The following is a 55,400-nucleotide window of genomic DNA, read 5'->3' as shown; positions in this document are numbered from 1 at the left end:
ATTTAGATGTACATATGTTTATATTATTCCCGAATTTAAAAATGAAAATTTTTGTATTTAAAAAATCTAAAATTAAAAAGTAGCGTACTTAAGGAATATCGACGTTTTATTATATAAACACAACAAGAAATACATTTAATTTGGGCCCGCTATGACAACAACAGTGGTGCCCACCTTATTATACGTCATACTAAATGGCGCCTCATACGAAAATCCCGCTTCAGATTCATGAAGAGCATACTTCATATTAATTGTAAATGTAGCTTTACTGCCATCGTTAAAATTCAGATCCATAGTGACTGGGCAGTTCGAAGCCCAATGGTTCAGCTCCAACCTTCGTTTAACCAGGCGTTTAGCAGGAATGGATATACCGTTGAACTTCTCCCTTGGCCCACTACCTTTTTCAAAGTCAAAGCTGTCTACGTTTCGAACTGTGATAAAATCAATAGGCGAAAATCGTCGATTTTGAATTATGAGATACGTTTCTCTGCTCCATGTGAACCAGGAAGTAGAACAGAGAACAGTTGCCATTGTGAGAAAAGTTAGAATCTGGTGTTGCATTCTGGATCTAAAGAAAATGGAAAGTGGAGTGGTTAAAGATTTAGCAAGTACTTACAATACGTGAGAAGAGGAATAGAGCTGTTAATCGTGAGTTGTAGACTGAAAATGCTGTATAAAATAAATACGTGATTATTATATATTTTCATATGTTTATTATTCAGTTCATTGTAATATAGTTCACTAGATCTGATGATGACCTACTGATCTTGGACAACAATGGCTAAGTATAACTCCACCTTGAGTTTATCTTATTTTTATAATTAAGGTTTTTGTATTTTTACGGTTATCATCATTTGATTTTTATCGATTTTTAGTGTTGTCATAAACAAATAAATTTAAGAAATCATAATATTAAATCTGCTAGAAGTAAAAGGAAAATGCGTTTTAAATTATTCGAGGCTTCTTGATAATTAATTATAATTAAAGAAATAATACCATTATAGTTTTTTGACCAAATATTTCATCTTAATTTAATACGTAGAAAATATCCAAACTATTATGCAGGATCTATAAAAAATATATAACTTTTTAATAACTCTAAAGAAAAACAAAATAGAACAGTTTCATCAGTTTATTATATGTTAAATTGAACCATCACAATTAAAAACGTAGTGATTGTATTTGAAACAGAAAAAAATACAGATCTATTAATTGAGAAAAATCTTGCCGCTGTAAAGCGAGGTGTATTGTCTCGGACATTTCGTATCAGGTACAACGTTCGCTGATTTTGATTCCTATTCAGGTTTAAATGTAATTCAATTTGTAAAAAAAGATCCAAAATTTCTTCGTGTTCTTTAACAATTTGGTCACATATAAATACGTTCACTAGAAAAAAACACTAAACTTTTATTTATAATCTTAACTACACAAATGGCATTTGTCAACATACCCAGCAAATGACGGTGATCAATATCCTGCTTAGAAGCATACGGATATACTGCAGATTAACACTTTTGAGATCATTAGCACTTTTAACGCTAACATCAAGGTAAACCAGAGCTCTACAAACCGCAAAGATTAAAGTAAAAAGTATTATCCATCCGAAGAGGTTGTTAAAAACAGTGATCGCCTCTTTCAGCAAAAGAATATTTTTTTCGACTTTTGTTAGCACCACAAATATGTTCGTTCTGTGTTTTGGAGATGTTAAATACTTAGAAATTTTACGACGTAAAAGTCGCTTTTGATACTTGTATCTTCTGAGTATCATTTTCAAAACCATGAATGTTATTATTGTAAAGTAGTACTGGGAGTAAACTTTTAAGGATTCAAAGAAGTATAGCTTAATAAACAATAAACCAATGTCACTACACCACACAAAAGCCGTATATAAAGCAGCAGTCCAGTAAGCAAGAATGAGAGTCGATATAGTAAAACTCACACCTTTACACTTCCTTTTTGTTGAAATTTGAGTTAAAATATCGATTAACGAAAACCATAAATTTCGTTTCAATGTCATGGGTATGATGAAAATATAGAGAACTGTTAAGTAGAGATCAACGTCCATTATTACTCGTAGAATCAACTGTATAGTAGTGAAGCTTTTATAAAATGGTAATTTATAAATCAGTATTCCAAACTCTCCAACTGAATAAAAGATGACTAAGAACGCTATATAAGTTTTCCTTAGACAAGTTAGTTTTTTGTCGTATATAGAATATGGTGTTAAGCCTGGCAAAAAACCAAATTTAAAAAGAGTGTCGATGGTATCAAGATCCATAGCTGATGGTTTATAGTTATATTGAACTGGTTGTTTACAACGAAGTAAAATATTAGTGTTTATTTGGGGCTTTTATCGTTTATCTACTTTTTAATTTTTTATATCTTAAAACAATAGGCTTTTATTGTGTTAATAAATTACCTACTGTGAAAAATATTGAACAAACAATGTCTAGAAAAAATATTTGTAAACAATAGTAGTATTTATAACTTTAACATTATTCAATGACGTTAATGTAGCTGAAATAAAAAATAATGCTACTATATAAAATTGAAGAAGTATTCATAATCTGTAGAATAACGGGTGTCGATAAAAAAATATATCTGGTGCAACCCTTGGAATTATTATTTGCCGTTTTATAACAGGGTAATTATTTTTGGATACTAAATACCCAGGAAACCGATTAAACTTTGGAGCATGGATGGCTTCATCATTACTGTTTTAAATGCAGTCAGGTTGAAAAATAATTGTCATTTGGCTTGATAACATTTCCTAGACGCATTTATTAATTTTTTGCCGTTTTTTACGAAATGAAGTTTTTGTACCCTCAGCAGTCCTAGACGAAGCTTTGGAAAATATCAATAAAGTGGTGCCAGCAAAATCCAAACATTCATATTAAAAAGAGTATACGAATTTTTCTGAATGGAGGAAGCGAAAGCATGCCAAAGGAGTAGACGAAAGATCAATTTTGGCTTATATTTCGAACGGTCTAAAAATGTTAAATCTTCGTCACTATGGTCGTATAATTCCCTTCTAAAGAAAATGTTACCTGTGAAGGAAAATATTGATATAAGCAGGTTTGTGACATCGCACTGATTATTATTTATGCGATTTAAACTATCTATTGTTATAGATTTTATCAAGTGTCAGCTTTCCTAAAACAACCCAGAACATTTACCATCATCAATGGAAGTAATTCTGTTCCTTGTATTGACGGTTGTCGGAAGTACAGAATATTACGGCCTAAAAAGATTTCACACAAACGGTTGTTCATCAATTACAAAAACAAAAAATTGGTCTAAAGAGTTTAGACAGTACTTCCCTCACTGTCGGAAACTTGACGACTGCATGCCTATTGTGTTTTTTTTCTCATTACATTTTTGTAGTGGGAATTTAAAAAAAAATTGCGATGACGTCATCAACATTTTTGCAAGGACACGTATATCAGTTGGGATAGATGTAGTGTAATACTAAGAATAAAATTATTATATTCTCAAATTTTCGGGAAAATGAATTGGGTCGTTTTGAATATTGATTTGTAATAATCAATAAAATAACGAAACAATTTACTCACGTATACCTACGTATCAGAGGCAACTGAAAATCGTGTATGTATAAACATTCTTAATTTAAAATGACAGGCGTAACAGCATACGTGAGAGTGAAACAGAAACTGTAAACAAAACGACCATCGGTTTTATTGCTTCGACTTCCGCTTATTATATAAAACATTGGGTTTTATTTTAATTCTTGACGGTGAAATTCACAATTGGTTGATTATAAACATGTCTATTTCACATTCGCGGAACCAAGTGAGCGCATAAAACAAATGCAGGTCTGTAATGTTAAAGTCGATGTAAATAAGCGTGCTACCCTTATGTTTCAACCGAGTTTTTCCTTTAACAAATTTTGTGTCTACCAAATTGGGTTGGTTGGGGTGTAATACTAATAATAAGTGTTGCCTTTAATTTAATCAATAAAATAAATTGACTTCATTAATTTTTTTGAACCACCTCTTAAGAAAATCTAAAAAATATGAATGGAATGATAAATCACAAGTACAAACTCATCATATTTTTTGCATTTTAAATAGGATTTATTCAGCAAAATTTAAGGGTGACGTCATCAATTTTTTTAGGAGGGATGAACAAATACATTTTGAACAAAAGTTTACCATGCTTATAATAACTTTAAAATATTCCCAAGATTTCAAAGCATTCGGTTTTGTAATTCCTGATTAAATCGATAAAATAAATTCACGCCTTCATTATTTTTTTTGAGTCACCCTGCATATGCAAATCCAAAAATATGAATGGAATGATAAATCACAAGTACAGACTCATCATATTTTGTACATTTTAGATACGATTTATTCGGCAAACTTTTGAGCTGACGTCATCAGTTTTTTGTAGAAGATAACCAAATATATTTTGACTAAAAATTTATTATGCTCTTTCTTTATAACCTTAAAACATCTGCAAGATTTCAAAGCATTCGGTTTTGTAGTTCCTGATTAAATCAATAAAATAAATTTACGCATTCATTAATTTTTCGAGTCACCCTGTATATGCAAATCGAAAAAATTTGAATGGAATGATAAATCACAAGAAGAGACTCACCATATTTTGTACATTTTAGATAGGATTTTTTCAGCAAAATTTTGTGGTGACATCATAAATTTTTTAGGGGGACGACCAAATACTTTTTGATCAAAAATTTACCATGCTTATGATAATTTTAAAATATCTTCAAGATTTCCAAGCATTCGGTTTTGTAGTTCCTGAGTAAATCAGTAAAATAAATTTACGCTTTCATTTATTTTCTTGAATCACCCTGTATATGCAAATCCAAAAAATATGAATGGAGTGATAGATCACAAGTACAGACTGATCATATTTTGTACATTTTAGATATGATTTATTCGGCAAATTTTCGAGCTGACGTCATCAAGTTTTTGGAGGGGATAAGCAAATATATTTTGACTAAACATTTATTATGCTCTTTATAACCTTAAAACATCTGCAAGATGTCAGAGCATTCCGTTTTGTAGTTCCTGATTAAATCAATAAAATATATTTACGCATTCATTAATTTTTTTGAGTCACTCTGTATATGCAAATCCAAAAAATATGAATGGAGTGATAAATGACAAGTACAGGCTCATCATATTTTGTAGATTTTAGATATGATTTATTCGACAAACTTTCGAGCTGACGTCATCAAGTTTTTGGAGGGGATAAGCAAATATTTTTTGACTAAAGATTTATGATGCTCTTTATAGCCTTAAAACATCTGCAACATTTCAAAGCATTCTGGTTAGCAGATTAAAAATTAAATTTCAAAATGTTGTTTTATAATTTTGATTTTTTTTCCAAAAATCTGGACGTTTCGGGTGAAAAGTCGATTCAGAGTTGTAAACTACATGTGTAGGACTATGTTATTTTAAACAATTGAAAACCCATTTACTATGTACAATTTTGAAGTGACGTCATCGCATTAGTGGTGGGGATGATTAGACAAATTTTGGTTAGCGTTTTACCATCTACATGATATTCTTAATATAAGTACAAAATTTCACAACAATCGGTCGAGTACTTTCGGAGATTATCTGTCTAATAAAATCCGGGACAACAGACGGACAGAAATGGGAAACCTATTTCTTCGTCTTCTAGGGGTCATGAAAGATCGAGAAAACGTAAAAGTAGAGAGTCGGCCGACGGATTCGATTACAATACTTCCTTTGCTTACGCTCGGGAAGTAAAAATCAGTGCAACCTGTAGGACCAAACACTTTTTCAACCGTGAAAGTCTTATCTGTTCGTTTAACTACTCTAAAGAGTCCATCACAAGTGGCTTGTAGAGGCCTTCGAATGGCGTCATGTCGTAGAAAGACATGTGTTGAATTCCGGAGGTCTTTGTGGACCAAGATTTTCGGTGAAGCGTGGTGCGCCTCCTTAATATACACCTCGTATGCTCTCTTAGTAAGTACAAGAAGGTATTCAGGTTGATTTCTTTTTTTGAAATTGTGTCTAGAAAAAAAATTTACTGGAACTCGTATAGGTGTACCATAAATTATTTCGGCTGGTGATAGTTCATATTTGAGAAGACCCATCAGCACTAATGGCAGTTTCCCAAACCACTTTTCAGTTAACTAAGCTTTAAGAGCGGCTTTTAAATAGCGATGCCATCGCTCTATTTTGCTTTTGTAGCAGGATGGTAGGCGGTGGTCTTGATATGGCTTATGCTGAGTAACGCACTCAAGTTATCAAAGAGTTTACAATCAAACTGCCGACTTCTGTCTATAGTTAAAAATTTCGGTATAACGAAGCGAGGAATCCATGTCGATACTAGCACTGTAGCAAAATTTTCGGTCGTTATGTCATTAATTGGTATTGCTTCTGGCCATCGTGAACATCTGTCTATCATAGTTAGTAGATACGTAAAATTATTGGATGGAGATAAGGGTCCAACAATGTCGATATGTGGATGCGAAAATCTGTTAACTACTTTTGAATTCCTGGGTGAGCTAAATTATGCAGCATGTCAAAAGCGTGTCTTCGTGTTTCCAATTGGCAAGTAGGCCCTCACTTTGTCTGTTGATGCATCGACAGTACGTTCGGTATCGCCAAGAAGTGTGATTGTGGTGAAGAGCAGTGAAGTGCTATTGTTTTCTTTTAGGAATCTAAGTTCAGGATCTGATGCTTGAAGTCTGTCTATGTTTTCCAAAAAGATTGCTGTAGTGTTAGAGATTGACGAAACGGTTCTGGAGAAAAAAACAGCAGGAATATTGTATTAACCTGGAATCTTATGTCTGTTGTAAATTGATTTACGAAGTTGAGGTGACGTAGTTCTCTTGGCCTAGCTCTATCGCTCTTTTGTTGAAAAGCAAACGTTAATGGGTTGTGATCAGTATACAAAATGAAATTTCGTGCCACTAGACAATAGGTAACGAAAATATTTAGTAGCGGAGTGTGCGGCGAAAAGCTCCCTATTGTAGGTACTATATTTCTGTTCAATGGGAGACAGAGCCTTAGAGAAAAACCTGAGAAGCTCTAGAGTTTCCCCGTCAGATTAATGTAGAGCACCACTAATAGTGAGGTCTGATGCATCAATTATTAAGACCATTAAGTCAGTAGCTGGGTAGGCCAAAAGCGTCGCGTTTGCTAATTGTTTTTAAAACTTCTCAAATGCTGATATGGCTTCGTTACTCTAAATTACTTGCCATTTGTCCTTCTTCCTAGTGTCTTTGCAGATTTTATACAACACGTGTTGATTTATAGTCGTCTGCGGCATGGAACGCCGGTAAAAATTTAATAAACCAACAAATCGGCGAAGTTCTGCTATAGTTGGAGCACAGTTTATAGCTCTGACTCTGTCTGCCAGAGGAGCGATGCCTGCAGCTCATACTTGATATTCAAGAAAAGATATTTCTCAAGCACCATACATATATGCATTTTGACAGGTTGAGATTTATACCAGCTTCTGAAAGTCGACTAAAAACTTGTCGTAGGTGAATCTCATGTTCATTTTCATTCCCAGTTCCGATCAGGATGACGTCTATGTAACTGTAGGCGAAGTCCAAGTCACCCAATAAGCTGGGTAGATAAGGTTGAAATGATTGGGCTGCTTTCCGAAGTCCAAAAGGAAGTCTTGTGAATTCAAGTAGTCCAAAAGGAGTCACAGCGGTTTTTTCAACATCTTCTGGTGCTATGATGACATGGTGCTACGCACGTGCCAAGTCTAATTTAGAGACAATTTTTTTACCAGACAGTTAGCAGGCCTGCAGATGAGGCATTGGGTAACGGTCGGGTACGGTAATAGCGTTTAATGCGTATGGACCGTATGCTGATAAGGTGAATTGGACTGGCCCATGGGCTATTAGAAGGTCTGCAAATACCCATCTCTATCATATGATGAATAGAGAGCGGATTTTATGAAATTTGCATATCCGTAATTTTTTGCATATAAGTCTTGATATTTAATATGTGAACGAATCAAGCTAATTAAAAATGAATACAGCAATAAAAAAATTGCATATTTGCATATATTTGCCTTCTGCTGCATATTGCACGTATTGGGTGCATATTTTGCATTTTTATCAATTTTTGTGGTAATTTAAAAAAAAAATTATTGCCATTCTATCGGCATTTATCTAGAAAGACGAAATTTCATGAATCATATTGCAAGCTGAGCTTCAAATAACTATGAAAGGTTTGGGTTTGATGGTAGTTTGGAGAAACCACTGAGTGTTAGGCCATCCTTCCAGATAAATTCGCGCCCTAATTACTTTTGGAAATACGTTCATTCCCAATATTTTTGTTCTTTACTTCAGTGTATTAATGGTATGTTTTGTGGTGGTCGAAGGGACGTTATCCTATTATTTTTCATCGTGAGTTTGCACTGAAAGCGATACAGGTGTGTCAATATGTCGAAGATAACTCAAATTAATTTATGGTTTAAACCTTTTCCTGAACTTATTCTTCAAGAAGGAATTGTATTTTGTCGCGCCTGCTTTAAACTGGTAAGTATTTTTACATCTGTGGACGAAGTACGCAGTTTTTATATTTACAAATACATACTTTAGAATCACCGGAGAAATTTTTTGTTACAATATTTCGAAAAATATTTAAAAATAAATTGTTGCCAAAATAGTAATTACATTAGTCGATTACTACTCTTTTTTAATTTGTTCTGTTTATATTTATTTTTTAGTATCAGAATATTATGATTAAAAATGTGATTTATGTGTTAGTGAGATGTAATTAAACACTTTGCAATGTGATTTATGTATTGTTTGTAATAAAACGTAAGTTCGGGAAACCTGTTTTTGTAATTTGTAAATAAATTTAGTTCGCTTATTAAGCTTTTTTTTTAATTTTTGGAGCATATGCAACTCCATATCTCTGCATATATTAAGAAAGTTACTGCATATTTGCATAAATTTGGTGCATATCATATGATCATATTTCCTAAAATTTTGCTGCATATTTTCCGCTCTCTAATGATGAAATTCCAGGCGTGCTTGTTTGAGTTTAGTAGAAGTGAGTCGTCTGGGTTTAGCATGTGCTGAGGGACCAGTAGTGGAGATAGTATGGTAAAAGGTAGATATCTTAACACTGAAGTTGGTGTTTTCATTTAGCATGTTTGTAAATTCCCGCAATAGAGCTGTATATTTGGTGTTTGGAACGTCGACCGGCAGTGTTGGATCACTCGTACTACATATAGGGAGGACAGATGTGTAGTGGCATCGAGCAACCGTTTACTTTTTACATCTACCAGAAAAACAAATTTGTTCAAAAAGTGTGCTCCGATAATTGGGTTTTTGACTCCTGCGAGAATAAAGGACCAGCAGAACTGCCGACGCAACCCCAGGTCCAAAGCGGGCAAAAGTTCTCTAAAAGTTTCAATTAGTGAACCGTTGGGTGCATGCAGCTGTCGTTTTCGCTTTTGACACTTTGGTTCCGTTTACTAATATTTGCGTTGAAAAGTGGGCTTCAGACCTTCTGAACCAGATTTTCATATTTTTGCGCCAAATAGGCGGTAACTTCACGCTCACGTGGGCGATGGTTGTATTGCTACTCGTACCTATCAGCACTATCACTGTCTTGTTGTCTTTGATCACGTCGGGGTCACCACTGTGGCGAAGGCCGTATTAAAGGGTCTCCAAGCCAATCACAATTGACTAAAAATTACGGCCAAAATAATAACAATTTTTGGACCTAGACTACTATGCACTGTTCCGTAGACTGTTGTCGATAGATAGACCATCGATTATTATTGAAAGCTATTTGAAGCTTCCTTTTGCTAAATTATATACTGGGCACTGTATGAGAAGAACATTAGCCACTCTGTTGACAGACAGTGGTGATGATTTAACGACTGTAAGCGGACTAACTAGGAAGACTAGCAAAAGGTTTCAGTCGTCGGCAATAGAAATAATGAATTCTTAGTTACTATTAACGTAAATGTTAAATTGTCCTTACTGGATTGCCTAGGAAATAAAGTACCACTTTATTACCAAAAACGGGGGAATAAAGTATTGTTTTATTCCCGGTTGGGGAAAGAACCTACAACTCGGTTGTGGCATTTTATGGTATCAATACCACAGTAGAACAATTTTAGAAAAAATTCTTGTTACAAGCATTCTGAAAATGTATTCTGAAAGGTTATTATGTGCTGAATAACTATCTAATAAGACATTATGCCTAGGTCGTCAAAAAATTTTTTTTTTTTTTTGGAGATTGTTCATAGATAGTTCCAGTTAAAGTTCATATTGCACATAAACTGTATATTCTTTTGTATGTTTGTGTTTTACTCATAATCAAGTTGTTTCACAATTATATAATTAATTAATTCTTATTTTGTTAATTGCATTATGTTATGTAGGTATTATACAATGTGTTTTCCTATAAATGGTGTATACTTTTTGGCAATAAATGCTATTACTATTATTATTATTATTAAAAAGGTGTACTATTGCATAATGGGAATAAATATCTAGTACTGCCGACTACATACTCCGTACAAACTGCAGAAACATATGAGAATATTCAACATTTGTTAAACTGTATTAACGATAAAAAAATTGAGTGCAATTTGATAGATGATTTAAAAATTGTAGCTTTAGTACTGGCTTACAATCTGGATATACCAATCATATGTGCTTCTTATACAAGTGAAATACAAGAGAGAAAGCATTTCAACATCTGAAAACAATATTTGCTAAGCTTTCTGCTGCTAACATAAACCAAGGTAAAAACTAAAAGATTACAGTGAATTTCAGTTTTCATATTATGTACGTTTTCTATATTTAGGAATTTTCATTGGGCTTTCATTCGAATGAAGGATCAAATGTTCTACGCCTATTTGAATGATACGAAAAAATTTACTTGAGAATCAATTAGCTTACTGATCAGTGAATTTTTAGGAAACAAACGTTCCACAAATTATGTCTCATTTAAATTTCTTTGCTGATAATCTTTTCATCGAGAAATCAAGAAAGTCAAAGAAAGATTTAAGAGAAAGATCCAAGTGTTCATTCTTTCCGAATACATGAGGCTTTTATAAAGAGTTAGATCCTTCTACATATTCCAGACCGTTTAAATATTCGTAGACGTAATTAAATATCTGTCGACAGAAATCTGTGGAACATTTTTTTAGTGCTTCTTGCGCGTTTTTCTATGTAAAATTAGAATTCACTTCATTTTTTCTAATTGTTCACCGGACGAACTTAAAAATTTGAATAATTTTTTTTTTGGGTATATCATCTCTTTTAAGAGTTGTTCAGCACAAAATTACCTTTCCGACCATGTTTAGAAAATATATGTAACAAAAACACTGTTCTAATCTACTGTGTAATTAAACGGAAACAGGTCATCCGGAAGTAAAAGAACAATAATGCAAAGTTGTTTAAACAAACATTTTGTAAGAAAAACTATCGCCGTTGTTCTTTATTGCGTACAAAATGTGGGCGTCACATACCTGTGAATGAACACAATAGTTGTTTATTTCTCCTGATTTAATTGCAGCTATGTGCGAGTAAACAACTTGTATTAGTTTTCTAAAGCAGCACAAACAACTCAGCTTTTTGACGCCACGATGGATACTAATATTTTTGGAGTAAAATATAAATTTGGAAACATTGTTGCTCTAATACCATTTGTTACGAAGGCCAGGTTTTTGCAGAAATGTCACGAACTGGTTGCTTTTTTAATTTATACAAGTGTCATACTTCTTCTGATGTATTACAGAATCGACAATAAAATTGGTTTTACAATTATACAACAAATTTTAACGATATGTGCAGATCTTGTTGTTTACATTGACATTTGTGTCACTGTACTTTCGTTGAACAGCAAAAAAAGTCAATGGAACAAGCTTGTGAAAAATTTGCGAGATATTGAAGTCAAAAGAACTGTTAAAGCAGACTACTGGATATTTACTACACTACAAATAATATTCATAGGCGATATTATTGCTATACTTTATGGCTGCATAAAATATTTGGGAACAGATCGCTTGATTACAAACGTTTGCGTTTTTTTGCAGTACTATTCGCAATGTTTTTTGATTACAGTGCTTATTCTTATTCTGAAAATGTTACTATCGAGATATAGATATTACAAACGGTTAATTTTGATTCGAGACATAGCAATGATCAAAATAATAGACTATACTAAAGTTTTCAAAAAACATGCATACACTGTTTACAAACTTTGACAAACAGTCGATATTGTCAACAATATTTTTGGCTGGACTATTTTGTCTAACACAGTTCTGTTTTCCTTACACAACCTTATTTTTCTGGATGCTGTGATACGAGATGGTGGTATGTATAAAGCGAAGAGTGCTGGTGAAGTGGCCGTCTTATTCACTACGACACAAGTAATATTGCTGATGTTGCTTTGGGTAAGGACATTTTTCTTATCTGTAATTTTAATTTACTTTTCGTAATATTGCAGGTTGGATTTTTATCTATTAACTTTCTTTGTGACGCTATTTTAGAGGAATACTACGAAATTTTTAAAATATGGAATCAGTTAGAAATTAACGTAGGTCATGTTGATAGTCAAGAGAGATATACCTTCCATAAAATTATAACACATAGTTGCCCCAGATTTAGTGCTGCCAGATTTTTCCCGGTATGCAGGTCAACAGTTTTCGCTATACTAGGATCAATAACGACGTTCATTATTGTCATAGTACAATTTAAATTTAATTCATAATGTTTTAATACTACTTATTACTATTGAATTATACATGTGTACATTTTCATGACTTATAGTTTCGTAAATTACAAGTGCCTCTCCATTTTACTTCGTGTCCATTTAGAATGCTACTACCAGGCTACATGTTGTTGTTGAAGCTCTTCAATAGTTTCTGACCACTGTTGATTTTCATACTCTAATGTTTCATCCAACCCACAGACAAAAATCACCCTACAAACTGTGAAACTCCAACTTCAGCTGCAAGTCGGCGAGTGCTGATGTCGGGTTGTTCTTCATCGCGTTCGAAAATTTGTTCTTCAACTTGCAGTATTCTTTCGGTCGTGTCACGGCCACGATCGTGGGTTTGAGGCTTAAAGGTACCATGATCTTGGAGATGCTGAATCACTGATGTAAATGTTTGCTCACACGGGATCGCGTGATTTGGAAAAATTCACCATTGTCAAAGACGTTAACCGAACAAAACGCCGGCAACCAACTGATACATGGCTGGCCCTTACCATGTTTTTGCACGTTGCTTATCAGTTTGCCTTTTTTGGTTCTTATTCCTAGTCGTTCTGTGGCATTCATTGAATAATAGTTTTGGTAGGTCAAGAAAAACTAACAGTGGCGTGAATAACAATTTATATTTAATTTCTGGATCTGGAAGTTTAGGGTAGAAAATCAACGCGAATTCATAAACCACTTGTGTAGGTGTGTGTAGGAGACCTATTTTTTCGTATTCTAGAGGTCATGAAACATCCAGAAAAGATAAATAATATACTCGATTACAATGTTTCCTTAGCTTACGCTCACGAAGTAATAGTATTTAACATTACTAGCATGGTAAAAGCGTTTTTACTGGCAGACAGAAGGATATGACAGTCACCTTCTGGAGCTAATAAAAACCCGTTACCTTGCGTGTATTGTTCAATATTTTATTTGTTTCTCACTTGTAAATAACTATTACAAACTATTAAAAAGTCTAAAAGTTCCAATATTTGAAGAAACATCGTATGAGCTTTAGACGTATTGCCTTGGAAACGCACGTCAGCATGGCACTTATCATCGCAGTTATTGTGTTCTCTAGTTCTCTCATTTAGATTTTTCGATTTATCGTTTTCGATGTATTGAAATGAGTGTGCCGCAAGCTATATTATTAAGGAAGCAGCAATTGTGAGTGAAAATTTGCCTGAATCAATTTTGGCTGTCATTTCAACTTACAATAGTTTAAAATGTTTAAAATACATAGCTGTATGAGCACGAGCAGGGCTGTAAAATTTGACTGGCTAGCCAGTAAAATTTTTACAGGCTATAGACAGTTAAGTGACATTTTCATGTCGAATACAGTGACTTGGTAAATTGATGTTTACAAGTGAGGAACAAATAAAAATAATACAAAGTTGTTTAAAAATACGTGCTAACAAAAACACAACGGTTGTTCTTTATTTCGTGCGAATAACATACAAGATATGCGCGTACTTACCTGTAAATAAGCACAATACCGGATTTAGTTGTTTATTTCTCATGATTTAATTGCCGCCATGTGCGAGTAAACAACCTGGGCAGTGTATATCAGCTCATTTAAGAGAACACAAACAACTCAACTGTTTGACCGCTATGGATACTGATATTTTCAGAGTGATATATAAATTTGGAAACATTGTGGCTTTAATACCGTTTACCACGAACAGGATGAAGCCCAGCAGGTTCTTGCACAACTGTCACGAACTGATCGCTTTTTTAATTTATACATGTGTTATTTTGCTTTTGATGTACTACAGAGTCGATAATAATATTGGTTATACAATTATACAACAAACTTTATCAATATGTGCAGACGTTGTTATTTACGTTGACATTTGTGTTACTGTACTTTCGTTAAACAGCAAGAAGAGTGAATGGAGCAAGCTTGTGAAAAATTTACGAGCTATTGAAGTCAACAAAAGTGTTAAAGCAGACTACTGGATATTTCTTACACCACAAATAATATTTATAGGCAATATTGTTGCTATACTTTATGCCTGCATAAATTATTTGGGAAGAGATCGTCTGGCTACAAACGTTTGCATTTTTGTACAGTACTATTCTCAGTGTTTTTTGATTACAGTGCTTATTCTAATTTTGAAAATGCTGCTATTGAGATACAGATATTACAAGCGCTTATTTTTAGTTCGAGACATATCAATAATCAAAATAATAGACTCCACAAAACTTTTCAAAAAACATGGACACACTATTTACAAACTTAAACAAACAGTGGATATTGTCAACAGTATTTTTGGCTGGACTATTTTATCAAACACAGTTCTGTTTTCCTTAAAAAATCTTATTTTTCTGGATGCTGTGATACGAGATGGTGGCATATTTAAAGCTAAGGCTGATGGTGAAGTGGCCGTTTTGATTACCGGTACGCAAGTAGTAATGCTGATCTTGCTTTGGGTAAGGACGTTTTGTCTTATCTGCAATTTTGATGTACTTTTTCTTATATTGCAGGTAGGATTTTTATCTATTAACTTTCTTTGCGACGCCATTTTAGACGAATACGACGAAATTTTTAAAATATGGAACCAGTTAGAAATTAACGTGGGTCAAGTTGACAGTCAAGAGTGGTATAATTTTGACAAAATTATGACACATAGTTGCCCCAGATTTAGTGCTGCCAGGTTTTTTTTGGTTTGCCGGTCAACAGTTTTTACTGTATTAGGCTCAATTACTACTTTCATTATTGTCATAATACAATTTAAATTTAATTAATCGTGTGTTAATACCTGGCTAATGATGAATCGAATTATACATGTATATTATATACATATGTATGAGTATGACTTACAGTTTCATAAATTACAAATTACAAGTGGTTACTTATTTCATTTCCTGTTGATATATAGATATGATTAAAACAACAATCAACTAAACAAAGAAAATACGTATATACATTGTACAATGAAAAAATATGTTACAAATATTAAGTGTCCCAACCAGTGTGCAGAACACAAAGTTCGAATGAATGAAATTAAATTTTTTTTATTAACACTCTCTACATGAAAATATAAATAATAAATACATAGAAATCCTCATGTATCCACATTCTCAGTATCAGCTGAATAGCAATATTTTTTATAAGTAATATAGGGTACTTTGTAGATTCAAACAACCAAATTTATAAGAAATAGTATTTATATCAATAACTCATTTGCATTGACACTGTATTTACATTAAATTATTTTCTAAATACTTGTTTACTATACTAGTAAAAGCAACTTTTTAGGGGCAACGTTCTTCGTTGCGTTAATAATGTTTTGTTATCATATTCACCAAACTAATGAATTTTCAATGAGCACTAATCAGACATCATTTATACGACAGCAACAGCTTTCATTACTGTATTATTATGTTTGTTGTTTGAGTTTCTTTAACAATATAAATCAAAGCAATATTGGACTAAAATATAAATGCTTACAGAAGAAGGCGGCAATGGGGTACAACCGGTTGGATGTAACCTGTGATTTTTTACTTCCTGAGCGTAATCTAGGAAGTAAAGTATAGTAATTGAATCCATCGGATGAATGGCTACTTTTATGTTTCCTCGACGTTTGATGATCCCCAAAGTACGAAAAAGTAGTCTGCCGTTTCCGTCTCTCTGCCTATGTGGCGTTTTTAATCGCTTCACCCCATTTACTCGAAAATTACAGTAATATCACACCGCAAATAATTGTTATTATAATAACAGTTCCTCACTCAAAATGATTTTCGGATTGTTTTGTCACTAATTAAGAACGCAAAATCAATTAAATTAAATTTTCTTTTATGCGGCTGCTGATGCTTGTACGTGATTATAGTGGAGTTGTTTCGAAATATAAACATAGGTTATGTAACTACTAAGATTTCATTTTCTCGTTGGTTATTTGGTTTAAATATATTTCCTATCGATCCTACTTTTACGGGAAAACAAAAATCGCAAAATCAAATTTCATACTTTCTCAAATAGGCGGGATTTGTTTCAGGGGCGAGGTAAGTTCTGCCGAAATAAACTTGGAACAATGTTTTTATATCAAGTGGTGGGGAATGTGAGTGCACACACTTTTCTGTGCTCTGTCTCTGACTTTAAATTTGGTGAGTCTGTTTTGATTTTTAATCGGGAAAAGGCGCTTGATAGTGATCGGTTTGTGAGAGCATTGGTTGTCCCGGTTTTTATCTGATTGCTATATTCCTAAGGATTTTATGATTAGATTTAGTTGTCACATTCGAATATTTGCTTATCAGCGCTCTTTTTGTAGAGGTTTCGTGATCGAGGTCTTTCTGGAATCCATCGCGACTTCTGCTTCCAGGCCTTTCTTTAGCGACCGCCGCTCGCCCATCTGGACACCACATGATGAGTCATCATCGCAGTACATACTAGAACCCATAGACGTCGTACCGGGACGGCGTATGGGTTTCTTTCGTAACAATATTTTCCAAAGACGTATTTAAATCGAGTTTTCTAATTTGTTTCTGGTGAATTTCATGTAAAATTCCTAATTTCTTATTTATTATTTATTTTTAGTATTACACAGCTCGAAAATTATGTTCTGCTAATGAATAATGTTGCAGTATTTTAATTATTCATTTACTGTGCGACACATCGATGAATAAAAAAAACTCTGCAAAAAATGCCTGATATTGTATCGGTGAGAATTGTTTATTCCTTTCTTGTGTTACACAAAGGAGATCTGCCCGTAAGGAAGGAGTCTGCAAGGATCGGCGTGGAAGGTAAAGGAAATCAGGTTTTAAAGAGTATGTGTTGCCTTATTTCTTCAGTTCTTTTATGTTAAATTGATATAAAAATACGGATGTTAAGGGAAAAGTAGTTGTATTATACAAATCGTTACTTAACGACTTAATAAATATGGTTGTTTCAACAAGAAGTCAAACGTTAATATTTCGTCATATATTTATTTTTTAAAACTGGCCTTTTCGGCTGAAATAATTTGGAATGTCGAATAGGTTTTTATCAAAGTTAATTATTTCAAAATTAAATCCAGTTTTGGTTTTTATCTCATTACGGACCGTCTTTACGTTTTATGCATCACTGCAATTAATAATATTATTCATTGCAATTATCGTTATTGTTTTTACTTCCCGAGCGTAAGCTAAGGAAGTATACTAATCGAGTCCATTTTTGTTAGATAAGTAATTTCCGAAACTACTGGACCGATTGTTGTCTTTTTTTGTATGTATGTATATTACAAATATAATCATCATCCACACCACCAATGGGATGACGTCATCTCCAAAATTTATAATAAAAAGATTCCAAATGTTGTGAAAGTCCCAAATATCCCTAAACCTTGCAAATGACTACAAAGATTTTAGGAATTTCAAAAATTTTTAAAAAACTAGAGAAGCCCGCAATTTGAAAATTCTAAAGGGATTTCAGGGATTCAAAAATTTCGAAGATTCCACAGATTACAAATATTTAAAAATTGGAGAGATGATAAAAATCCTAAAGATCTAAAAATATTTAAAATTCTAGAGATACTGAAGTATCTAAAATAATGAAAATCTGAAAGTTCTAAAGGTTATAGAAATTTTAGTGATTCTAGATTCTAGAGATTCTAAAGATTCCAAAGTTTCCAGTGGTTTGAAAGATCCAAAAAGTATAAAAGCTTTCACGGATTACATAGATACACTAGAAATTGTAAAGACACTTAAGATTCTAAATAAATTAAAGTCCTAATGTTCTAAATATAAAAAAGATCCAACAAAATCATAAAAATTTTAAAGAACCTGGGGGTACTAATGATCCTAGAAATTGCAGAAATTTTGGGCTTTATAAAACTATATTCAAAATTTCCATAGATTGAAAAGGCTCTAAGGATCTAAAGACTCGAAGGACTCTAAAAGCTAAAATTCTGTTTCGGATACTTGAAAGATTCTAAAGGTTCTAGAGAAATTCCAAAAGATTCTAAAAGTTGTAAAAATCGCGCAAACCCTTAAAATGCCAAAGATTAAAAAAAACCAAAGATTTAGACTCTTGTGATCTATAAATTTTAGAAAATCTGAAAAAATTTAGAAAGCGTGGGAAAAATGTGGTAGACCTAGAATACTTGAAAATATTGGAAAAGGTTGAATTTTAAAATTCTGGTATAACTGGAGAACTGGAGAAATTTTGGAAAATGTGGAAATTCTAGTCATTTTCTGTACTTCGGAAAATCTGACAAATTGCGCCAATCTGGAAAATCTGAACATTCTGGAAATTTTGCAAATTACGAAAGTTCTCAAAAATTAAATGCAAATAAAACAATCGGGATGTATTAATTTTAGAAAATCTTTAAGTTTCTAAAAAGTGTGAAAAATCTGGAAGACCTAGAAATCTTGAAAACTGCGGAAAATGTTGAATTCTGGCATATCCGAAGACTGATATTGTTATAAGATTTAGAAAATCTGGAATTTCTGGAAATTTCAAAAATTTACTCAATTCTAGAAATTCTAAACATTTTACTGAATTTGTGAAAATATTACAAATACTGTGAAAGTTCAAAGTCTTCTCTAAAGTTCAAAGATTTCAAGGGTGCCAAAACTCTAAGGAGTCTATTAATACTAAATTGAAAATATATTAAAAAACTGACTATAAAGATGAAAAAAAAGAATTCTCAAAGTTAAAGTTGATAATAATTTTTCGAAGTTGTATTTGTTCGACTGTACTTTAGGGGCTAGGGAAGTTTTGTAGAAATAACTTTCAACCAATGTGTTTAAATTTCCGAACGGTTTTGAAAACATTTTTGTAGTTGGGACATATGTACTTAGCTACAGTTAATTGAAAGAAGTTCACTAAATCAGCAAAATGTATCAGACCATTTTAATTGAAAACAAACAATTCGTTTAAATTATTTTTCCCAGTTTGTGTAATTTTAAAAATGTAGTTTTACTGACAGTGGTGATTCAAAATTAGAAGGAAGTTTGCATGTCTTGAGTTGTCAACAGATATGCTGACTAGTTCATTTCAAATTGTATAATTACAAGAAGGAATGCGCTTAGACCATCCACTAATCCAAGTATCGTGGATCTATTAACCTTCGAAAATCTTGCTGCTGTAAACTGTGGAACCGTGTATTTAACACAGTCGATAATAAATTGAAGTTCTTTTGCTTCGTTAACTTTAAGTTGTCTTAAACTTAAACTGTCTTCAACTTGAAGTAATTTCAAAAAGATTTGATCCCACTCATCGATAGTTGAATCACAAAGTACCATTATACTCAAAATGCACACCTTAAAAGCACTTATTATTTGATAAGATTAAACATGAATAATGTATTTACCCACAATGACAGAATAATACAAAATTCTTGAAAACCGTGCAGATAGTTTTTCCAGTTACTATGAAAAGCTGCATAATTTTTAATAATTAAATCTATGTAGACAAAACTTTTAAACGAAGTACTGAATATTGTGAATAAAACGCTATATCCAAAGATTTCATTAAACAATTTAACATTCTCCTTTATGTTGAACATGTCATTCCGAATTTCTCTTAGTTCTATGAAAACTATTTTTGAATTTAGCTTTTCGACATTTTGGTTCAACAGAAATAACTTCTTGCTTTGATATTTGTATTTTGAAATCAACATTTTGATAGCAATGCAAGTCACTAAGGAATAGTACATTTGACAATAAATTTCAAAATTTTTAGACAAGATTATCGCTACTGATTGTAGGTTGAACGGCACTGAAAGCGTCGCAAATCCCCACAGTAAAAGTAGCGTATAATAAACAAAAAACATTGCAACAGCTGCTTTGTAGGAACTAGTAGAACTGTCCACTATTTCAAAACTTTTTGCAAGTTTGAACCAATAGCACCTTTTGAATCTCATCATTATAATCAAAACGTAAAAGTTGAAAAAAGTTTCATTCAGTTCATTTAAGATGGCTAATACCATTTGTATGAGTGTAAATTGCGCATAATTAAGTAGTAGGAAGTAGCTGTTTACAGAAGAAAGAGAAACATATATTAGAAATACCATGACTTCAAAGATTTTTTGAGCCAAACATGGATTATCATTTCTTAGATACGATGGCGTTAGCGCAAATATATTTCCAATTCTGAAAAGAATTTTTAATGCTGTTAAATCCATTGCAGACGCAAATTTCGACTTCGATATAATTAAATTAAAATAAAAGTACACTCAAATTTGTTTAAGCACGATTTCAACTGCAAAATTCTAAACAAACAGAGGAGAATAAGTTTAAAGTACCTATTTTACAATGGAAACGGTGATAATAATATTAATAATAATAAAAATTAATACATGCTACAGCAAGACTAATGATGGTGTAGAATAAGTTTTAAGTAGGTACTTAACTACGACTACCATATTTTAGTCATTAACTGCACCATTCAATTTTTTCCTCTGCTGTTGTATCTAATTGTGAAACTTTATTAGCGATAGAGATATCAGTAATCATAAATAACTGTCAACTGCAGTGGAAAACTCTACAGGTTAATTTCGCTTGGAAACAAAATACTGCAAATATTTGTTAAAACTGCTTAAATTGAATGTATTAAAATAGTAAATTGTGTAACAAGTTTTATGAATGCCTTTTTAGACACGAGTTTATTTAATCAGGAGCGGAGCGAATGTTTAAGAAACTAGTGTCTAGATAAGTTTATAAACATACATATAATGCAGGGTTATGATAAAGTAATGCACTAGCCTTCTATTTTACTCTCCATATTTTGACATATGTCCTCATAAAAAATCAAGGGGTGTCAGATCCGGAGACCTAGGTGGTCATTCTATTGGCCCATGACTTTCAATCCACCTTCCATCAAATTTATTATTCAAAAAAACGTCCACATTTACGCCATAATGTGGTGCCCCATCCTGTTGGAACCAAATTCTGCGATCTAAATTTTGTGGATTATTTGGATCAGCAAACGTAGCAATTAGATCCAGAAACACAGTGCTTCTAACATGATCTAAATATCGATCTGCTGTTAAATTTTCGTCAAAAAATTAGGGCCAATGAATCTTCTGTTTACTATTCTCACCCATATTTTTTGGGGATGTTGGGTGTGTGGCGCTTGAACTCAATGAGGTTGTTCTCGAGCCCAGTAACGACAATTGTATCGATTTACGGTACCATTTAACGGATGAGTTGAACTTTATATGGGTGCAGTTTCTCTTTTTTAGAAACTTTATCACAAACGACTGACTAACATTTTCTTGTGAAGCCATTTCCATTGTTGTCCCATGGGGGCCGTCTTACAATGATAACAAGAGATTCAACTTGGTGTTATCGATTATTTGTGGCCTTCCACATCTTGGAACATATGTTACGTTTCCTGTTTGATTAAATTTTGCAATGAGGTAAGAAACATTAGTGAGAGTAATCTTAACTCTAGTATGGATTTAGATTTGTTAAAGAACCAGTTTAATGAGACAAAGGCTGACGTCATGCTAAAAGATAAACAAATCCAAAGAATTAAATCTGAGTTTGACGTTTTTCAAAAAGAAGCCATTAAAATGGAAGAAGATTTGAATGTTCTTTTGTCTGGACAAAAAGCTAAAATTGTTAAATGTGAAAATGATAACAAAATACATAGAATAAAGACAGCTAAAGGAATTCTAGAAACAATCGACAAGGAACTGTTAAATCTAAATATTAATGGTCCTTTTTTTATCGTAAAGTCTCATTTAAGCCATAATAAGTCTGTTATCCCAAATTGCAATTTAAGTATAACTTTTTGTTCTATAGAACTAAAGCCTCGTTAGTTCTCTTCTATATACTTAAATATACAATGTCTCAGAAACAAAATGTACGAGCTTGAAATTTTCTTAAAGGAGAATAATGTGGATGTCTTATGTATATTTACATGATTCATGGTGGACTGTGTATATTTGTCAAAAAGTCAATACTTAATGTTATAGATATATTATTATTATTAATATTATTATTCAATTTCGAGCTGAGGTAGTACAACCTATTAAGCTCCACACTGTTTCGATGTCTCAAAAAGAATAAAACAAAAAAAAAAAAATCGAGAAAACCAGTAAACATTTGTGCATAAATAGATGCTAGACAGTTACATCTATCTCAATAGAGTAATACACAATCATGCAGATGTTTATTCCGACGACAGATTTTCGAAATAATGTAATATTCTTTGCTTAAACACTGCCGTAGAAGTACAATTCACGACATCATCATTTAGCCCATTCCATACACTGAAGATCCCGTTCGTCAAAAAACTTTTCCGAACTCTGCTGTTATACTTTTCATGATATATTTTGTATGGATGACCCCGTAAACAAGAATTGTGAGAATAGACAAAAATGCTAGAAAGGTCGACATTAACCTGTCGGGTCAGAATATTTCGTAAGATAAGTTTTTCAGCTGAGAGATTTTTTTAGTAAAACTGCGCTGCGCCCTCTCAATTAGAAGTATATTTTTTTTAATTGGTGGCGACCAAATGACACTCGCATACTCCAAAATGGGGCGGACAAACGCAACAATCAGTAGTTTAAAGAGTGCCTGATCAAGTGATCCAAACGTTCTGTTAAGAAGATATGCTGTGGGGTTGGCACGCTTGACGATGTGAGCAGCATGTGTAGCAAAGGTTAAACCGTTATCCAATATCACACCTAAATGAGTTACTTGATCTACTAATTCTAGCACAGAATTGTTAATGCTGTATTGAACTCGAGGATTTTTGTTGGTATTAAGAGGTAATAGCCAGAAGGTGGTCCATGCATAAATAAAGTCAAGATCCTCTTGCAATGATACAGAGGCTGCTAATTGGTTACAAAATATTTTTCCATCATCAGCATAAAAAGCGTTTCTCGATTTCAACCCCACCTGTAGATCAGTACGTAGATCAAGAAAAGAATAGGTCCCAGAACATATCTTTGTGGAACGCCAGACATTACGTATTTGGTATCAGAGTACGAAGTTCCAACTTTGACTAAGAATGTACGATTGGAAAGGAACGCCTTTATCCACTCCAGCAATAGTCCTTTGACTCCCGCATGTTCTGGCTTGAGCAAAAGGCGTCTGTGAGGGACTCGATCGAAGGCTTTTTCAAAATCTAGGTAGACGACGTGAACTGGTTCCGATTTGTCTAAATGAGATCTCCAGATGTTTAAACACTGCAGCAAACAAGTAACTACCGATTTTTAGGAAGAAAACCGTGCTGATTTATCGGAATAACACTGTGTCTATTGAGAAATTGCAGAAGTTGTTCTCGGATTATGCACTCCATGATTTTGACACAAATACAGGTCAAACTAATAGGGCGGTAGTTTGCAACTACAGTTTTATCGCCTTTCTTGTATATTGGCGTAGTCAGGGCGTGACGCCAAATAGATGACTGAAAAGAGCATTGCATGATGAAGGATAAGGGTTCAGCAATTGCAGATGCACAACGTTTGAGACGATGTGATGAAAAACCGTCAGGACCTGGTGAATTTTTATCCGAGAGCTTAGCTAGTTCCCCCTGTACAGCTTCTTTTGTGAACTCTATCACAAGTAAACTATCAGGGACTTGAATATGAGTATAATGAGGAATATTATTAATTAGCTCATTAAGAAAAACATTGTTAAAGAATGTAGCAAGTAAATTAGGCGACTCAAATTCATTTGTTGCTAGTTCATTGTTGCAGTCACGAACGAGGGGAACAGAAACTTTGGATAACATTTTACATCTAACGTACTTATACACAGCTTGTTGTCCATTTTTTGCAAGGTTTTTTTCGTACTTCACTCTAGCTGCTTTAAGATCACTCTTTAACTTATTTGAAAACCTCCGGTGTTGTTCAAAATCAGCCTGCAAGCTCGTAACTTTAAATTTGTTCCACAATTTTTTCTTTTCTATAGACCTTTTTAAAAAATGATTGGCAATCCAGGGTTTTCTTACGTTGTATTTGGTACGGCAGACAACAGTATTCTTCTTCGTCATTTCTTCAAGTCTGACTGAGAAAATAGAAAAGGCTTCGTCACAGGAAAGAGTATTGCAGGCCCATTTCGTCCAAAGGGTAATCTTGTTGCTCGACGCTGGACATTTTCTAGTAAAGTTACATCCCTCTGTAACACTAGTGTCCAAACACTATTGCCAAACTCTATTATGGGTCTTACATAAGTTTTGTATAATTTAACAGCTACCGTAATATTTGTACTGTCAAATGACTTATTTAGCAGGTATTGTTAGCTTTTTTTGTGATACGCATAACATGATCTGACCATGAAAGTTTAGACGTTATCAAGATACCTAAATCTAAATATGATTCTGATTTTTTGAGTTCCGCACCTCCCATGTGATATGTATGCTTACAATTTTTAGAACCTAGATATAAAATGGTACACTTGTCTCTATTTAATGGTAAAGCCCATTGTTCTGACCATTTAAGAACAGCTGAGATGTCATTTGTCAACTTTCATTAGGTATAAATTTTAAGATCGTCCGCGTACATTGCGAAGAGTTTATAGAGAACTTTGGGTCAGCGGTATAAACTAGAAAAAGAATTGGATCAAGTACCGACCCTTGAGGTACACCACTAATTACTTGAACTGCAGCACTCAAAGCACCTTATATTTTTACATTAAAAGAGCGATCACTAAGGAAAGCAGCGATCCAACGAAGAAGTTTACCTTGTATTCCAAAATGTTGTAACTTATATAATAAGTATCGTCTAGGCACACGGTCGAAGGCCTTCGAGAAATCAAAATATGCCACATTAACACTTTTGCCCATATCAAGAGCCCGGGTCCACTCATCAAGGCAGCATAATATATTGGTATTTATAGATTTTCCCGGCCAAAAACCATGCTGTTCACATGGTGTGATATTGCATTTCATAAGAAAATTCATCGTTATATCGTAAATGATCGACTCCATAATTTTTACCACAACAGATGTTAAACGTACAGGTCGATAATTTGAAGCATCAATTTATCTCCCGCTTTAAAAATAGGAGTAACAATCGCTGTTTTCCAATCAAGAGGTAATACACCTGATTGAAAAGACTGATTAATAAGTATGCAGATGGGACCAGAAAGATTTGTAGCACAACTTTTTAAAAGTTTGGCAGTAATTTTATCAGGGCCGGGAGATTTGGTGGATTTTAATTTAAGAAGTTTTTCTAACACAGTTTCTTCCAGAAATTGTAGATCATTCAAGCGTGCTACATTTGAGGGAACATTCATGACTGGTATGCAATTTGGTTCATTTGTAAACGCAACAGCAAACGTAGATGCGAAAATATCCGCTACCAAACTCTCGTCATCAACGACACAACCATCTGTATTTCTAACCTGGGGCGTTCTAACCGGAGCACCTAAGCTGGAACGGATGTATTTAAAAAAATTCTTTGGATTTTTATCATCTGCAATACGTTTTTCATATGTGAGCCTTGGCTGCCTGATTACAGAAGAGAGATGATTCGAAAACGATCGATGTGTTATATCATCAGCAGTATCTCCAGTTCTTTTAAAGTTCCGTCAGAGTGCCCGCTTCCTTCTAATTAATTTGAATATCTTGCTATTAATCCAAGGTTTTAAAGATGACGATCTGTGTATTACCGTTGAAGAATATTCTGAAACTATATTATTTAAGCGGGTTTTAAACGTGCTCCAGTTATCTTCTACCGAAGAATTAGAAAGTAATTCAGACCAATTAAGTGTCAATAAAAATTGATTTATTGCTTCAAAATCGATGAACGTCTTTTGATAGGTACTAATTCTACGCTGTGATATGAAACAAATCTGTAAATCGACTTTAAGTATTCTCTGGTCGGATTTTCCTATAAAGTCGAGATATTGTAAATTCGCAAGCAAGTTGTTGTCGGATGTTAATATTAAGTCAAGAGTTGACGGTTGCTGATTGATTCGGTAGCGAGTTGGTTGAGTAACAAGCTGAGTTAAATGGGTTCCTAATATCATATCTATTAATAATTGGTACGATGGAGTAGAAGAATGACTAACGTTTAAAGGCCAGGTTAGACCTGGCATGTTAAAATCACCAAACACAAATACTTTGTCGTGAGACGTAAACAAATCCGAAAGAGCCTTAAACAAACTAATATCATCGTTAATAGTAGAATCAGGAGCACGGTATACACATCATATAATATACGTCAAATTCCGCTTACTAATTTTCAGAAAAATGGACTCGATACCGGTAATAGGAAAATCCAGTTCTGTTACTGAGAAATCAGAAAAAAAATTATGAGAAACGTACACATACATATATACATACACCACCCCCTCTTCCAGAATAACGGTCTTTTCGAAACATCGTATAACCATTTAAAGAAACTAAAGAATCTGGTACTATGGCTGGTAACCAAGTTTCAGACAACGCAAGAAATGTAGCTCCAATACAGGTGTTAAGCTTTCAGTCGAATCAAAAGATCTGATTTTTTTAGCCTGCCTCGTGTTATCACTATCGTCAGAATTTTCGAGAAATCTGCCAGAAAGATCCAAAGGATTCTCTATAGGTACATCTTGCTCAGGTGCTTGTCGTTTGCCCATTATTTCTGGTACCGTTTCTGACTGCTGATCAGACTCAGAAAACAATGGACTGACACCAGGACAGTCATTAGCGAGATTTACTGCGATCTTTATTTTATCATAATTTCCCAGAAGTTAACAAGTATTGTAGCGATGAACCTAGGTCTATTAAATGGTATACAGAGGACCTTAAAGAACAAAAACGTGTTTATAGATGCTTTAAAGGTTATGCAAAATTGTTTATAGGAAACATCTAATGACAACTTTGTCATGCGGTACTGAACTAGGTCGTGAAAAAAAAAATCCACTAACTTCCGGAACAACATTAGTGCAGACGACTTTAATAATTATTTTATTAATATCCCACTTGAGCTCTCTAGGCAGTTACAATAAACAGCACTTACAAATTTAACGGTATGCGAAGTAAATCATTTTTTTTTTTAGAAATACTGATAACGCAGTAGTTTTAAATTGCATTCTGTCTTTAAAATCTTCAAAAAGTAATAATATATATGACCTCAATTCTATTGTCATTAAATCCATCGGTCTCATGATCATAAATCATTTAACTTTTCTATTTAATAAATGTATTGAGGAGGGAGTCTTTCCTCAGTGTTCTAAAAATTCTAAAACTGTAGCTATGTATAACAAAGGAGACAAAAATTGCTGTAATAGCTATCGTCCCATCTCCATAATGCCAGTCTTCCTTACAATATTTGAAAATATTATTCAAGTTCACATGGTAGATTTCTTAGAATCAAACGACTTATTTGCTAAAGAACAGTTTGATTTTCGGAAGAGTTTGTCCACGACCGTAGCAATGATGACCAAATTCATACAAATAATGAGAACAGGCTTATTAACCAGGCAATTCTCTTAGACTTAAGCAAGGCATTTGATTGCGTTCCACACGATCGCCTGTTGGATAAATTGTATAGGTACGGGATAAGAGGCCTTTCATTAGATTTGGTAAGATCATATTTTCAAAATAGATGGCCAAAGTGTTGTAGAAAAAGGGAAATTCTCATCTAAGAAAAGAATCACCATTGGAGTGCCACAGGGCTCGATACTAAGTCCCTTATTTTTCATGATATCAATGATCTGCCACATAATGTACCTTCCAAGGTAAGATCTTATTCGCTGATGATACCACATTATTAGATGCGGCTAATACAATAGAGGATGTAAACTACCTGTCAAAGAATTCACTAAAAATGGCCGCTAACTGGTTGACGTTAAATCAACTTACTATGAACGAGGAGAAAAATCAAAACATAATATTTTCTTTAGCAACAGAGCATACTTCTTCTGATCATCCAAAATTGATTTTCTTTTGGATGGGAAGCTTACTTGACATAGTTACATCCTGTACTTTTTCAATTGAAGAAACTCGTCATTCTAATTTCCATTCCCTTCTCTCTTATGGTACAATCTTATGGGGAAATTCTGGTCATGCCATAAGGATCTTTAGAGCCCAAAAAAGGGCAATTCGCATATTGGCGATGGAGACTTCGCAAATGGCCTCTTGTAGGCCGCTTTTTAAAAAATTCAAAATCTTTCCACTGCCCTGCATATACTCATTTCAAATTTTACTACATGCGCATCTACATTCCCATGAATTTCCAAAATCCTCATCTCAGCATGTCTACTCCACTAGAAACTCCAATAAATTATTAATTCCATATGTAGGTTACCAAAGACACAGAGTTCTGTAAAACTGATGGCAATAAACTTATATAATGTTCTTTGTTCTACCCGGCAAATTTAAAATATCGCCTATCAGAAATTTTAAATTAGAATTAAAACGCTATCTACAACTTCATTGCTTTTATAGCATTGAGGAATTCATAAAATCTTTTAAATCATAAATTTCGTTGTTTGTATATGATTTCCTACATTCTGACGTGTCCATATCTTAAAGTTGATTCGGGACTAGTAATAAATAAATAAATAAATAAATAAATAAATAAATAAATAAATAAATAAATAAATAAATAAATAAATAAATAAATAAATAAATAAATAAATAAATAAATAAATAAATAAATAAATAAATAAATAAATAAATAAATAAATAAATAAATAAATAAATAAATAAATAAATAAATAAATAAATAAATAAATAAATAAATAAATAAATAAATAAATAAATAAATGTTTCGGAGAAGACTAATAGAATTTATTAGTGTTTTTTTATATAATAGGAATATTATTGTTAGTGTATAAACCAATCACAGAACATCGTATACATGACTAAAATGCTTTTTACTTCCCGAGCGTAAGCAAAGGAAGTATTGTAATCGAGTCCGTCGGCCGACTCTCTACTTTTACGTTTTCTCGATCTTTCATGACCCCTAGAAGACGAAGAAATATGTCTCCCATTTCCGTCTGTCTGTCCGTCCGTCTGTCCGTCTGTCCGTCTGGATTTTTATTAGACAGATAATCTCCGAAAGTACTCGACCGATTGTTGTGAAATTTTGTACTTATATTAAGAATATCATGTTGATGGTAAAACGCTAACCAAAATTTGTCTAATCATCCCCACCACTAATGCGATGACGTCACTTCAAAATTGTACATAGTAAATGGGTTTTTCAGTTGTATAAAATAACATAGTCCTACACATGTAGTTTACAACTCTGAATCGACTTTTCACCCGAAACGTCCAGATTTTTGGAAAAAAAATCAAAATTATAAAACAACATTTTGAAATTTAATTTTTAATCTGCTAACCAGAATGCTTTGAAATGTTGCAGATATTTTAAGGTTATAAAGAGCATCATAAATCTTTAGTCAAAAAATATTTGCTTATCCCCTCCAAAAACTTGATGACGTCAGCTCAAAAGTTTGTGGAATAAATCATATCTAAAATGTACAAAATATGATGAGTCTCTTCTTGTGATTTATCATTCCATTCAAATTTTTTCGATTTGCATATGCAGGGTGACTCAAAAAAATTAATGAATGCGTAAATTTATTTTATTGCTTTAATCAGGAACTACAAAACCGAATGCTTTGAAATCTTGCAGATAATTTAAGGTTATAAAGAGCATAATAAATTTTTAGTCAAAATATATTTGGTTATCTTCTACAAAAAACTGATGACGTCAGCTCAAAAGTTTGCCGAATAAATCGTATCTAAAATGTACAAAATATGATGAGTCTGTACTTGTGATTTATCATTCCATTCATATTTTTGGATTTGCATATGCAGGGTGACTCAAAAAAATTAATGAAGGCGTGAATTTATTTTATCGATTTAATCAGGAATTACAAAACCGAATGCTTTGAAATCTTGGGAATATTTTAAAGTTATTATAAGCATGGTAAACTTTTGTTCAAAATGTATTTGTTCATCCCTCCTAAAAAAATTGATGACGTCACCCTTAAATTTTGCTGAATAAATCCTATCTAAAATGCAAAAAATATGATGAGTTTGTACTTGTGATTTATCATTCCATTCATATTTTTTAGATTTTCTTAAGAGGTGGTTCAAAAAAATTAATGAAGTCAATTTATTTTATTGATTAAATTAAAGGAAACACTTATTATTAGTATTACACCCGAACCAACCCAATTTGGTAGACACAAAATTTGTTAAAGGAAAAACTCGGTTGAAACATAAGGGTAGCACGCTTATTTACATCGACTTTAACATTACAGACCTGCATTTGTTTTATGCGGTCACTTGGTTCCGCGAATGCGAAATAGACATGTTTGTAATCAACCAATTGTGAATTTCACCGTCAAGAATTAAAATAAAACCTAATGTTTTGTATAATAAGCGGAAGTCGAAGCAATAAAACCGATGGTTGTGTTGTTTAGAGTTTCTCTGTTTGACTCTCACGTATGCTGTTACGCTTGTCATCTTAAATTAAGAATGTTTATACATAAACGATTTTCAGTTGCCTCTCATCTTACACTGATATTACTAGACAGCGGATTTCTGTCGGGCTACGTCACGATTATAGGTGGGGACGCGCTGGATCGCCGGGACTCAGTAGCGGTTGATAGATAATCACTGAATTTAATCAGTACTAATTCCATAAATATAATTAACGATTTATTAATCAAACGGCTAAGTAAATGAGAGCGGGAATTAACAGCAGAGTGCAACGAAACAGCGTTATTCTAATCTCAAATAAACGAAGTGCAGTCCGTAACTGCAATGAATTCGCATCCCGTACGAGCCGTACCGAGTTTGGCCTTGCCTAACCGGACAGAAATCCGCTCTCTACATATTACACACCGACGTCGTATACGTGAGTAAATTGTTTCGTTATTTTATTGATTATAACAAATCAATATTCAAAACGACCCAATTCATTTTCCCGAAAATTTGGGAATACAATAATTTTATTCTTAGTATTACACTACATCTATCCCAACTGATATACGTGTCCTTGCAAAAATGTTGATGACGTCATCACAATTTTTTTTTAAATTCCCACTACAAAAATGTAATGAGAAAAAAACACAATAGGCATGCAGTCGTCAAGTTTCCGACAGCGAGGGAAGTACTGTCTAAACTCTTTAGACCAATTTTTATTTCTCACTATACTTTTATATCAGTATTTTAATTTTTTTTGCAAACAGTATTTAGTTTGTTCGTTTTCTTTTTCTCTGATTCGTAGGATGGTTCTGGGTCGCTTCTGCAACAAACAGAAAACAAAGTTCAGTTCACAGATTTATTATGAAAACAATATTAAGTTAAATATGTAAGAAAATAATTCATGACGTACTTCAAAATTTTCGAAAAAATTACAATTCTCAGAGAATAGTTTTCTATTAAAACTTTGCTCACAAAAAAAATACTTACGTGACGTGACTTCCTCTCTTGAAAAGTGGAGGCGTCGAGCCTCCCTGTACAGCTCCCGGATCCGTTCGGGGGAGAACGTGCCCTGTTCTTCCCCGTCTTCTTCTTCGGAGGAAGGGTCAAACAACAAATCGATCTCTATATCGGTGAAGCCTATAATCACAATACAAAAAACACTATTAAACGTCAGATAACATCCATGAAGAATTGAAATTAAAGTGATGAGAAGAGTTTATAAAAAGGAGTCATTGAAAAAACTACAAACCTTCGTCCTTGAGGAGCCGCCGCGTCTCCTCCTCCTGATAACAATGAGGAGGATTTATTATTGTTTTTTCAGAAGCTGAAACAACAATTTAATTTAGGTAACGTCATCAACAAACAATAGGAAATAAAAATTAATCCAGATAGAGAAAATTATACTATTATTATAAAAAAAAATTGTTATTAAATAGCAAAGTATCCGTACTTACACATTTTTATGGAACGGTGCCACAAGTTAGAATGAATCACAGAAAGATTACCACTTCAAAACCAAAATACTGTTCCACCCATTCCACTTGAAGGAGATGTCCGTATAGATAAAGTGACTTAAGTCGAAAATTGTATAAATTTGCTTGTCTTTTAATAACCAATCGTGAAAGATAGCGCTATCACAAAAGGGCATTTAGTTGACCGTCGAGTAATTGAAGGGAGGATGTTAAGTGTGGGTGTAAGATTAAGAACACCCGCATGCTTCCTTTCCTTCAGCTAATCGTTTAAAGAACTATCGATTCTTCTGTGTATTATGCAGGGTCGGTGGAACGTACGGAAACGGGTTATACTCTGTTCAAATGAAAGCGTCATTGATCAGGTGAATCGTGAAAGCTGCATGATGCATCCTGTAGCCGAGTGCGCGCAAGATTCCTGCGCCTAGCCCGTGTTACACTGTAAAGAAATTTTAAGTTCTGATTTTGACAAAATAACGTTTCCAACATCCGACATGATAGCGGTTACAGACATAAAAACAAGCAAAAACACAAACGACGAAAGCAAGTAGACGAGAAAACGCAAGGGATGAGTAAACAATGAAACGCATGGGCAACGAAATATCAGTACAGTGTAAAACTGGCTTGGCAAAAATCGTCCCCCAAATTTGTCGACCAACAGGCAGTGGAACACGCGCTAATCATGCGTCTTTATTGCTTACTCTTTCACTTGAATGTACTACAAGTATCTTCCCAACCACTTGTACAAATCAACTGAAATTAGGTATAGGGGTACAAGAAGTGCTCTAATTATTATTCGTCAATAAAAATTTTTGTTTGCTTCATTTGTTTGTGATATGCAAGACTAACTTGATTTTTTAAATGGCACTACTATATAATTAATGCATTTTTGAATAGAGCTTTTTTGTGAATTCATTGATGTAGCACAATCATACTTTCTTTCTGACTGAAATGGTAAAATGAATTATTTTAAATAAGAATAAATAAATAAAAAAGAAAGATGACATAGTTACCTTTGAAAATAATTTTAATTTGACATGTAAGGTGTTTCTTGCAAAAATGGTGCATCTAAGTGAAAATTATTAGAATTATTAATGATTATCCGCTACGGGCTACGGTGACAAAAGACGAAGTTCTGCTCAAGTAGTAATACTTATCAATGAAATTCATCCGAAGGGATTGTGATATTTAAAATGTGAAACGTTTTTTTGTTTCGGCGGTCGAAAACTTAACTCTGTGATCAAACCAGATGCTTACCCTCTACCTAAAGTCCATTACATCTTAAACATGTTAACTGGAGCACGGTATCTGTCAAAAATTGATCTTAAGTCGGCCTTCTGGAAAATTCCCTTGGAGGATACGTCCTGCGAAAAGACTGCCTTGGTAGTTACATCTCGAGGGCTTTATAAATTTGTTGTGGAACCATAATGTGTTCGTTCTTTTTAGACGACATTGTTATCTCCACATCAACGTTTAAACAACATCTTCAAGTGCTTAGGGAAGTTTACTAACACTTGAAAGAAGCCAACTTAACTATAGACGCAGAGAAGTGTGAGTACTGCATTGGCTTTCTTGTGGATAAATCAGTTTTGCATACAAATCCAGAAAAAGTCTCCGCCATGGCGAAATTTCCCAAACCTCAAATAGTCACAGAGATGAAACGATTTCTTGGGCTCTGGGGCTGGTATAGGCGCTTTGATCCGAAATTTTCAGATCAAATCAGGATGGTGTCCTATATAAACATGCGAGGCACACTTAACTGACGTCCTTTCCCATGACAATTGATTGCAATTAATATTTTAGGTCCTCTTCCTCGTAGTATGCAGGGACATTGTTATATTTTAACGGTTTGTGATTGGTCCAACAAGTTCATTTTATTACATCCTTTGCGCAAGATAAATTCCAAGTCAATTATCCAAGCTTGTAGAAGAGAACGTCTTTTTGGTGTTTGGCAAATCATCACCTGTGACAACGGTACCGAATTTGTTTCGCGTGATTTTTAGAAGCTAGCGGATTTGTACGAATGTAGGATTTGGTATAACGTAAAATCCCATCCAAAAACAAACAGCGTAGAACGAGTTAACAGAGTAGCCGGGGTTGCTATTCTTTCCTACATTTTACTAATCATAGGTATTGGGACGTATATATACATATATAATTCGGTTTCAAAACGTTCTACGACGTCTTCCGACTCCTAACCGTCATTCTTCCCTACCTCTCCATAGGCCTTCTGGTAGATCTCGTTCTTTTATTTCTTTATCAATTCCTTCCCGCCAACTTCTTCTAGGTCTCCCTCTTTTCCTTCTTCCGTGTGGTGTCCATGTCAAGATTTGTTTTGGAAGTCTATTTTCAGCCATTCGCTGTACATGGCCATACCAGATCAACTGTTTTGTTTTGATGTCGTCCATTATTGTATGTGTGACCCCTGACCCTCATGATTTCTCGAATTCTGTCAATTGGTACTCTGTCCTTTCTCGATTTAATTGCCGACCTCTTCCAATAGTCCATTTCCGTTATCAGTAGCATTTTCTCAGTGTTTTGTTTTAATTGCCATACTTCGCTGCTATTTGTAACGATGCTCTTCACATCTTGCTGTTGTATATTCGGTGTTTGTTCGCTTTTGAGATATGCGGATCACATAGTATTCCATTTATCATGGATATGGCTTTTCTTCCTTGTGAGTTCCTTTCTATCATTGCTTTGTCTTGAGTTCCGTCCTGTGTTATTTTCATCCCTAGGTACTTGTATTCATTGCCATATTTGATTATTTTATTATTCTCTAAGATAATATTCTGTACAGGCCCTCCAATATTCATACGCTCTGTTTTCTTTACATTTACTTCCAATCCCCATTTCCTGTATTCTTCAATAAGTTTTCGTGCCATGTAAGTTAAATCCTCGTGGTCTTGTGCTATTACGATTTGATCGTCTGCAAAACATAATGTATACAGGGTTGTACTGTTATTCAGAGGAATTCCCATGCCACTGCACTTGCTTTTCCATACTTTCAGTGCCTGTTCTAGATAGATTTTAAAAAATGTGGGCGAGAGGCAGCATCCCCGCTTTAGTCCTTTGGTAGCTGTGAATCCCTCTGAGACTTTTTTCCCACCTTAACTTGTGTTATGTTATTGGTATACATGTTTTCCACTGCTTTTATTAGTCCATGTTTAATGTTTGTCTATTCCAATGTTGACCACAGTTTGTGATGGGGAATACTATCGTAGGCTTTTTGTAGATCTACGTAAAGCAAATGGATTTCTTGATCAAACGCTGCTTTTGTTTCTATAATTTGGGTAACGCAGTATAAATGGTCTACTGTCGATCTGCCTGCCCTGAATCCCGCTTGTTCTTCTGCCTCCATATCCATGTACTCCTGCTCTATTTTGGTTTTCAAAATTTTCCCGTAGATTCTACTTCCTGTACTTGTTACCGCTATGTCCCTATAATTTTCGCACTGATCTCTGCTACCTTTTTTGTGCATTGCTGATATTATTGATTTTTTCCACTCACTTGGTACCTTATCCCCATTTAGACAGTTCTCAAATAGCTTCCTAAATTGTTCGTAGGGGAAACCAGCCTATGATGGCATGGTGCCTATGATGGCATACCTTCAAATTTTTTGGACCATTTGAATTTCGCGGTCAAATCACCTGTTCAAGATGCTGACCTTACTGGTACATGAATGTCTACAAAGCAGTGTGAGTGTAGGGCTGTTTCTTGAAAGGCAGAAAAATAAATGAAATATTGTTGACTCTGGAAGTAAGTTTTACACATTAATCAAGTTGAAATCATGCTCTTAATATGCTTAACTCAGGGGCACCAATTTCATTCATGTTTTCTATACATGTGACACATGTAATATAGGTGCCAGTTTAGGGTTATGTTGTAAATGAAAAAATACAGAGATTGATTTTAATAAAACATCGAATTTCCCTATGATGGCATACCAAAGCTTTTCCTTTGATGGCATAGTATGCCATCATAGGGAATGTCACTTGCATTGTACTCAAGTACAATGTCCAGTAAGGCTAAGAGGCAATTATGGGAGGAAAAAAACATGGCAGAGGCTTTGCGAAAAGTTCGGGAAAAAAAGATGGGATGGCAATTAGCGTCCAAAATCTTCAATGTCCCTGCTACCACACTGCGCAGAAGATCTAAAAACAATTGTAACAGTACCAAAGGAGATTTGGGCGGTAAAAGACCAGTATTTAGTTGGGAGATGGAAGATCAATTTGCTCAACATATAAAGGATATACAAGCTAAATTCTTCAGTTTAACATTAAAAGATTTAAAGAAATTAATTTTCGAATTTGTATCTAAAAATAATATAAAAAACCCTTTTAACAAAGAAAAAGAAACAGCTGGTGATGAATGGATTCAGGGATTTTTAAAACGAAATCCACAGATATCTCTCAGAAGGCCTGAAAACACCTCAGCTGCTCGGGCACAAGCCTTCAATAAAAATAATATCGCTTTATATTTTAAATCTCTGAACGAGGTTATGGAAAAATATAACTTTCCACCAGAAAATATTTACAACATTGACGAATCTGGTCTCAGTGTAGTACAAAAACGACCACAAAAAATTCTAGCTACTAAAGGACGAAAGCAAGTTGGAGCGCTGTCTAGTGCTGAACGAGGACAGCATTTAATTGTGGTATGCTGTATGAATGCCATGGGCACGTTTGTGCCACCAGCTTTTATATTTCCAAGAAAAAGAATGAAAAATGAGCTGATGGACAACGGTCCAATGGACAGCAAAGCCTATTGTCAACTAAACGGTTGGAGGTGTTCAGAGATTTTTGTACAGTGGTTGGAACATTTTGTACATTACACTAAAGCTTCGAATGAAAACAAGGTTTTATTCTTATTGGACGGTCAGAGCAGCCACAAAAGCCTAGAAGTGCTACAATACGCGAAAGATAATGGTGTGATACTATTCTGTTTTCCCGCATATTGTACCCACCGGTTGCAGCCCCTGGATGTAGGTTTTTTTTCACCTCTCCAAACTTATTACGGCCAAGAAATTCAGACTTGGCTTAAACAACATCCTGGTAGAATCGTCACACATTTCCAAGTAGCTGGTCTTTTCAATAAAGCGTATTTGAAGGCTGCTACACCCGCAAATACAGTACACGCGTTTGCCAAAACAGGAATATATCCCGTTGATGACAACATTTTCCCTGATTGGATGTTCCAACCGTCTTCCACAACCGATAGACCGTTAACCGAACATGACCAATGCCAAAATGGTCAAAAACAACCACAACAAGGAGGCGTAGACGTTGAACTGCCTAAATTAGGCTCTGGAACACCAGAAGCTACTGAAGTTGAACCTTCAACATCAAGATTTGCCAGTCCACGACAGAAAGGTTTCCGTCAACGAGGAAACGAAGATATTATAGTATTCATGAACCATCTCCATTGCCGCAAGCTTCACTTGGAACTTCAAAGAAAAGATTAAGAAAACCTAGTAAAAAATTACATATAAATTCCACGCCAGACATTAATGAATTAAAAAAGGAAGTAGAAGAAAAAACAACAAAGGAGAGGGAAAAGTTATCAAGAAAAGCAAAAAGGAAAATTTTGGTTAAAGAAGAAACGGATTTGTCAGTGATAATGAAAAGGTTGAAGACATTGATGGCGATGAAGCCGATGTTGCATGTTTATATTGCAATGATATATTCTCTAGGTCGAAAACAAGAGAAATGTGGATTTCATGTCAGAGTTGTGGTTCCTGGTGCCACAATGAGTGCGCGGGTGTTGAAAAAAGAATCAAGCAATTCATCTGCGAACTTTGTGAATAACTTTTTTTGTTAAGTTTTTTTTGCCTTAATGTTTCGTTATTTGATGATTTTTATTTAGTTTATTCGTTTGTTGATTTGTTTTGCTACAAATTGTAGTCCTTTATCTTAAATCTATTTTATTACTTTCACAATAACTTCTCAATTCTTAATAAAAATTAACATTACTTAAAAAAAAAACTCTAAAAATTCGGGTGTGCCATCATAAGGAGAGTACTACATATGATGGCACACTATAGTTTTTGGTTCTAATTTTTTTTCAAAATAAATATTGAATATATTGAAAATTTGATGACTTAATATCAATTTCAATATAATTGCTCGTTTAAATTACCCACAAAAAAATCCCTAATATCATAGATGAGGTTAGGCTAAGGTGTCAAAGTTAAGTATGCCATCATAGGCTGGTTCCCCTATAGCTTGTGTGTTCCTGCTTTTATTAATTCAGCCGGTATATCACCAGGCCCGGGAGATTTTTATTTTTGTTTCCTGGTCTTCATTCATAAATTCTGTCCGATGTTCCGTTCGAAGATCTTTAAAATACTTTTGCCATTTTTCTAGTGTTACCGGTGATATTATATCTTTTTTTGTATTTGTTCGTAGTCCTTAGGAGCCCCTTCTGCCCCACCTGTTGGTCCGCGGGAGGTATTTTATTACCCTCCTACCCACCGGAAAACCGGGTCGGGCGTTCTCCAATCCGCTACCCGGGGACGCGCTCTCTAGGGGTTACTCCGAGAAATTGGGACGTCCATTTACTAAAAATTGGGTTTGCGCTTCGCACGGCGATTCATGAAGCCACCGGACTATCTCCTACGTATATAAATTTCGGTCGGTACGTACCAATTTCAGGAGATTTTTATGACAAGAGCGGTGAGCCATCGAAAGTTGATTTAACGAACCCCGACCGGAGTCAATATTTTGAAAAGTTGGAGGGCTTGTCTGAAATTTACATGGCAGTGCGCCAATCGCTAACGGCCGCGTATAAAAGAAATTCTCAGACGTACAATTTACGACGACGTCCTGCTGATTCCTATCAAGTGCCGGTGTGGAAACGCAATTATGTAATTTCAGATGCATCAAAGTACTTTTCTAGTAAACTGGCTCCAAAATATGTTCCATGCGTCGTCACCAAGCTTATCTCTCGTCTCGTATGTAGATTAGCGGAGGCTGAGAGTCATCAAAACCTAGGAAAACGGCACGTTAAAGATCTTAAGCTGTTTCGAGGTGATGATCATGAAGACAGTAGTACCGACGAATGATTTTTTAGTCTATGTGCCTGAGAGAGAGAGAGAACATTGACGTATGAGTGATCTCGTGTATGTGGTAGAATGTGGTGAGTGGATGAGTACGACTTTCTTTTCCCGATTCTTGACAGAGTTGTTTTTTTTTTCCCAATTCGACGTATGCATAAATTCTGATTTTGACAATTTCTTCTCGATTCTGACCCAATTTCTTCTTGATCCTGACGTTTACTTCCCGATTTTGACACTTTATTCTCGGTTTTAACACTTTTTTTCGCGAAAGTGGCCCTCATAATTCTTTTGTTGTTTTCTCCTTAGAAAATTCTGGAGTATGACTGGAATCTTTTTTTTTATTTACAATGCTTTTTACTTTTTTTTAGTTGGGATACGTCTGGTATAAAAAATTAAAATATATTTAATTTATTTTTTTGTTAGCATGGGGGGGGTTGTATTCCTTATTAAAGAAAGAAAGCTCCTATCACGCGTGGTTTTGGTGAGGAGCTCGGGAAGAGGACGGGGCAAGATCGAGGTCTTTTCCACGAGGAATTTCGGGAAGGAGTGGCCCACAACCTGGCACCCGGCGTCTACGGTAGCGACGGCACCTAAGAACCGAATCCCTCCCAGGAAGAGTTAGGAGCCCCCGCTTCATGCATTAATAATAATTTGTTACTTTTCTTTAAACCCTCTAAGAAGGCGATTTTATGTCTGAAAAAAACAATTATTAATCCAGTAACAATTTTATAGAAACGATACGTTTTCACGGTTTCCTCGCTCCTACTGGGTTTCTAATTGATCAGTTATGGTTACACAAACCGGTAATTTTAGCGTAGAATACTATTTTAACTATCAATCATTAAATATTTATTTTCCCGGTAATTTTATACAATCAAAAAACGTTTTAATACACTAGGACTCCTGTTATTCGTTACACTTACACGCTAACAATGGCAGTTGACTTAAATATCATAAAAATACTGTTTTTAGTAGGCAGAAATTTTGCAGTTACGCCGCCTTCATTTACAAATAAAAAAGCCACCACTGCACAACAAATATATGTATTTTTAATTTTTTCCTTCTTTTCTTTTGGTGTCCTTGCCAGCTTTATTTATCGGAAAGAAAATTATCTACTTATGAGTTCAGTTCAGTTAATTCTGTGGCTGCTCACAGACAGCGTTCGTTACTTTCATAATGTTTATACTTTAGTATGTTTGATGATCCGCAAACGGGGCTGCTGGTTCGAGTTAATTAAAAATTTAGAAAAAACTGGCCACTCCAAATATGACGAAAATCTTGCTTTGGAAAAGTCGTACTATTTATTTTTTTTAATGTTGCATGTTGTTTATGCTCTCATTTTTGCAATTATGTTATATGTTTGTTACCTGTATTACACATTCTCTGAGTTCATCCAAATGTATTTAATAGAATTTTTACAGATGTATATACAATTCTATTATCTAGTATTTGCATGTATTATTTTTAAAATGATATTAGTGCGATACAAACACCAAAGAACGGACATGATCGAGAAAACGAACATTGAAAAATTAAATCTTGCAAAATCTAGGAAGAATTTTTTTCTTTTGAAGAAATCTACAGACAGCGTTATTGAGATTTTCGGTTCAACGATTTTGCTAAATGTGATGTATAATTCTGCAAAAAGTCTTATTTATTTGCAGCGAATCGTCACAAACAGCAACTACACAGCTACACTGGGATCCACCATTGCTATAGTTATTAATTTGTCACAAATTGCGATTCTGATGTTATTTTGGGTAAATACATGATGTACATTCAAATATACTTAGTGAATATTTAAATATGTTTTAGTTCTTGATATTTTGTGTAATGTTTATCAGCGATGAAATTTTGCAAGAAAATCACCGAATTTTGAAGATATTATATAAACTGAAAGTAGTTGAAACAAATAACAATACCGAGATTCAAAACTTTATCAACGTTATTGTTCACAATCCTCTAAAAATGAGGGCTGCCAGATTTTTGGAAGTGAATAGATCAACAATTTTTCTTATTGTGAATTTCATTGTGACGATACTAATATTTGTTCTTCAGTTTAAAGTCTAAATAAATGAAAGTTTATCAAAGCGATTTAGGTATCCTATCCACACGATGAGGTTGTATGAGTTGAGCTTTGTGTAGGCAATTTTAAGCGTTTTGGTTTTACAATAACAAACTCTCTTAAACACTCTTTTCTAAAAATTTTCTACAGGGTTTCTATAAATGATTACAGGAGCGAAGTAGGTCATAGAAGCGTTCCGCCTCTCACATTTAGACTTTACTAAATACCTAAGGACTTTCGACAAATACTACACGCCCCTGTATAACTGGTTGCCTGAAGCATTCATATTTTGTTAAAAAGCGGGATTTTTGAAATCCATGCCCAACTACGCCATTCGAATTATTTATAAAAACCCTGTATAATAAGCTAATAAGCAAGCATGGAAGTTGATATTGGTTTAGACCCTTAATCGATAACGGTGTGTTTGTAACAAGTTATGTAAAAACAACAATATCAAATATGCATGAGGGCGTCATTAGAGAAGCTTTTACAATAAATAAATAACAAGAAATACTTTCATATTAATTCACTTATCCAATGCGTATTATAACGTTTCGCACTAAATAAAAATATTAAGCAATTTTAGTGGTGCTTGAACGAAACTTTCTAAGTTTGTTTACAGACTATTTTCCAAACAGAAATAAGCTTTGAAAATTATTGCTTTGTTCAAATGATGTAATTTTACCACATTTTAAATTTGTAATTAGATTGTTTGTAGTTGTCGAATACGAAAATCCAGATTCTCCTTCTCATTATTATCAGACTAGTGTATACCAACTGGAAATTTACTGGACAAAACCAACTTCCAAATCTACCCAAACGTTAACTTTGAAATTTGCAATATATTTTAAATTTATGACGAAGGTAATAAAACACTAACCAAAATTTATTAATTTTTTAAATTGACTCACATTTTTTCTTAAGAATATTTTTATTAGAATAAAACAATAGCAAAATAAATGAATTACTAAAGATTTGCAAATTAGAGCTTGTCATTTTTGTTCAAAAATTTCACGGTATGGTCCAAAAATTCCTTTGGTTTTTCACTGTGTAACCAATGACCAGTCCCTTCAATGGATACAAATTCTGCTTTAGGAAAAAGCTTTAAAATTCTCTCATGATCGCTGTTCCTGAAAACAGAAATGTAAATATGTGGGTTTAGCCATATTGGAAACTTGCTGAATTAAATCAGAATTTGCCCCGCTCATAAAAAGAACAGGTCCTTGAAAATTTAAACTGTTGGTTGGTGGAAAACCGCATATGTCGTCAAAATTGGCCTTCAGCGCTGAGATGTTAATCCTCCAATGGTAACTAGAACTATATTCTAAGTATGTTATAAATCTTATCAATAAATGGGTACCTTCCGTCCAAAGTTTGTACAAGATTTGTTAAAAGAAAATTTCGCAGTCCTTTGTCCATCACATATCTGGATAGCTGTTGGTCCGTTTGGTTCCTCGCCACTGACATGGTGACATTTTTGGGTAGTTCCAAGCTTTGCAGCACGTTGAACAACCTAGCTATTGACTTCATATCCGCATACCTGACTACTGGTGAAATATCAACAACGATCAGTTTATCTACAAGATTAGGCTAAAAAGGACTTATAGTAACGAAGCAATTTAAGATTTACATATTTTAGAGCAAAATACATAGCGGCACGTCCTCCCATTGAATGTCCCAACACTGCAACTTTCGTAAGCTTTAATTGTTTCACAAGTTCTTCCAAATCTAAAGCTAGATGTACATATGTGTGTTCTTGCGCGTGAGGACTATCGCCATGGTTTCGTGCGTCTACTGCTATAATTTTGCGTCGAGTTTTTTCGTGGTAGACTTTACAAAGACTGTTCCAGTTAGACTTTGAACCAAAAATGCCGTGGTTAACCACCAGTGCAGCTGGATCTTGTTCACTTGGTGGAGCTGTGCTCTCGTAGGAAGCGTAGGCTAGTCTCACTGGTGTGAAATTTGTAGATAGTTTTCTAAAGGAAATTTGGAAAAATAATTTTTTTGCTGAATTGAAATTTAGAAGGGAAAACATGTTTGGCTGTGACGTTTACATTTTGCGAAAGTGTGACACTTGTCATACGTGACAAGTCGAACATTCACGTTTGTCGAAAAATGTTTGAAGCAAACTGATTTCTGCAGCTTAATTTAAATGAAGATAGTATTGAGAAACGTAATATGTGAGAAGTGGAGAAAGAAAAAACGTAAATGTTTAAGTTTAACTGAATGACGGTAAAATTATAGGAGAAATAAAAAATACCATCAAACATATGACGAATGGATATTTTAATATTCTGTTTGTTTTATAACACCCTTTTTACGTTTTTGACTTTAGCTGCTTCAAGCTAAGACCATTCCTTCAGTGTAATTTAACACATGTGAAAATGTCTTCACAGTTCAGAAAAAGCTTCAGCTTGCCTCACTGATTGTAGAATTTTTGTATCGATTTATGGAAAAAGTAGGGCTATTTTTTGGCTATTGTGAAAAAGTGAAATTATGGAATTAGGTTTTCCCAGGTATGTACGCATTCAGTCAGAGTGGAAGATCAATCTTGTTTCAATTAAAAACAAAAAAAAATATTTTAGTATTTAGATAGCCAAAGGTTTGAGTAATTGTTGGTGCTATACGCAAAATGGAGAAAATATTTTGAACATTTTTAGTAGGAATTAATTTCGCCATCTAGATTAGGATTTTTTTACACTACAGGGTTATGATAAAATAATGCATCATTTTTGAAATGTATTTATTGTTTTGTTTATTTAATATTTATCATTAAAATCAAGTTTATTTTGTTTGTTATCAGTTTTCTCAATTTTTTGTTATGCAACCCCTACATCAAACTATATTTTCCTATGCAGAAAACTAAGCTTTATTAAATAATGCAATCAAAATTATACCTTCCTATTTAAAAAAATCATTGATAACATCATAACTTTTACAAATGTGACGTAAAATGTTTTTGACATGTGTCAAAAGATGTAGAGTATAAAAAACTTAATATGTTTTTGCAATTTTTTTCAAAAACAAATGCTGCGTTTTTTATGAACTTTGTGCATTACTTTATCATAACCCTGTATATCCAACGTTTTTGTTGTCTTCATGTTCATTGCTACACAGGCACAAATGTAATGTACTGTCTACTAGATAAACAGTGTCTTCAGATCTTCAAAAGCGTGTCGCTTCTTGAAACTCTTTAGATCTGTTTCCCGGGGTGGATCAGTTCCTTTTTTTCTCTTCTCTATATTCTCTCGCATATTTTCCTCTATCATTTTCTCTTTTATTTTCTTTTCCCACTTTCCAAACCCTGCCCTGTGTGGTCACTTTTTACTTCCTCTAACCACTTCCTCCTACTTCCTGGCTTCCATTCTAACTTTGCGCTATTTGGGGTGTTCGATTCTTTTCTTTATTTTTCTTACTACATCTTCCTACATTTCTTCCGATAGTTCCTGGTTTGTTGTTCTCTCTTAATTCATTCTCTCCAATTTGAATTGTGTCTAGTATTATTCTTAGTATCTTCATTTCAACTATCTTTAGTTTTTCTTCTTGTTTCTTGTCTTTCATTTTGTTTTTTCCCCAAGTATCTTGCTCTTCAGTAATTTTTGTAGCTTGTTTTGCTCCATTAACAGACATTATTTTTTCTTTAACTTAGTGTTTCCTTTCCCGATTACTTGCTAGCATTACACCTAGTTATTTATATTTGCTTACTTCTTCAAAACTGTGTTCCCCAATTTTAATCATGTTTTTGTTTTCTCCTTCCCAGTTCTGATTATTTTGGTTTTATCTATACTGAGTTCTGGTCCTAATGTCTTTACTTCGTCTATCATATATTAATATTTCTTTATTCTTTGCTATTATTAATAAATCATCCACCTACGCTACTAACTGTCCTCTTCTTGACCTTAATATTCTTTTATTTATCTTTCTCCATCATTGATCTTAAATTCTTCCGCTATTGTTCCTGTTACCACTTCTACTTCTACTAGCTTGACATCTACACATTTTATTATCATTTTTTTTTGAAGAATTTTTTACTTTCTTTTCTTATTTTTTGGTATTCTCCTCTTTCCTTTTCTGATTTCGTTCTTAACCACTTAATTCTCGCTTCCACATTCAGCGTTAACCTATCCTGGCATTCTTGAGTAAATCATCCTTTTTTATTTTGTTTACTTTTCACTGATGTATTTGTCTCTGATCCTTCAATTAACGCAGTTATTTAAGGTGTTCCAGTCCATTTGTATATCAATTGTATGCAATCACCATTCTTTTATCTTGTTTTCTAAGGCTGTCTCTTATTTTTGTATGTATCTTATATTTAGCTTTTCGACATTTCATTTTTCTTGTGCCTCGTTATTTTTATTGTCCCTTTTTATTTTTTGCTTCATTTTTGCTATAACCATTTAAAGAAATATGTGCAAACTTACCTATATGAACTGACATCTTTAATTGCTAGCTGTTTTTTTTTTCGTAATTAGCACATCATCGATGTATTTGTGGTAAGGTTTTTGGTCTGCAGATGCCCATGTGATTTTACTACTGATGCTTATATTCGTACAGGGTTTCTATAAACGATTATAGGGTCGAAGTAGGTCATGAAAACGTGTCGCTTCTCACTTTTGGACTTTACTACATGCCCAAGGACTCATACGCATCTGCATAACTGATTGTCCAAATACTTCATATTTTATTAAAAAACAAAACTAATTCATTAAACAAATTTATTGCGGTTCAACGTCACAGTAAATGTTGAAAATGTTCACTATTTTGTTCAAGGCACACGTTTACTATCTTTTTAATTTAAAAACTGTTTTGTAACATTCGTCAATATAGAATATTTTGGACCCATTGTTCAATTTTGTCTTGCAACAGAAAATCCTGAGTGCTGAGGAAATCTTGTCAAAGATGTTTGCAGCTTCTGTTCAAGTCGTCTCAAATCATCAACCACTTTCTCAGACACTGAAGGTCTTCCAGGAGATTTCCCTTTGGCAACACTGACAGTTGGAGCAAATTTGTTGATAATATCTCTAATTATCAAATTACGATATTTGATCAGATATTTTTGCTTAAAAACGGTTACAAAATACACATACTCTTCGTTTATGAATGTCCCATTGCGATAACAAGACAACAATAAAGTTCAACAGAATAAACCATTTTCTCTTGCTAGTACATAAACAAAAATTTTTGAACACAAGCAACAAGAGTTTTGAAAACGACTATTTTATTTTGAGCTTGGATCAACGGGAATTACTGTAATTCATACTCGAAAAAGGTTAAAACAATTAAAAGAATGACTTTTAATGGCAGGTGACAATTGTCATAATGAGGCATAATTTCAGCGAAGCGGGATTTTTGAAATCCATTGCCAACTATGCTGCTAAATTGTATAATATTGATCTTGCTTGACCTTAATCTGAATATAATATCGTATAGTTGGTTTTATTTCTTTCGCCCTGTCCTTTCCATACTGTTTCCAGTACTGCAGCTGCATCTAGATATCTTGTATCTTTCCTGTTAACAAACAGTGTCTAACGTTCCATGTGCTGATTTTTAGTTCATCTTTTTTCTTCGCTTCCATTTTTTTCTTTTAATTTTCCTATTCCTATTCTTAACCTTTTTCGCAGCCGTGGTCGCCTTCAGTGTATTTTTCCTTCTTCTACTTGTTTGGTTTTCTACCATTTTGGTATGCATTTTTGCATATATTTAGGTTTTCTCTTCTTTCTTGTTCGTAACCCCATGGTGATCTTGCACTATATTTTCTCCCCTTTGTCTTCTCTTCGTTCTGTCCTATTTTCCTCGTTTGTCCTAAGCTGTAGTCTATTCTATTTATAGGCAGGTTTTTGTAATCGTTTTACTTCACGCCCTTTTAATTTTCTTTTTTTGTTATAGTATGCCTTAATGAAAATTTTTGTATCATCTAATTTTTTGGTAGCTTGTAGTATTTCTGTTTTCTTAATCGTGTCCTTTAATTCAACAAGGATTGGCCTGATATTTTTATTTCCTATTCTTCTTATTTCAGCAACTTCCTCTTGCATGTTTATTCGTATCTAATGTATCCCGTAATGCTTTTTATTTGCATATATCGTTTTCATTCGTCTCCTCCTGGATTCCATTTGTTATTAATTTCTTTGTCTTGTCTTTCGGTGCGCTTTATTTTTTCGTCCTGTTGGTTTGTTTTCTCCTTTTTTTTTCTTAGTTTTATTAATTTAAACACTTATAACGAATGGGAGAATCGGCGTTAAGGAAGCACGCCTTGACAATAGAGGAATGCCGGTTTTTAGGTTGAGCGCGTAGATGAGATAAAAACGTGGGTTTAAGTGATTATGATCGGGCGATAGCATAGTAGTACGGGGGCAGAATATGGCGCACACGCATATTGAACCAGGCCAGTGATAACTTAAGGTCCGCTTTCTTGTTTTCTCCACCCTGACACTGTCTACTCGTTCTTTGTCCACTAATCAAGAGCTGTTTAGGCAGTGGTCAGAACAGATAATGTCACATTAAAAAAAAAATGATGCTCGAATCGTTCTCTGTTCCCGTCGTCCAGGTCGCAGCGCAGTTCCACATCATCTGTTCGATTATTCAACTATGGCATATGTTGACACCCATTCAATTTGATCTTGCGATATCACTTAAGAATTCCACTCCAAGCCAACTATATTTATATCTGTAGGGTATGCGAAGAAAAATGTTGCTTCCCCGGTGGGAATCGAACCGCACGTTTACCGCTTGCCGGGCGGGTGCCCTTACCATTAGACTCCAGAAGAGTTTATCTTTTTTTTCTTATCACTAGTTATTATTGTGTCGCCACAGTACTACCCCGAGCGACACAGTGAGCGTGGTCGTGCTAGGGTGCGAAGGAGTGGTGCGTGTGTGCGCGTGCGTGTTGCCTGTTGGAGTCACCAATGTAGGTAAGCGAAGAAAAATGTTGCTTCTCCGGTGGGAATCGAATCCCACGTTTGCCGCTTGCCGGGCGGGTGCCCTTACCACTAGACTATACGGAGAAGCTTATCTTTCTTCGCTTACCACTGCTTATTATTGTGTCGCCACATATCCTTGGGGAATATATTTATTAATTCACATCTTAGTTATAATCATGGGTTTATTGTCGCCGATTGTTTAGAAAACAAACATATTGACACAGCTTTAGCTTACTTTATTGTAGAAATTTTCAAAAGTAGAAAATTTTCTTATGTGGGGTACTTATAATTCTGAGTTGTTTATAGCTGCACTACAACCAATAAAAGTGTTGCGATTGTGTACAAAATTGTGAAAATTGTTGATCTCTTTAAATAAAAAAATCCAGCAGCCATGAAATTCGGACGATATCTTAGTATCATGGTAATAGCATCACGAGTAATATAACGGTGATTGTTTTCAAGAGATAAAATTTGTGACCTGTACAACAGGAGTAAAATATATTCGTATTCTTTTAAAATTGAATCAAGACGAATTATTATAGTTAGTAAGCCACTCTGAAAAATTATACATACAAACAACACTTCCCTGCGTATCTACGCGCAGGAAAATTGAATTTTCCTGACTAGTACTACAAAGACTTTACAAGAGGCAAAATAAAAAAGATACTTTAAAAAAGAACAATTTATTCAAAACTATTAGTTAAAAAATATTACAAAGGATTACCTATCATGTCGACACGCTCTGAATTGGAAAAATTCACTATTGTCAAAGACGTTAACCGAACATACGACGGCAACCAACAGCTACATGTGTAAGGTGGAGCAAATAAATCGTGGATGTGTGAGTTCGTTCAAGGATCGTGACATTGGTGTATAACAATCATCAGTAATAACAAATTTTAGTCTATTTTCTTTCGATATGAGTGGGTGGTAGAGCATCTTTGTACTTTCCAATCAGCAATGGCGCTTCCATAATTTCAACAAAATCATCTGTAGTGATGAAGCTGCCGCTATCTTCACAGATTTCTATCAAATATTTCAACTTAACGTCTTCTTGACCTTTCAATGAATAGGTAAAATTCATTAAGATTTTTGCATGCAAGTGTACGTGTTTTTTTAAGTCGGACAAATTTTCTGACAGGTCTGGTTTTTGTTGACCCTTTGTGCTGTCGAGAATACTATTTCTGCTAATATTTTCAATAAATTTTTCTCGATTAGCTAGGATAATTAGATTTTTAGCTTGACATATGTTTATTGCTTGATAAACTTGGGGACTTCCTTTAACGACTAATGGACACTTTCCCATTAACCACATTAGTTTCGTTGTTGGGTCTTTATCATAGAGACTTTCCTTTGTTACTACTCCCTTTTCGATAAGTTGGTAGTTTTTATTAACTTTAATCGTTTCTTCCATATCACCTATATCGTCGACAGCATTTAACCAAACAGTCAAGTCAAAATTCGAAACATTACTCAATGTATCATCAATACTTTAATGTAATGATTAAAACGAAATTCGTAACTACCAACTCCGAGTATCACAGTTAGAGTTATTATAAATAGTGTCAATATTATACTTGGATCTGTTTATTTTGCCCCGAATACGTCGCTTGAAGTTTCCTCTTCTAGCATTACAATTAAATCAAATGCAAATCACGTTCCATCGGGTGTGCCACAGGGCTCCAATCTCGACCCAATCTTGTTTATTTTATATATTAATGATGTAGTAAATGTTAAAAAGAGTTCTAAACTCTTACTTTTTGCTGACGATTTAAATTACTTCTAAAAATTTCTAAAATAGAAGATTGTCGACTCGTTCAAGAGGATAACAATGGATAGACTGTTTGGTGTATTTTGAATAATTTTAGTTTGAGTATTAATTAATTATACAAATATATTATATTAATAAAATGCTCTCCAAACTAACCTTGGTATGTACCTAACTTACCGAGGAAACATTTTCAAGTATTTCGCTTCGTTCGTCGACATTTGTTCTTCTCGGTGTCTGTAAAAATGTAATTACAAATTTATTATAAAATGTATGTTTCACCAATAACTTACCGTCGACATGGTTAATTATAATAAAAAATAGTCGTTATGTAGTTGCAACTTTTGCAGTTAAAATAATATAAAAGCTTTATTTATTATTTATTTCAGTATTAACTTGGTTGTTCGTAGAATTACTTTGACAGAGACTCAAGAAAGTGATCAATATCTCTCATAATCTGTATAAAAAATTTTTCAAATCAAATTTGAAATGTTGACGCTTTGAATTTATTCTGATGGTTTTTAAAATCAGAGAGATATGTAATATGTATATTTATATACAAATTAATTTTCTTTGAATTGAATCATAATTAAAAGAAATGTGGTAGAAGAATTGAGTATTTGCAACAAAGTAAATCTTGAAATTAGGAAGAAACGTGCCGCTTGAAACTTGGGTTGATTATTATTCGCAAAATAAATAAAGTTCCTAAGACTTTTACTTTTATCTAATCTATCGTCTTTCAACATAATTGCTAATTTGCAACTTATCCTTACAATTTGACAAGATTCTGCAGAAATTTCGTCGCATGTCAAGATGGAAGCTACCGTACCTATCTAAAACAAAATACTTATAAATAATAGTACTATAAAAATATAAATAGTACTACCCATAACAGCGCGATTGTAAAAATCTGGTATAAAAAAATTTGTAACTCTTCCTTATTGGCAACCACATTGACAAAATAATCATCTTGCTTAAGTAAAATTTCAACATAAACAAGAATTCTAAAAATCCCACTTAAAATATTGAAAAGTATTGACCATCCGAAGAGATCGTTAACCGCACAACAACATTCTTTCAGAATATACATTTTTTGTTTCGTTTCAGCTAAACTTTTCTTCAATGATGTTTCAAACAATTGAGTTCTATTTTCAAAATTGTGAGTAAGGGCCTTATACTCTTTTAAAAGAATTTCAAGAAAAGCATAATGACAAAACGCGATGAACAACTGGGCATAAAGTTCAAAAGTATTGGGCATGCTAATAATAAAAAGCAGATAGCCCCAGGTAGAAATAAGCATGTGGTTAAGAGCAATTGTTGACAACATATACGAAATTTGTAAAATGAGGAATATCCAAAAGGAATTATTTTTTATAGAACCATTTTTTATCTTGTTGTAATTTTTAATTAATCTCAACCATCCATTGTTACAATTTTTTATTGTGAACAAGAAGATACACAATGTCGACGCCATCATTGTTGCACCGTTTAATAACACCAGCATAAATCTTATAGCAGTAAGTACCGAAATAAGCGGAGCAAAATTTATGTAGTTACAAAGAAGGCTTCCACCAATATATAGCAAAATGACTGAATATTGATAACTTCTTTTCAAAAAATTATTTCCTTCGTTAGTCTTGGATGAAAATGGTGTCAACACTAACAGTTTACCCCAAATGGAAATTATTTTGATAATTTTAACGTCAGCTGATGTTGACATGTCCTAGCGAATTATTTTTTATTAATCTCAAAACTTTTCTTTCAGAGTGGTTTATTAGTAATTGTAATATCTATTGTGAAAATTGTCAAACTGAAATGTCATGTATTTTTAAAATTTCATTCTTCCTTAAACTGAAATGAACAAAAATGAATGTTTGTGATACAGCGTATTTTAGCAATCTGAAATGTGTATATGATTTTAGAAAGAGAATTACAATTACGTGTATTTTTATTATCTGTACTGTATTGATTACCAATTGTTAGTAACAACCCTCTTTAATTTTTAATTTTATTAAGGTGTCATGGTAACAACGATACAAAAAGGATTTGTCATGTCGGTGATTACACCATACTGTAAATAAAAAAAGCAGTCGAAGGTTATATCGACAGAACTTCCCTTGTCCCAGTGGCTAAATAACACACTTTCAGCCCCTGCGCCACGAGAGGACCAAATTCCAAGGGGGCGCGGTCTGCACAAGTGCGGACAATATGAAATATATTTAAATAAGTTAACCAACGAGAAATTATGTACTGTTATTTTCGGAGCTTCTGAAGAAAATTCGAAAGCGAGCGTTTTTTTAAACAACCTATATATGTATTTGATTCCTTGATCAAGTGTGGCATAATTCAACATCATGTAAATTCCTTGTTTGAACCGTTGATAAAGTGTGGCATCATTTAACATCATGTAAATTCTTTGTCTGAATCGTTGATAAAGGGTGACAAATACTAACCTCATGTAATTTTATAAGCTTTGCAATTTTTTTCTATCTCGGAACTTTAGTCTCAGTAATTTTCTTTGCTGAATAATTTAAATTGAATGTAAATTTGCATGCTCTGCAGTTCCTAACTGCACTTGTTGTTTCATTTTCAATAAATAAAATAGTTTCTAAAATTTACATAAATTTGAAAATAACTAGAATCTTAATAGTAGAGTTGTAAAACCACTATGCTCATTCCTGGTAAGCTTAAATTTTTAGGAAAGGTATTCAAAAAAATCTGGTAAATCCGGCCATCCTGGAAAGCCATATAACACTATTGTACAATAAAGTAGGATTTTTTAAATAATTTTACTAGCAATATTAAAGATATGTAATATTTACAAATCAATTTTCTTTGAACTGAATCATGATTAAAAGAAATATGGTAGAGGAATTAAGTATCTCAAATAAAGTAAATCTTGAAATTGGGAAGAAACGTGCTGCTTGTAATTTGGGTTGATTATTAGTTGCAAAATAAATGAAGTTTCTAATATTTGTACTTCGATAGACGCTACAATCTTGCTGTATAATCAATAATTTATAAGCTATCTTCACAATTTTATAAGATTCTGTGGACAATTCATCGAAGGTCAAGATGGAAGCTACCGTACCTATCTACAACAAAGTACTTATGATTTATGATTATTTAAAAATCTAACGCTATAGTATTACCCATAATAGTGCGATTGTAAAAATTTGATATAAAAAAATTTCTAACTGTTCCTTACTGGCAACCATATTTACAAAGTAATCGTCTTGTTTAAGTAGAATCTCTATGTAAACAAGGATTCTAAAAATTCCACTAAAAATATTGAAAAGGATTAACCATCCGAAGAGATCGTTAACTGCACAACAACACTCATTCAGAATAAACATGTTTTGCTCTGTTTCAGCTAAAGTTTTCTTCAATGAGGGTGCAAGCAATTGCGTTCTTTTTTCAAATCTGAGGGTAAGTGCCTCATACTCTTTTAAAAGAATTTCAAGGAAAGCATAAATACAAAACGTGAGGTACAACTGAGCATAAAGTTCAAAAATACTAGGAATGCTGATAACGAAAAACAGAAAACCCCAAGTACAAATAAGCATGTAGTTAAGAGCAATTGTTGATGTTATGTACACAATTTGTAAAATGAGGAATATCCAAATGGATTTATTGTTTCTTGGACCATGTTTTATTTTCGTGTAGTTTTTGTTTAATCTTAACCATCCGTTATTATCCTTTTTCACTGCAGGTGTGAAGATGTATAGTGTGGATGTAGTCATGGTTATGTTGTTTAAAAACACCAAGAGAAACCTGATGGCATTAAATCTGGAAATAAATGGAGCAAAAGATGTGTAGTTTGAAAATATTCTTCCTACTATATAAAATAGCATTACTGAATACTGATAACATTTTTTCCAAAAATCGTTTACTTTTTCAGTTCTTGATTGGAATGGTGTGAAAACTAAGAGTTTACCCCAACTGTGAATTATTTTGTCTATTTTCATGTCGATTAATCTTGATGTATTTAGGGAGTTACTAAACTTTAGGATTAGGATTTTGTTTAAATTACACATATGTTCCAAGAATAATGTGCTTCAGAAATTTTATGATGTTAACCTTAATTGCTTGTTTGTGACTTACTTACATATAACTTATGTTTATTTTGCTCGTTATTGATCATCGGAAAATACCTTCTTTAATTATTAATTTTATGTTCGCTTCATCATAATATTGGTACAAATATGAAATGTCAAGAATATGAATTTATGACGAACTAAAGTAAAAAAGAGTGTATTGCGTTTAGAACTGCATAGGCATTATGACTACGTGCTTAGTGAACAACATAATTTTTTTTATTCATTTAACGGACTTATTTTTCTCCTAAATCAGTTCATAGACATAATTAGTAGAGTAAGTAGATCTATTTTGAACTAATACGTTAATAATAATATTAAATACGCAGAATATTCACGACACACTAAAGTTCTTTAAATTGAATAATGACTAACAAAAATGTGATAGACGAACTAAGTATCTGGAACAAAGTAAGTTTTGAAAGTATAAAGAAACGTCCTGCCTGAAACTTGGGTCGATTTTGAGTTGTAAAACGAATAAAATTTCTAAGTTGTTTAGTCTTACACAAAGTCCGCTTTTTCAACATAATTACTAATTTGCAAGTTATCCTGACGATTTTATAAAATTCTGCAGAAATGTCATCGCACGTCAAAATAGAACCTACCGTACCTATCTAGAACAAAATACTCATTATATTGTAAAAATCTAATAATAATACTATTGTCAAACTCTGATGCATAAATATTTGTAACGGTTCCTTGTTAGCAAACAGTATTGCCAAGTAATTATCTTGTTTAAATAGAATCTCTATATAAAGATGAATTCTAAAAGCTCCATTAAATATATTAAAAAGGATTAACCATCCACAGAGATCATTAACAGTATCGCAACACTCCTTTAGCATAAATATTTTATGTTCTGTTTCAGATAAAGTTTTGTCCAGTTCTCTTGTGCATTGTTGCGTATTTTTTTCAAAGTTGAGTGTTACCATTTTATGTTCTTTTAAAATAATTTCAAGAAAAGGGTAGGTGCAAAATGTAAGAAATATTTGAGCATGAAGTTCGAA

At 33.6% G+C, this 55,400-nt stretch overlaps 4 protein-coding genes across 5 annotated transcripts; 1 reads left to right on the top strand and 3 right to left on the bottom strand.

Moving 5' to 3' along the window:
• Positions 1 to 16,963: 16,963 nt before the first annotated feature.
• On the bottom strand, positions 16,964 to 25,431 carry LOC135138645 (uncharacterized). Its single transcript, XM_064068623.1, has 7 exons — positions 25,329 to 25,431; positions 25,149 to 25,265; positions 24,988 to 25,092; positions 23,893 to 24,764; positions 23,612 to 23,830; positions 23,191 to 23,540; positions 16,964 to 17,099 (listed from the first exon to the last, which is right to left on the bottom strand). The coding sequence occupies exons 1-7, from the start codon at positions 25,429 to 25,431 to the stop codon at positions 16,964 to 16,966; spliced, it is 1,902 nt and encodes a 633-aa protein (XP_063924693.1).
• Positions 25,432 to 35,071: 9,640 nt separating this feature from the next.
• Positions 35,072 to 35,970, bottom strand: LOC135138644 (uncharacterized). Its single transcript, XM_064068622.1, has 2 exons — positions 35,706 to 35,970; positions 35,072 to 35,418 (listed from the first exon to the last, which is right to left on the bottom strand). The coding sequence occupies exons 1-2, from the start codon at positions 35,968 to 35,970 to the stop codon at positions 35,072 to 35,074; spliced, it is 612 nt and encodes a 203-aa protein (XP_063924692.1).
• Positions 35,971 to 36,504: 534 nt separating this feature from the next.
• LOC135138643 (uncharacterized) lies at positions 36,505 to 37,953 on the top strand. Its single transcript, XM_064068621.1, has one exon. It carries the CDS (start codon positions 36,505 to 36,507, stop codon positions 37,951 to 37,953), a length of 1,449 nt encoding a protein of 482 aa, XP_063924691.1.
• Positions 37,954 to 42,520: 4,567 nt separating this feature from the next.
• LOC135138867 (sn-1-specific diacylglycerol lipase ABHD11-like) lies at positions 42,521 to 43,675 on the bottom strand. 2 transcript variants are annotated; one of them, XM_064068894.1, is made up of 4 exons: positions 43,242 to 43,675; positions 42,972 to 43,201; positions 42,791 to 42,928; positions 42,521 to 42,741 (listed from the first exon to the last, which is right to left on the bottom strand). In XM_064068894.1, exons 1-4 carry the CDS (start codon positions 43,644 to 43,646, stop codon positions 42,594 to 42,596), a joined length of 921 nt encoding a protein of 306 aa, XP_063924964.1. In that variant the 5' UTR covers positions 43,647 to 43,675; the 3' UTR covers positions 42,521 to 42,593. The 2 variants fall into 2 exon arrangements, with proteins under 2 accessions (XP_063924964.1, XP_063924965.1); XM_064068895.1 differs by having other exon boundaries at positions 42,791 to 42,922.
• Positions 43,676 to 55,400: the final 11,725 nt, after the last annotated feature.

This window comes from Zophobas morio, unplaced genomic scaffold, assembly GCF_036711695.1.
Source record: "Zophobas morio isolate AGI-343-1 ecotype UQ-CSIRO unplaced genomic scaffold, CSIRO_AGI_Zmor_V1 ptg000030l, whole genome shotgun sequence".
NCBI lineage: Eukaryota > Metazoa > Arthropoda > Insecta > Coleoptera > Tenebrionidae > Zophobas > Zophobas morio.
Note: the sequence above shows the minus strand (reverse complement) of the source record. Positions and strands in the feature narration are given on the sequence as shown.

Bases quoted from the DNA above. Each gene is read 5' to 3' on its own strand.
- LOC135138645 (XM_064068623.1), bottom strand. From the start codon at position 25,431: ATGGGCAAAAGTGTTAATGTGGCATATTTTGATTTCTCGAAGGCCTTC. The intron at 23,831-23,892 runs GTTATTCCGATA...TGTTTGCTGCAG, and splicing joins AATTTCTCAATAGACACAGT to TGTTTAAACATCTGGAGATC. The intron at 23,541-23,611 runs GTAATGTCTGGC...ACTGATCTACAG, and splicing joins CGTACTCTGATACCAAATAC to GTGGGGTTGAAATCGAGAAA.
- LOC135138644 (XM_064068622.1), bottom strand. From the start codon at position 35,970: ATGCACAAAAAAGGTAGCAGAGATCAGTGCGAAAATTATAGGGACATA. The intron at 35,419-35,705 runs GTATTCCCCATC...TATGTTTTGCAG, and splicing joins TCTACAAAAAGCCTACGATA to ACGATCAAATCGTAATAGCA.
- LOC135138643 (XM_064068621.1), top strand. From the start codon at position 36,505: ATGTCCAGTAAGGCTAAGAGGCAATTATGGGAGGAAAAAAACATGGCA.
- LOC135138867 (XM_064068894.1), bottom strand. From the start codon at position 43,646: ATGTTTTCCCTTCTAAATTTCAATTCAGCAAAAAAATTATTTTTCCAA. The intron at 43,202-43,241 runs GTAAATCTTAAA...AGTCCTTTTTAG, and splicing joins TGTATTTTGCTCTAAAATAT to CCTAATCTTGTAGATAAACT. The intron at 42,742-42,790 runs GCAAGTTTCCAA...TTCTGTTTTCAG, and splicing joins GCAAATTCTGATTTAATTCA to GAACAGCGATCATGAGAGAA.